Genomic DNA, 72,089 nt, shown 5'->3' on the forward strand with positions numbered 1-72,089 from the left:
ATATATATATATATATATATTGGGGTAGGTGTTGGTGATGGCTAACAGAGGTGCTTGTGAGTGCTGACTAGAGACGGTGGTTGGTGGTGCTTTTGGTTGATGGTGGTGGTTCTGGGTAGTAGCTAATGGTGATTGGTAGCGATAGTGATTATGGTTGAGGATGGTGGTAGTAGTTGTGGTTGTGATTGAGGAAGGTGATGGTGGATGGTGGTAGTTTATAATAGTGGGTGGTGCCGACTATGATTATTGATGGTGATAGGGTGGTTGTTGGTAGTAGTTGAGGTGGGTGAATGTGTGGTTATGGTTGAGGATGATGATGGTGGGGGTGGTGGTAGTGGTGGCGGCTATATTTGAGGGTGGTGGTGGTGGTGGTAGTTATTAATGGTAGGGGACGACAGTTAGTAATGAATATGGATGATAGCATCTTAATGAAATTAAGTCTTTGTTATAGATCTTAATCATTCAGACATATTTAGACTCATTAAGTGGTTGTGAAGTAAAAAAAACAAACACTTAATGATTAAGATCTAAATGATTAAGATTCAGATTTTAAAAACAAACGGACTTAATGTGCGAGATCTGAAGTGCAAACAAATGAGGCAATGTGTTAAAATGTATTTAAAGTTGAAGTTGAAATAGTCAAATACTTTTAATGAACAAATGAGTTATTGTAAAATATCATTTTGGTCGATACCCCATTTAACCCGGGGGATTTTAAGTGTTAAGAATAAGGTTGAAGGGACACTTTTGTGATTAGTATTAATGACATAATTTTTAAAACGGCGAAGGTCCAAATATTCCCCTGTACTTTTGAAAATAGTCTAAGAATACCCCTCGTTATACTATTGGGTTATCTATACACCTGCAGTCATACTTTGGGTTCAAATATACCCCTCATTTAAACGGAGGGATACGTGTCATCGTCCTGTTGACCAATTCTAAATATCTCCTAATTAATTAAAAAGACTCATTACCTATACCCGAAAAGTAATTTTCTAAAGCAATATTTTTTTGTAAAAACTGAAAAAAATTGAATCTTTTTATACTAAAAACTGAAAAAAAACGAAAATATTTTTTTTTCAGTTTTTACAAAAACAATTGCATTAAGAAAAACTGAAAAGCAATTTTCTAAAGTAATTAAAAATGAAAAAAACTGAAATTCTTTTAACTAAAAACTGAAAAAAAGAAAATATTTATTTTTTCAGTTTCTACAAAAATATTGCTTTAGAAAATTATTTTTTAGTTTTTTTAAGAGAAAGAAGAAAGAAGAAAGAAGGAAGAAAGAGAAGAAGAAGTAAAGAGGGGAAAGAAGTCCGAAATGAAAATTTGAAATAATTTGAATGAGTTTGATTTTTTTAAAATTTTGAAAATTTTAATATTTATGCACAATTTTTGTTATTTTTAATCTGATCCTAAACCCCTTCAATTACATATGTTTTGTTAACAAAAAAATATGTGTTCTAAATTGTTATACAACACTTCAAAATCTTTTTTACCTCATCCTCCCATTTAACCCTCAGTTCCGCTTCCTACTCGACTGAATCTGCCGCCATGGAAGGGGATATCTACACATCTAACTGCAGAATTGTTACATAAACACTTGTGGGAATGCAGAGGAGATATAATGGTTCCCTTCTCAAATATTCCAGGTCCAATTTTCTCTTCCAAAATTCTAAAATAACATAATCTGACCTTACCTTTTTTACGTCATTGACTAAAAGTAGTTCATGAACCAGGTCAACTTAGAGTTTTCTGTCTTTTTCTTCTGCCTCAGATTCTGTATCATTTGTAGTTTAACAAGTATGCTTTTGAGTTGCAAATAACTTTTGAGCTAAAAATTTCATTTTTATGGATAGCTAATTAATTAACCAATATGCTGTTCTTGAGACATGAGCATCCTTTTCTCTGTGGATTTTCCTCTAAAAGCTCCATTTGTTTCTCAGTTGGCAATTTGCAAATTTTGCTAGATATTTTAAATTATGCTTGTGGCATCTTAAATGGGTCTGTAAGTATTGGTAAGTGATGTTCTGTTCCTATTCCTCTGAAATCTTTCGTTTGCCCACCCGAAAACCTTGATGAAAATTGAAAACAGAGGCAGATGCTTCCTTATTTATTGGGTTCAACTTCTGAACCCAGTAATTTCAACATGGAACATAAATATAAGTGGAAAAGTAATAGAATTTCAAGAAATATTGAATTAAAAATCTATAATTACAAAAGTGCAATGAATTCATAGTAAGAACTTAAAGATTGAACCATCATATCTAAATTTTTTAGCCGCCTCTTGATAAAAATATTACGGCCAAGAGTGACAAAGTTATAATATAATGTGATTTAACTAACCCTAAAGCTAGGTCATCTCTGTACAATCTCTTGTAGGGCCCTATTCAATTGTGTTCATTATTATTGTAGCAGCTATATGTATCATCTCTCTCGGTTGTCCCTATGATGGTTTCATGAACTGGAGTTCCAGGTTCTGGTGTAGAAAACCCTTCCTCTGCAAGGGATGCTCCTAGGCTGTCGGAAATTCTGATTTCTGGGCTTTGCGAAGCAAGATCGAGCAATATTTCAGGGGAAGCTGCACTTGCTGCGAATGGTGTAGCCGTTTGGCTCACATTGCCTTCTGGCTTTTCTGACTTAGAATTAGAGTTATCTATCTCTTCATCAAAGACTTTTGCTATTACAGAAAGCTTTTGCAATATTGAATCATCAGTGGCTAAGATTTCTCTATTCTGATAAAGGAAGATGAAGAAAAATATGAGAAGAGCGGAACCTGCAGCTACACCCGCTATGAGAAAAAGGCCCTTAAAACTATCTAGTGTGAGGCTATCAGATGTTATAGCCATTCCATCTTTCTCTGGACAATCTGTTTCATTCCCAAACCATTTCTGTATTATGTTATTCATAAACTCTCCCTCCATCACCTTCAGGACTGCTCTTGAGACGTCAGGTACCAAAGGAGATCCTTTTGGAAATGCCTGCATGAAATTATGGAGAAAAAAGTATGGATCAGATTGAATAAAATACAAACCATTCTAAACAAATATAAACACGTTCCAAAACACCATTGGAGTGCGAGAATCTTACGAATCCAAAGCCGGCAGCCTTGTAAGTTGGACCGACCATAATATACTTCTTGCAGTACTTGTTAAGGAAGAGTCTGAGATAAGGTAGTTCATCAACAATTGCACCAACTCCTCCATTTTTACTTCCACTTGAGAGGGCATCATTGTACTCTTCCAATGTGCTATAACTTCTAAACTTGGAGCTATCAAAATTCATGCGCTTCAAGACGTCTTTGACAAAGGAACCTTCTTGGTACCCAACATATTCTCCATTTGTTATGAGATCATTTAGGTTTGTTATAGTAGGTTGGAGCTGTTGCACTGTTAACATAGATGTTAAGTTGGCTGTATAACTTGATGTCAGCACCAGCACCACAAAAACCCACACAATCATCACGAATCTTGTTAAGTTGCTTGTTACCCTCTCTCCTGCAGCAACCAGCCATATCATTTGTTGAGAAACAAGAAGAATGTAAAGCTTTCATGTGTACTGTGCTTTAAGTAAGAGACTTACTGTGTGCAAAAACGAGAGTTGAGAAGGAAAACCAGAATATCATCCCAACTTGCTTGTGTTTGGGTCCTCGAAACTCTTTGTTTACACGATGCTCGAGTACCCAAACCACAAAACCAATGAAGACAAAGAATGCTCCAGTTGTTATCCAAAGTTCGGTCTTTAGAGGTTTCAAGAAAATCCAAGCATTCTTCCTCTCATCATCCCTTACTGGCACAACTGCAGAAATACCTGACTCCGTGAAAGGTAATGTGAAATCCACATACTTGGATCGGTTCGCTAAAATGGTCACATCACCTATAACTGCATCATATTCCTGGTTCAAGCAAACAATGTTTATTGCAGTAATTATGGTGGGTCAAAAATCTGAAAGTAGATAAGAAAGTCCCAAGAAGGAGCATGTGAATAACGTATTCAACCAAAGACGTTAATTCAAACAAGGATTATATATTACCTTGGAAGAGATCTTGTAAATAAGATCATCATAGTCTGGAAGAGTTTGGGTATCTGGTATTCGAAATGGAATAAATTCGTAAGTGACAGCAAATGGCAAAGATTGGATGACTTCTTTGAAGACATCTGCACAGAAACCAGTTGCGGTTACTGCTTGTGTTTTTGAATCTATTTCCACTTTGATGAATTGCTCCAAACCTCCTTTGACAGGAACTCCAACCCTTAACTTCTTCCCACTTGTGGGCATCTCCCAGCCTCTCGGAACAATAGTAGATTCACCCGGCCAAATGATGGTACCTAGTTGCTTATTATTACTCTTAGCTGTTTTCCCATTCATAGTCAGTTTATATGAAATTCCATCACTCTCTGTCCAGAATCCAATGCTTCTCTCCCCTTTCCCAATTATGTTCACAATCTGATATGGGGATGGCTGCAATTCTCCATCAATGATACGGAAATCACCACTCAGTCCTCTTTTTAGGGATGTGTTTTGCAGAGTGTGAATGAGCAAAGATCCCAATTCTGAGGTTCCAAGTGCATCCAAGTCCGATAACTTCTCTTTAGTGTCTGGTTTCTTGACTTCTGGGATGACAGTTGTGCCCACATTCTGTACTGCTTTTGCTAAGACGGTAATGCTATCATATGCCCACAGCCCGTAAACATTGAGTTCAACTTGGTCCATGTTTGGATACTCTCGACGAAATCTCTCTCTCCATCTCTTGGTGAAATTGTTAAGCTCGTTTGATCTTGGAAAGTAAGGCTTTACACCAAGAACACCTTGCATTGATGACTCAATCACTGAAGGATCTACCGAGTCTAGAAGACTCGTTAGCACATCCGTGATGATCCATGCATATCCACTGCTCATCATCCCAGCTTCTTTGGCCTTGAAGAAAAGGCGAGAGGCAAGAAATGATTGCAAGTGCACGATGAACACCCTCGTCTGCATTGTATTCAACTTGTATAGCTCCCTGAGGATTTGATCATCATTGGCTGAAGGAGAAATAACACTTCTATAGGAGATTAATGTGCTAATTTCCAGTAAAGCATCAGTCAAATGTGGAACTATCCCCGTTCCAAAGGGGCTATCCTCATAGATGATTACAACCTCCCTCCACTCATAGTTTTTAACAATTGCTGCTATGGCTTTAGTCTGGCTGGAAGAAGGAAGTGCTGCTCTGATGAAGTAGGGATTTTCTTTGACTGAAAGTGAAGGACTTGTTGCTGGAGAAATGACAGGAGCCTTTACTTTGTTCCCTATGTCAATCACAAAATCAGTTTGTGTAGACATTTGTGGCCCAAAGATAGCTTGTACTTGGACATCCTTTAGCAAGTATATGGCTGCACATACACAATTAGACTGTAAGATATTTTCTGAACATCCCTTTCAAAATAGGAAAACCAAAGTGAAAATAAGAGTATCTTAGAGAAAAAGACATTATCTTGTGCAAGTAGCCATAATACCAGAGTATGTCTGACTTGTGAATCAAAGAAAGTAAGATATGCTAGTTTAAAGCAGTAAATCACGAGCTGAATTTACCTGCGGATGCTGCTTCAACATCATCTTTCTTGGAATCCCTGAAGTGAGGGACTACCCTAATGGCACTGCGATTAGCGGCATGGTAATCTTCAAGAGCTAGCAAGATACATGTGTGCATTACTTTTGCCACATTTGTTTCCAGATCAAGAATTATACCCACATCCACCTTCTTTACGGCATTAGTTTCATTTTCACCACTTATTGGCATTATGTAGTGGCAAAAGCTAATGATAGAGACAAACTGAATGAATAGAATCAGGAAGTGGCATCTTTGATTTTGCATCTGAAAAGCTCTGGTAAATATTCTAAGAGTTGGGCAACAAGCAGTTGGGGCTTTTGAAAGTAACTACGTTTCAGAGAGTGTGTAAAGCTCTCTTAATTGGGAAGCTCTGGATATATAATCATACATTTCAACCAATAATTGCCTTCGTACCTATAACAACGTAGCATGAAAAGTCAAAAATAAAGCATTCAAATAAGAGTCGTGAGAGGACTTTTAACAAGCAAGATTCCTCCTTAATTTGACCAAATCAAAAGTTGACTAAATTAACACACTGACAAAATTGATATTGGTTTGAACTTTGCGTGGTACTCATCCCTCCAATCCACAATTACTTTTGTATTCATTTGATGCCGACTATCTAGAGATATTGAATGGACTTTCCATATTTTGACAAAACGCAGAGGGAGTTGACAAATTTAGCTCAGTCAAATCGTATGAAAATTACCATAAGTAGAAGAGAACATTATTGTCTCTAGACTTAGATAACTACTATATACCAAACTATTATTTTACACGGTTTGAGTTCAGAATTGGTCAGTAGTAATTTGCTTGCACATCAAAAGTAGTGCATGGAATGGAATGATGACGCAGTTAGATGTTAGAAGTAGACTTGGTCTGTTGGGTTTTGAAGATGATTATGTATTTATGTAGGTGTCATTGGCTCACCCTAATTGTTAATGTAAGAGTAAGATATAGAAATATGACATTCTCCTGGCACCTACATTGCTAATTTTCTTTCTTATTTCATCGGGGATTTGCATTGCCCGTTTATTATAAGAATATTGCATAAACCTCTCATGTGGTTTCAAATATCAGATATCATTATTTCATACTTTATGTAACAAAACTACCTCATTTGAATTTCTTAACAAAGTATGCATCTATTGAATTATTTCATGCCACATAACTTTATTAAATCATATTTCCTATAAAATGACAAAAAGAAAAAGAAAATTTGGAAAAGAAAACCAAAATGAGAATAGAAATTTCTACTATCTTTTTAAACTTGTATTTCTCTTTAGTTTGCAACACTTTTGTTTGAGCGAATACTTTTTGTAGATATTGAATGAAATTTCATAAGATTATATGTGTGATTCACTAGATTATGATTATCTTGTTTTGCAACACAAAAGAATAAAAAGCAAAACGATGACATATTATCAATCTAATCTTTTAGCCATGTTCGGTTAAATCCATGTATAGATTAAATTGGAATAATATATAAGTACTCTTTAAATTGTCTTGAAGTTCTAACTACATACCTAAACTTTCCGGTACCCCTCAGGCCTCAATAGTGATTGAAAGAATTTGTTGTGCTAAGTCTGCAATGCAAAGAATAGAGAGACAAAAGAGGATACAAAATTGAAAAGTGATAAGCTAGTTTTTTCTTATAAGGTAAAAAAAGTGAGAAGCTAGTGAACATTGCGTTACATACTTTTGGTACGATAAAAGTGTGGTATCTTTTATGAAAAATATTTTTCATAGAATGTAATTTTTTAGAAATTATTTGTGATATATATTTGGTTGATGATTGAAAAATATTTCTTTCAAAAATTAATAATCTGAAATATTAATAATAATATCAATAAATTTCATCTTTTCTTTGCATGCTAACTCATTCAGAAGGCTAAGTCAAAAAGAGATTTAAAGCTGACTTTTAAGCCAATTCAATTGCATAAAGTTCATTTTCCTTTGCGGTATCAATTTACTAATTCCAACAAATTAATTTTAATTATTTTATATTTGGAAATAGTTAAACTCTAATATATTTTGGAGAGTTTTTGGTCAATATTGTCCCTTATCTTTGAGGGTAGGTCTATTTTGGTCCCTCAAATATATCCCTGAGCATATTTAGTCCCTTAAGTATGCTAAAGTGGAGCACCTTTAGTCTCACTGACACAATGTGTTCAAAAACTAACGCTGTTATCCAACTCTGATTCATGAAGCAAATCTTCTGCTCTGAAGCAAAAGTTTTCTCTCCTTTTATTGGATAACGCAAATTATCACTTTAATTCCTCATTTTTAGATAATGTCTTCTAAAATTTTGACCTTGAAAATATCCCCTTTTGTGCCACTTTTCAATGAGAAAATGACACTGTATAGCTGCTGTAAAAATAATAGCCGAAAAAATGTATAAAATTTGTATATTTTTTTGTATATATATATATATATATATATATATATATATATATATATATATATATACTTCATATACTTTTTCCGCTACCAAATGTAAATAGTTTTTGGTACGGGTTAAAAATGATAATACAACCTGGTTATTCGTTTGCTTCAATAATATGCCTAGAAGTGATCTTGGCAGCTCTACTTTTTTCAAATTTTAACTTTTCTTTTTGGAAAAATCAACCGAAATTTTTAAATGTATATATATACAAAACAATTTACAAATTTTATACATTTTTTCGGCTATTATTTTTACAGCGGCTATACAATGTCATTTTCTCATTGAAAACTAGCACATAAGGGGATATTTTCAAGGTCAAAATTTTAGAAGACATTATATAAAAATAAGGAACTAAAGTGATAATTTGCGTTATCCAATAAAATTAGAGGAAACATTTTGCTTCAGAGCAGAAGATTTGTTTCATGAATCAGAGTTGGGTAACACCGTTAGTTTTTGAACATATTGTGTCAGTGAGACTAAAGGTGCTCCACTTTAGCATACTTAAGGGACTAAATATGTTCAATGTTTTATTTGAGGGACCAAAATAAATCTACCCGCAAAGATAAGGGACAATACTGCTCAAAAACTCTATTTTGGACAAGAAGATTGTCTCTCTGCTACCGCGAACTAACAGCGCACGGATCTCCTACTTTCTTCCACAATCTTAAAAATAACATAATCTGATCCGTTTTTACGTTATTAATTAAGCTGTTGATGAACCAGGTCAAACTTAAAAATTTCTTTCTTTTTCTTCTGCGTCAGATTCTGTATCATTTGTAGCCTACTATGCTTTTGAGCAACAAACAACTTATGAGCTAGAATCTTCATTTTTAAGGATATTTAATCATTAACTAATAGGGTATTCTTGTGACATGAGCATCCTTTTCTCAATAATTTCGACACATAAATATATGTGGAAAGTTAGTGAAATTTCAATAATAAATATTTCAATAATTTACAGTGAATTCAATGGTAACAACTTAAAGATTAGACAAATCAAATCTAGATTCTAGAGCCGCCTCTTGATGCAAATATTATGGCTAAGAGCGACAAAGTTATAATGTAATCTGGTATAACTATATTAAAGCTAGCTCATCTCTGTACAATCTCTTGTAGTAGCAGTTATATGTATCATCTCTCCTCATTTGCCTCTGTAATGGTTTCATGAGCTGGAGTTCCAGGTTCTGGTGTAGAAAATCCCTCTGGTGTAGAGAATCCTTCATGTTCAGGGGATGCGCCTAGGCCGTCAGAAGTTCTGATTTCTGGGATTTGCGAGGCAAGATTGGGCAATATATCAGGGTAAGCTGCAGTTGCTGAGAAGTGTGTAGCTCTTTGGCTTTCATTCGCTTCTTGCTTTTCTGACTTAGCATTAGAGTTATCTTTCTCTTCGTCAAAGATTTTTGCTAGTGCAGAAAGCTTTTGCCATATTGAATCATCAGTGGCTAAGATTTCTCTGTTCTGATGAAGGAAGATGAGTAAGAATGTGACAAGAGCGGAGCCTGATGATACACCAGCTATGAGGAAAAGGCCCTTAAAACTATCTAGCGTGAGGCTATCAGATGTTATAACCATTCCATTTTTCTCTGGACAATCTGTTTCATTCCCAAACCATTTCTGTATTATGTTATTCATAAACTCTCCCTCCATCACCTTCAAGACTGCTCTTGAGACGTCAGGTACCATAGGAGATCCTTTTGGAAATACCTGCAAGAAATTGAGGAGAAACAATGGATTAGATTGATTAAACAGCAAAACCATTCTAAACAAATAAAAACACGTCCCAAAACATTACTGAGAGTGTGAGAATCTTACGAATCCAAAGCCAGCAGTTTTGTAAGTAGGACCAACCATAATATACTTTTTGCAGTACTTGTTAAGGAAGAGTCTGAGATAAGGTAGTTCATCAACAATTGCACCAACTCCTCCATTTTTACTTCCTTTTAAGAGGGCATCATTGTACTCTTCCAATGTGCTATAACTTCTAAACTTGGAGCTCTCAAATTTCATGCGCTTCAAGATGTCTTCGACAAAGGAACCTTTTTGGTACCCAACATATTCTCCATTCTTGATGAGATCATTGAGGTCTGTTATAGTAGGTTGGAGTTGTTGCACCGTTAACATAGATGTTAAACTGGCGGTATAACTTGATGTCAGCACAAGAACCACGAAAACCCACACAATCACCACAAATCTAGTTAAGTTGCTTGTTACCCTCTCTTCTGCAACCAGCCATATATATGATTTGTTGAAAAACAAGGATAATTAATGTAAAGCTTTCATATATACTTTGGTTTGAGTTAAGAGACTTACTGTGAGCAAAAACGAGAGTTGAGAAGGAAAACCAGAATACCATCCCAACTTGCTTGCGTTTAGGTCCTCGAAAATCTTTATTTACACGATGTTCGAGTACCCAGACCACAAAACCAATGAAGACAAAGAATGCTCCAGTTGTTATCCAAAGTTCGCTCTTTAGAGGTTTCAAGAAAATCCATGCATTCTTTCTCTCATCATCCCTTACAGGCACAACTGCTGAAATACCCGACTCTGTAAAAGGTAATGTGAAATCCACATACTTGGAACGGCTTGCTAAAATGGTCACATCACCTACAACTGCATCATATTCCTGGTTCAAGCAAACAATTTTAGTGCAGTATCTATGGTTGGTCTTCCTCAGCAAAAGCAAAAGCAAAAGCAGAAAGTAGATAAGAAAGTCTCAGAAAGGAGCATGTAAATAAGGGATACAGCTAAAGAGGTCAATTCAAACAAGGATTAGATATTACCTGAGAAAGGATCTTGTAAACAAGATCATCATAGTCTTGAGAAGTGGGGCTATGTGCTATTGGAAATGGAATAAATTCGCAAGGGACAGCATATGGCATAGATTGGATAACTTCTTTGAAGACATCTGCACAGAAACCAGTTGCAGTAACTGCTTGTGTTTTTGAATCTATTTCCACTTTAATGTATTGCTCCAGCCCTCCTTTGACAGGAACTCCAACCTTTAACTTGTTCCCGCTTGTGGGTATTTCCCAGCCTCTAGGAAAAATAGTAGATCCACCGGGCCAAATGATGGTCCCTAGTTGTTTATTATTACTCTTAGCTGTTTTCCCATTCATCTTCAGTTTATACAAAATTCCATCCTTCTTTATCCAGAATCCAACGCTTCTCTCTCCTTTCCCAATTATGTTAACAATTTGATATGGGGAAGGCTGCAATTCTCCATCAATTATATGGAAATCACCACTTAATCCTGTTTTTAGCGTTATGTTTTGCATATAGTCAATGAGCAGAAATCCGAATTCTGAGGTTCCAAGTGCATCTAAGTCCGTTAAGTTCTCTCTCGTGTTTGGTTTCTTGAATTTTGGGATAGCAGTAGTGCTCACCTTCTCTACTGCTTTTGCTAATGCTGTGATGCTATCATATGCCCATAGCCCGAAAACATTGAGTTCTACTGTGTCCATGTCTGGATACTCCTGACGAAATCTCTTTCTCCATCTCTTGGTGAAATTGTTAAGCTCATTTGATCTTGGAACATAAGGCTTTACACCAAGAACACCTTGCATTGATGACTCAATCACTGAAGGATCTACCGAGTCCAGAACACTTGTTAGCACATCTGTGATGATCCACGCATATCCCTTCCTCATCATCCCGGCTTCTTTGGCCATAAGGAAAAGGCGCGAGGCAAGGGATGGTAGCAAGTGCACGACGAAGACCCTGGTCTGCATTGTATTCATTTTGTGTAGCTCCCTGAGGATTTGATCATCATTGGCTGAAAGAGAAATAACACTTCTATAGGAGACTAAAGTGCTGGTTTCCAGTAAGGCATCAGTCAAATATGGAACTATCCCGGTTCCATAGGGGCTATCCTCATAGATGATTACAACCTCCCTCCAATCATAGTTTTTAACAATTGCTGCTATGGCTTTAGTCTGGCTGGAAGAAGGAAGTGCTGCTCTGATGAAGTAGGGATTTTCCTTGACTGAAAGTGAAGGACTTGTTGCTGGAGAAATGATCGGAACTTTTACTCTGTTCCCTATGTCAATCACAAAATCAGTTTGTGTAGACATTTGTGGCCCAAAGATAGCATGTACTTGAACATCCTTCAGCAAGTATATGGCTGCATATACACAATCAGACTATAAGAATTTATCTGAACATCCCTTTCAAAAAAGGAAAACCAAAGGGAAATTAGAAAACTTTGGAAAAAGGAGAATATTTTGTGCAAATATGGCATAAATAACTTTAACTATAAGAGTATATCTGACTCGTGAAGCAAAGACAGTAAAAAATTCTAGTTTAACAGAATATATCATGGAGCAGAATTTACCAGCGGATGCTGCTTCAACATCATCTTTCTTGGAATCCCTGAAGTGAGGGACTATCCTAATGGCACTGCGATTAGCGGCATGGTAATCTTCAAGAGCTAGCAAGATACATGTGTGCATTACTTTTGCTACAGTTGTTTCCATATCAAGAATTATGCCTATATCCACCTGCTTTACAGCATTAGTTTCATCTTCACCACTTACTGGCATTATGTATTGGCAAAAGCTAATGATGGAGACAAGTTGAATCAAAAGAATTAGGAAGTGGCATCTTGGATTTTGCATTTCGAAATATCTGTAAGTCCCAGAGTTGGGAAACCAGTTGTGCTTATGCAAGCAACGACTTTTCAAAGATGTGTCTAAAGCTCTCTCAAAAAGGGTTGCTCTGAATATATGGCTTCAGAATCAGGGAAATTCATACACTTCGACCGGTAAATATAATAACATCAAATCCCATAAACGTAGAAAAAGTCAAAGATAAATCAATGTTTTCAATGAAGAATTGAGTGAGGACTTTTCAGACATTCTACACCACAAGCAAGTGCGCTTTCTCCTCAATTTGACCAAATCAAAAACTGACTAAATAAACACACTGACAAAATTGGCTTGGTTGAACTTTGTGTGGTGCTTATTTTCCAATCCCAATTTCTTTTGTATTCATCTGATGCCAACTATCTAGAGGATATTGCAAAAGACAGAGGGCATTGTTTCGAGCTAGCTCAGTTGAAAATTCGACGAATTACCCCATAAGTAGAAGAAATCATTGTGTCTTATTTGTAATCTTCTAAGGAGGCTACTATACCTATATTTAGGGTGTGTTTGGTATGAAAGAGAACATTTTTACGGAATATGATTGCTAATTTTCTTATGTTTGGTTAGCTTAAATATTTTTTCTGAACTCATTTTACTTCCCTATAGAAATGAACAAGAACATTTTCTAAAACTCTTATCTTTCAACCTTTTTCACCCCCACCCCCCAATTCACACCCTCCTCACCCCAGCACCCAAAGCCCCAACCACACACCTCAGCCCACCATCCAACCCCCCTCCCTGGCAAACCTCCCCTTCCCCCAACCAACCCGCGGCCCCGACGTACCACCCGCTCTTCTCTCGGCCCCTTTCTCTCCCCTCGCCCATGCCCTCACCATTTCATTTCCCATAATATTTGCCGAGACTATATATTTTCTATAAAAAAAATTGCTAACTAACCAAACGCCAAAAAATAAGTAAGAAAACTACTTATTTTTTATGAAAATATTTTCTATAATTTTTTTTTTCGCGGAAAACATTTTCCTTCCTACCACACCTTTGTGTCTTAAATATTCTATGCGGTTTCAGTTTAGACTTGGTCAATAGTAACTTGCTTGCACACACAACAACCAAATACGTAACGTCATGCATGGAATGGAATGATGATGCAGTTAGAGGTCAGAAGTAAACTTGGTCTGTTGAGTTTTGGAGATGATTATGTAGAGTTCAATGTCGTTGGCTAACTGTAATTGATTGGGAAGTTTCCTATGATTGAAGTGAACGTATTACTGCTTATATGTGTTACAATTCCTAAATTTTAGAGGAGGTACGTGTAATTCTTGACTATTCAACTTTCGAGCTTGTGGGTCAAATTTTCAATTCCTCTACTTCTGTCAATTCAACAGTCAATGTCTTCTGTTTCCCGATTGCAAGCCAGATTTAACAAACCACCAAATTCAAGAGCTGATATTGTTCTTCTCTGAATCTCCTCTGCCCTATTTGTTAGTCACAGTATTTGGAGCCAATAAAACGCAAAAAGAAAAAGAAAAGAGCACCGTCTTTGGTCTATGATCCTCTCTTTGAATGGCGTCTATATATCAGTGTATTTGATTGCTATTTTCCCAACCAACAAGAGTTGAAGGAAATCCCTCTCTGTTTTGCCCTTTTTATCATTAGCTCTCTATAATTGCTACCTTTTTCCATCCCTAATTCTAAGAAATAACAGAGGAGAAAAAACACATACCTAAGTTTTTTCCATATCACTACTACTTATCCATCATGCGACTTCCATCAGCCACCGCCTCTTCCTCATTCATGGCGGCACCACCCTCCTCATCCGATCTCATGCGCGTCAATCGCATCGGAAGCGGCTTCGGTAGTTCGGTGTACAAGGTCCATCACAGGCCCACCGGTGAACTTTACGCGCTCAAGGTGATCTCCTGTATCCACGAGGACTCCATTCGCCCCAAGATGTGCCGGGAGATCGAAATTCTCCTGGATGTAAATAACCCTAACGTCGTGAAATGTCACGACGTGCTTGATCACAATGGGGAAATCCAAATCCTTCTCGAGTACATGGATAACGGCTCTCTGGAAGGGATTCACATCCCTTACGAGCCCGTCCTTTCTGATTTTACCGGCCAGGTTCTTTCCGGACTCTTCTACCTTCACAGCCGCAATATTGTGCACAGAGATATCAAACCCTCCAACATGTTAATGAACTCTATGCGCGAAGTGAAGATCGCGGACTTCGGAATCTCGAGATTTTTGGAGCAAACCATGGATTTGTCTGTGGGAAGTATCAGTTACATGAGTCCCGAGAGAATCAACACGGACCTGAATACAGGCCAGCAGAATATATATCGATATGCTGAGGATATATGGGGTTTGGGATTAAGTATCCTGGAACTTTACTTGGGAAAGTTTCCATTTTCTGGTGGGAATTGGTGGAGTGTTATGACGGCCATTTGTACGTCGCAGCCGCCACAGGCGCCGTCTACTGCTTCTCCGGAGTTCCGGGACTTCATAGCTTGCTGTTTGCAAAGGGATCCTTCTAGAAGGTGGACGGCGGAGCAGTTGCTGCGCCATCCTTATATAACACAGTATGAACTGAAAGTAGAAACTGAGGATTGCCCCAGCTTATACGTTCATGAAATCTTATAGCGCTTTGTTAATTTTTTCCAACGGATGGCATCGTCTCTTGGATTTGTTTTATTTTTGGTAATGGCTTTGCTCCATTAGGTGATGATTGTAAAAGGATTAATTGCATGTGTAATAAAAGTTTCTCTAACCTTGTGATTAATGAAGAGAAGAGTTTTGAGTAGATTTAGTTGCACATTCAGAAGATAAAATAGTTAGTTGTGGGCAGTTTCTAGTAGGGACAGTTCCGTTCACTCTTAATCTTGGTGTAATTATATATGATTAATGAACTCCTCGGTTCTTTAATTTCCTTCAATGGGCTGGGGTTAATTGTAGTAAATATAAACTTTAATTCATTCCAGGATCTTGAACATTATGATAATCTTACATATAATCGTGAAAGAAAACATACCTGAATCGGAAGCCATTATCGTGAATCGGAATCGTTAATTGGTAAATTAGTTTCTACCTCCTAGCCCTAGCCTTACGTTACCACATCCGTCAATGATGAAATTGTATGTAGGAAAAGTGGTAACCTTAATGAGTGGAGGGATGACCAATTTATGGAGATTTAGATATAATCTGGTACGTCCATCAAGTAGCCAATCAGACGGATGAGATTTGCTCATTAATTAAATACTTCATCCGTTCTAATTTATGTGAACATGTTTGACTGGGCACGGAGTTTAAGAAAAAATAAAGATTTTTGAATTTGTGGTCCTAAACAAGTCAAAAAGTATTTGTGTGGTTATAAAAGTTTCTCATTAAAGGTAGAATTGGAAGTTTAAGCTAAATTATTTCCAAATTTAGAAAGAAGTCATTCTTTTTGGAACGGATTAAAAAGAAAATATGTTTATATAAACTGGAATGGATAAAGTATTAATTATGGGTCTTAAACCTATTGGGCCACACACGTAGGAAAACTTATATTCTCCCATTTGGCACAATAATCACATAATATTAATATTTAATAATATAAATATTAGTTGCGCATAAACAAATCTCTTCTATAATGTCACGACCCAAAATCTCAATCTGTCGTGATGTCGCCTATTTCGATACTAGGCAAGTCGATAATCTCAATAAACCAAAACTTCTCTTTAAGGTTGAAAATATAATATTTAAATACAATACAAACACTCCCCAAAACCTGGTGTCACTAAGTACATGAACATCTAATATGAATACAAGTCTGAAAAATATAGTCTATAATAGTCTGAGACCAAATACAGTAAACAAAGAGATAGAGAAGGAGAGACAAGATCTGCGGAACACGACAGCTACCTCAAAATCTCCTGAAAAGCAACCGCGCGAAAGGATCAACACTCGCTATGTCCGGGAATACCTGGATCTGCACACGAAGTGCAAGGTGTAGTATGAGTATAACCAACTCAGCAAGTAACAATAATAAATAAGGAACTGAAGATAGTAACGAGCTACACGATTTTGGTTCATTTCTAGTAATTCCAGCAAAGAATAGACATGCTATCAAATCTGGCAGTTTAATGTCAAATCAATTTTTATACAGTTTCTGTTCATGTAATCCGTATATCAACAATCTTTCACAGATTTCATAACAATGACATATAGCAACTAAGTGCAACAACAAATGAAAATCAAGTACAACCTCTTAGGACAACAATCACTCACTGGGCTCCCAACCCTCATCACTCCCTGGGCTCTCAGCCCTCATCACTCACTCTCAATGGGTACCTGCGCTCACTGGGGGTGTACAGACTCCGGAGGGGCTCCTACAGCCCAAGCGGTATAATCTGCACGGACAACTCACGTGCCATAATATAAATATCTGGATCCGCACAGCCAACTCACATGCTATAGTATAATATAAGGATCCGCAAGGCCAACTCACGTGCTGCACGACCAACTCACGTGCTATAGTATAGTATAATATAAGGATCTGCACGGCCAACTCACGTGCTATGATATCAATATCTCACAATCAGGCCCTCGGCCTCTCTCAATCATAAATCTCTCCAGTCTCTCGGGCTCTCATTAATTATGAAATCAGCCCAAACAACAATGATATGATGTATCAATAATAATAACAGAGACTGAGATAAAATGTGCAAGTAAAAACTGAGACTGCGTACATATAGCATTTACCAGGCAATTCAACAAGTACGCGACCTCTGTGGGTCCCAACAGTACTATCACATAGCCTAAGCATGATTTCTAACATGATTTACAGTCAAATTTATATCAACACATAGAGAGCATATAGTTAACAACAAATTATTCAACTTTACAGTTTCTCGGGAAGGACCAAGTCACAATCCCCTCGGTGCACGCCCACATGACCGTTAACTAGCATGTGCGTCACCTCCAAAATAATCACATGATATCAAAATCCGAGGTTTAATACCCTCATGACCAGATTTAAAACTGTTACTTACCTCAAAACATGAAACTCTTTACTCTGCTATGCCTTTGCCTCGCAAATCGGCATCTGAATGCCTCGATTCTAGTCACAAATAATTCATTTCAGTCAATAAAATTTATTAGAATTAATTCCATAAGAAAATACTTATTTTTCATAAAAATCTGAAATTTAGCTCAAAAATCGCCTGTGAGGCCCATGTCTCGGAACCCGACAAAAGTTACAAAATCCGAAAGCCCATTCAACCACGAGTCTATCCATACCAATTTTACCAAAATCCGACCTCAACTCAACCCTCAAATCTACAAATCTTATTTCCAAATTCTAAGTTCCAATCTCTGATTTACACCTCAAAATCATGTAATCTAGTCGGATTATTCGATGATAATTTAATATTATGGAGTAGAAATGATCACAAGGGACTTACCTCAAGTTTTTCTTGAAAATATATCAAAACTCGCCTCCCCTCAAGCTCCAATTTGTCAAAAATGGCGAATGGGACGAAGTCCCTGTTTTTATAATTCTTCCCAGACAACCTCGGTCCTACCTCGATCTTGGCCTTCGATCGAGGTCCTCGATCCTGGCCCTCGATCCTAGGCCTTCGATCATGTCTTCGACCCTGCCTTCGACCCTGAGCCTTGACCCTGAGCTCGATCATGGCTTCGATCGTGGCCCTCGACCCTGGGCTCGATCATGGCTTCGATTATGGCCCTCGACCCTGGGCTCGATCTGGGCTCACATCTGGGCTCGATTTCTGGGCTCGATTCTGAGAAATTTCTAGGCGCGAATCTGGCAGAAGAAATTTCCAACAGAAGGATATTGCAGCAACTGTTGTAGTTCAATTTTTGATCTGTTAACCATCCGAAACTCACCCGAGGCCCTCGGGACTTCAACCAAATATACAAACAAGTCCTAAAACATCATACGAACTTAGTTGAATCCTCAAATCACCTCAAACAATGCTAAAACCATGAATTACGCCCCAATTCAACCCTATTGAACTTTGAAATTTTGAATTTCTACAAATAACGCGAAACCTATCAAATCACGTCCGATTGACCTCAAAGTTTTCACACAAGTCATAAATGACATAACATACCTATTAAAATTTTCAGAATCATATTTCGACCCCGATATCAAAAAGTCAACCCCTCGGTCAAACTTCCCAAAAATTTAACTTTCGGCATTTCAAGTCTAATTCCTCTACGGACCTCCAAAAATTCTTCCGGACACGCTCCTAAGTCTGAAATCACCATATGGAGCTATTGGAATTATCAGAATTCGAATCCGAGGTCGTTTACACATAGGTCCATATCCGGTCCACTTTTCTAACTTAATGTTTTTCAATTATGAGACTAAGTGTCTCATTTCACTCCGAATTCCTTCCGGACCCGAACCAACTAACCTGATAAGTCATAAATCAATAGCAAGGCATAAATTGAGAAGTAAATGGGGAAATTGGGTTATAATATTCAAAACGACCGGCCGGGTCATTACATTCTCCCCCTCTTAAACAAATGTTCGTCCTCGAACGGGTTTAGAATAATACCTGGAGTCTCAAATAAGTGTGGATATTTGTTCCGCATCTCCTGTTCCATCTCCCAAGTAGCTTCTCTGACGGGCTGGCCTCTCCACTGCACCTTCACTGATGCGATGTTCTTTGACCTCAGCTTTCGAACTTGCCGGTCTAAAATAGCCACCGGCTGCACATCATAAGTCAGATTACCGTCCAGCTGTACTGTACTGAAATCCAGAATGTGAGACGGATCCCCGACATACTTTCGGAGCATGGATACATGGAACACTGGATGAACAACTGATAGACTAGGTGGCAAAGCAAGTTCATAAGCCACCTCCCCAATTTTCTTAAGTATCTCAAAAGGCCCAATATACCGAGGGCTCAACTTGCCTCTTTTTCCTGAAACTCAACACACCCTTCATGGGTGAAATCTTGAGCAGAATCTTCTCCCCAACCATGTGAACAACATCACGAACCTTCCTGTCGGCATAACTCTTCTGTCTAGATTGTGCCGTGCGAAGCCGTTCCTGAATTACTTTGACCTTCTCTAAAGCATCTTGAACCAAGTCAGTACCCAATAGTCTAACCTCACCAGGCTCAAACCAACCCACCGGAGACCGACACCGTCTCCTATATAAAGCTTCATATGGAGCCATCTGAATGCTTGGCTGGTAGCTATTATTGTAAGCAAACTCTGCGAGTGGTAGAAATTGATCCCAAGAACCCCCAAAATTAATGACACAAGCGCGTAGCATATCCTCCAATATCTGAATAGAGCGCTCGGACTGTCCGTCCGTCTGAGGGTGAAATGTTGTACTCAACTGAACCTGTGTGCCCAATTCTCGCTGAACTGCCCTCCAAAACTGTGAGGTAAACTGCGTACCCCGATCTGAAATAATGGACACCGACACACCGTGTAGGCGAACAATCTCGCGAATATAAATCCCAGCCAACCGCTCCGAAGAATAATTAGTACCGACCGGAATAAAATGCATAGATTTAGTCAACCAATCTACTATCACCCAAACAACATCAAACTTTCTCAAAGTCCGTGGGAGTCTAACTACGAAGTCCATGGTAATACGCTCCCACTTTCACTCCGGAATTTCAAGTCTCTGTAGCAATCTGCCCGGTCTCTGGTGCTCGTACTTTACCTATTGACAATTTAAACACCGAGATACAAACCCAACTATATCTTTCTTCATCCGCCTCCACCAATCGTGCTGTTTCAAATCCTTATTCATCTTTGCAACGCCTGGATGAATAGAGTACTGTGAACTGTGAGTTTCCTGGAGAATCAGCTCACGCAAACCATCTACATTAGGTACACATAGCCTGCCCTGCATCCGTAATACACCGTCATCTCCAATAGTGACTTCCTTGGCATCACAGTGCTGAACCGTGTCCTTAAGGACACGTAGATGTGGATTATCATACTGGCGCTCTCTGATGCGATCATATAAAGAAGACCGAGAAACCACACAGGCCAAAACTCGATTCGGCTCGGTAACATCCAATCTAACAAACTGATTAGCCAAGGACTGAACCTCCAAGGCTAAAGGCCTATCTTCTACCGGTAAGTATGCTAAGATGCCCAAACTTTCTGCCTTACGACTCAAGGCATCGGCCACCACATTGGCCTTTCCGCGATGATAGAGAATGATGATATGATAATCCTTAAGCAACTCCAACCACCTTCGCTGCCGCAAGTTAATATCCTTCTGTTTAAACAAATGTTGTAGACTCCGATGATCGGTATATACCTCACACTAGGCACCGTACAAGTAATGCCGCCAAATCAAGGCATGAACAATAGCTGCTAACTCAAGATCGTAGACTGGATAATTCTTCTCATGTACCTTTAATTATCTGGACGCATAGGCAATCACCCTGCCGTCTTGCATAAGTACTGCATCGAGACCAATCCGCGACGCGTCACAATACACACTATAAGACTCTGAACCTGTAGGCAATACCAATACTGGAGCTGTAGTCAAAACTGTCTTGAGCTTCTGAAAGCTCTCTTCACATTCATCCGACCACCTGAACGAAGCACCTTTTTGGGTCAATTTAGTTATAGGCGATGCAATCGACGAGATACCCTCCACGAAACAACGATAATAACCGGCCAAGCCGAGAATACTCCAAATTTCAGTAACTGAGGATGGTCTGGGCCAATTCTGAACTGCCTCTATTTTCTTTGGATCCACCTTAATACCTTCACTGGACACTATATGTCCCAAGAATGCCACCGAACTAAGCCAGAACTCACACTTAGAGAATTTGGCATAAAGTTTCTCCTCTCTCAGCCTCTGTAATGCAATACCCAAGTGTTGTGCATGCTCCTCCTGGCTACGTGAGTACACCAGAATATCATCAATGGATACAACGACACATAAATCAAGATATGGCTGAAATACACTATTCATCAAATGCATAAATGCTGTTGGAGCATTGGTTAGCCCAAAAGACATTACAAGAAATTCATAGTGGCCATAACGAGTCCTAAATGTCTTCTTTAGAATATCCGAATCCTGAAATTTTAATTGGTGATACCCAGACCTCAAATCAATTTTGGAGAACACCCTCGCTCCCTGAAGCTGGTAAAATAAATCATCAATACGAGGCAGTGTATATTTATTCTTGATTGTAACTTTGTTCAACTGCCTATAATCAATGCACATCCGCATAGTACCATCTTTCTTTTTCACAAACAGAACCGGTGCACCCCAAGGTGACACACTAGGCCTAATAAACCCCTTTTCAAGGAGTTCCTGAAGTTGCTCTTTCAATTCTTTTAACTCAGCTGGTGCCATACGATACGGAGGAATGGAAATGGGCTGAGTGCCCTGCACCAAGTCAATACCGAAATCAATATCCCTGTCGGGTGGCATACCCGGCAGGTCTGCAGGAAATACATCCAGAAAGTCTCGCACGACCGGTACTAAATCAATAATAGGAGCATCTGCATCAACATCTCTCACAAAAGCCAAATATGACAAGCATCCCTTTCCAACCATACGTTGGGCCTTCAAATAAGAAATTACCCTGCTAGGAACAAGATCTAGAGAACCCCTCCATTCAACCTTTGGCAACCCCGACATCGTCAACGTCACGATTTTTGTGTGACAGTCCAGAATAGTATGACATGGAGACAACCAATCCATACCCAGGATTACATCTAAATCAACCATACCGAGTAATAAGAGATCAACTCTAGTCTCCAGTTCCCCAGTAGTTACCACACACGACCGATGCACACGATCCACAGTAATAATATCGCCCACCGGTGTAAATACACAAACAAGTGAAACTAAGGACTCATAGGGCATATCCAGATAATGAGAAAAATATGATGATACATATGAATAAGTGGAACCAGGGTTAAATAATATAGAAGCCTCCATGTGGCACACTGAAACAATACATATGATCACTGCGTCTGAGGCAACAGCATCTGGCCTGGCAGAAAAAGCATATAATTGAGCCTGCCCGCCTCCTGCTCGGCCTTCCCCTCTTGGGCGACCCCTAGCTGTCTGACCCCCACCCCGAGATGGCAAGGCGGGTGGTGTAACTGCTGGTGCTGGTGCCGTCGGTCGAGAACTCTGCTGTGAAACCCCACTCAACATCCTAAGACACTCTCTCTTAAAATGACCAAATTCTCCACACTCGAAACAACCCCTCCTCTGACAGAACTGCTGCTCCTGATAACCCGAGGAATGACCTACAGAAGCCTGTGCGGACGAGGCATGATGAGAACTCTGCACTGGTAGTGCACTAAATTAAGACTAACCTGAGTGAGCACTGTAAGAACCATGGCTAGCTGATGCACCATGATGAGCTGGACGACCCGTCTGGGCGGGTCTGTAAGAACGACCCCTACCATGGTGAAACAGACCCCCTGAAGGAACACCGCTGTAATCACCCGGACCACGAGGCCTCTTAGTCTCTCTCTCTCTCTCTCTCCACGTTCCTTGCTACGAACCATCTCTATCTACCGAGCAATGTCCACTACCTCATCAAAAGTAGCACCAGATACTCTCTCCTTAGTCATAAGTAACCGCAACTGATTTGTGAGGCCATCAATGAACCTCCTAATCCTCTCCCTATCAGTGAGAACCAACCAGACTGCGTGACGAGCCAACTCAGAAAATCTCATCTTGTACCGCGTCACAGACATATCACCTTGGCGAAGCTGCTCAAACTGTCTGCACAGCTCTTCTCTGCTGGACTGAGGTACGAACTTCTACAAAACGACCATGGAGAACTGATGCCAAGTAAGGGGTGCTGCGCCAATAGGCCTACGTCTCTTGTAAGTCTCCCACCATCTGAGTGCAGACCCAGAAAACTGAAAAGTAGTGAATGAGACCCCACTGGTCTCCAGAATACCCGTTGTCTAAAGCATCGGTTGACACCTATCCAGAAAATCCTGAGCAACCTCTGACTCAGTACCGCTAAATGGTGGAGGTCAAAGCCTCTCAAATCTCTCAAGTCTCCTCTGCTCATCATCTGTCATAACAGGAACTACCAGGGCCTGAGCAGCTGCAACCAGCTGGGCTGGTAGTGCCCCCGGTATCTGAAGTCCCTGTACTACCTGGTCTGGAGTACGGACAACGGGGGTATGAGTACCTCCCCCAGCCTGAGAAGTGGCAGGTGCTGCCTGAGCCGAAACCACCTGAGCAAGACCACTGCAGGCTGTCAATATCTGGGCCAAAGTCTCCTGAATGCCTGCAATCTCAATGGGCACAACTGGTGCCTGAGCTGATCCTATCGGCTCAACTATATCTGGAATCTGATCCTGAGCTGGAACAACTGGTGGTACTACAGGTGCTATTCCAACAGTGGTACGAGCTACACCTCGACCTCTACCTCGGCCCCGGCCTCTACCACGGCCCCGGCCTCTCGCGGCCCTAACTGGTGGCACTGGTGGCTGACCGTCCGATCCGGTAGTACGTGTCCTCACCATCTGTGAGAGAATAGAATAGCAGAAATTTAGTTTCCAGAATCAACAAATTTGCACGACAGAATACAAGAAAGTGAAATTTTCCTAAGGGTTCTACAACCTCTCGAAGATAAGTACAGACATCTCCGTACCGATCCGCAAGACTCTACTAAACCTGCTCATGACTTGTGAGACCTATGTAACCTAGGCTCTAATACCAACTTGTCACGACCCAAAATCCCAACCTGTCGTGATGGCACCTATCTCGATACTAGTCAAGCCGATAATCTCAATAAACCAAAACTTTTCTTTAAGGTTGAAAATATAATATTTAAATACAATACAAACACTCCCCAAAACCTGGTGTCACTGAGTACATGAGCATCTAATATGAATAGAAGTCTGGAAAATATAGTCTATAATAGCCTGAGACTAAATACAGTAAACAAAGAGATATAGAAGGAGAGACAAGGTCTGCGGAACATGACAACTACCTCAAAATCTCCTGTAAAGCAACCGTGCGAAAGGATCAACACCCGCTATGTCTTGGAACACCTGGATCTGCACACGAAGTGCAGGGTATAGTATGAGTACAACCAACTCAGCAAGTAACAATAATAAATAAGGAACTGAAGATAGTAACGAGCTACACAGTTATGTTTTATTTCTAGTAATTCCAGCAAAGAATAGACATGCTATCAAATCTGGCAGTTTAATGTCAAATCAATTTTTATACAGTTTTTGTTCATGTAATCTGTATATCAACAATCTTTAAGAGATTTCACAATAATGATAGATAGCAACTAAGTGCAACAACAAATGGAAATCAAGTACAACCTCTTTGGACAACAATCACTCACTAGGCTCCCAACCCTCATTACTCCTTAGGATCCCAGCCCTCATCACTCACTCTCAATGGGTACCCGCGCTCACTGGGGGTGTACAGACTCCGGAGGGGCTCCTACAACCCAAGCGCTATAATCTGCACAGTAACTCACGTTCCATAATATAAATATCTGGATCTGCAGGCCAACTCACTTGTTGCACGGCCAACTCACGTGCTATCGTATAATATAAGGATCTTCATGGCCAACTCACGTTCTATGATATCAATATCTCACAATCAGGCCCTCGGCCTCTCTCAATCATAAATCTCTCCAGTCTCTCGGGCTCTTATTAATCATGAAATCAGCCCAAACAACAATGATATGATGTATCAATAATAATAACAGAGGCTGAGATAAAATGTACAAGTAAAAACTGAGACCGAGTACATATAGCACTTAGCAGGCAATTCAACAAGTACGCGACCTTTATGGGTTCCAACAGTACTATCACATAGCCTAATCATGATTTCTAACATGATTTACAGTCAAATTTTTATCAACACATAGAGAGCATATAGCTAACAACAAATTATTCAATCCCCTCGGTGCACGACCACACGCCCGTTACCTAGCATGTGCGTCACCTCCAAAATAATCACATGATACTAAAATCCGGGGTTTAATACCCTCAGGACCAGATTTAAAACTGTTACTTACCTCAAAACGTGAAACTCTTTACTCTGCTATGCCTTTGCTTCGCAAATCGGCATCCGAATGCCTCGAATCTAGTCACAAATAATTCGTTTCAGTCAATAAAATTTATTGGAATTAATTCCATAAGAAAATACTAATTTTTCATAAAAATCCAAAATTTAGCTCAAAAATCGCCCGTGGGGCCCATATCTCGGAACCCGACAAAAGTTATAAAATCCGAAAACTCATTCAACCATGAGTCTACCCGTACTAATTTTACCAAAATCCGACCTCAATTAGACCCTCAAATCTACAAAACTTATTTCCAAATTTGTAAGTTCCAATCTCCGATTTATACCTCAAAATCATGTAATCTAGTCGGATTATTCGATGATAATTCAATATTATGGAGTAGAAATGATCACAAGGGACTTACCTCAAGTTTTTCTTGAAAATATATCAAAAATTGCCTCTCCTCAAGCTCCAATTTGTCAAAAATGGCGAATGGGACGAAGCTCCTATTTTTATAATTCTGCCGAGACAACCTCGGTTCTGCCTCGATCTTAGCCTTCGATCGAGGTCCTCGATCCTGGCCCTCGATCCTGGTCCTCGATCCTAGGCCTTCGATCATGTCTTCGACCCTGCCTTCGACCGTGACCCTCGACCCTGGGCTCGATCATGGCTTCGTTCATCGCCCTTAACCCTGGGATCGATCATGGCTTCGATCGTGGCCCTCGTCCCTGGGCTAAATCTGGGCTCATATCTGGACTCAATTTCTGGGCTCGATTCTGAGAGATTTCTGGGCTCGAATCTGGCAGAAGAAATTTACAACAGAAGGAAATTGCAGCAGGTGTTGTAGTTCAATTTTTGATCCGTTAACCATCCGAAACTCACCCGAGGCCCTCGGGACCTCAACCAAATATACCAACAAGTCCTAAGACATCATACGAACTTAGTCAAATCCTTAAATCACCTCAAACAATGCTAAAACCATGAATTACACCCAAATTCAAGCCTATTGAACTTTGAAATTTCTAATTTCTACAAATAACGCCGAAACCTATCAAATCACGTCTGATTGACCTCAAATTTTGCACACAAGTCATAAATGACATAACATACCTATTAAAATTTTCAGAATCGGATTTCGACCCCGATATCAAAAAGTCAATCCCTCGGTCAAACTTTCCAAAAATTCAACTTTCGGCATTTCAAGTCTAATTCCTCTATGGACCTCCAAAAATTCTTCCGGATACGCTCCTAAGTCCGAAATCAACATACAAAGCTATTGGAATTATCAGAATTCGTATCCGAGGTCGTTTACATATAGGTCCATATCCGGTCCACTTTTCTAACTTAATTTGTTTTAATTATGAGACTAAGTGTATCATTTCACTCTGAATTCCTTCCGGACCCGAACCAACTAACCCGATAAGTCATAAATCAATAGCAAGGCATAAATTAAAGCAGTAAATGGGAAAATGGGGTTATAATATTCAAAATGACCGGCCGGGTTGTTACATATAATGTCCATCATAAATACCATAACACGATAAACTACTAAATGTGAGTTATGGCGGTTATATATATAATTTGTCTACATACTCCCTTCTATATACTACCACATCAATAACTCATCGTATCAGATCCATAAGCTATAAAATATTATGGTCCACAATAATGTCTCATTGAGACTTATCTTGTAATATCTCAAAACAAAAATGTGCATACCATTATGAGAAACATGAAATCATTAATGTATATCAGAAACACATAAATGAGCTCAGAGTGTCAAAACATCATAAATACAACTAAGACCCATTCTATGTACATGTTCTTTAAATATCTTTGGTTGTAAACCTTTCGTTAACGGATCTGCAATCATGAGATCAGTTCTAATATGCTCAAGTGACACTCTTTATTTCTGAACTTCCTCATTGATGGTAAAGTACTTTAATTCTATTTGCTTGGCACCTTTGGAGTACTTATCATTCTTAGAGAAGAATACTACTGCTGAATTATCACAGTAAATTTTCAGCGGCTTGGTAATGGTGTCAACAACCCAAGTCCTGAAATAAAGTTTCGCAGCCATAATGCGTGAATTGTGGCTTCAAAGCATGCCACAAATTCTGCCATCGTGGATGTAGCAATGACAGACTGTTTGACACTCTTCCACGATATTGCTCCTTCAGCTAATTGGAACAAATAACCAAACGTGGACTTTCTAGTGTCAATACATCCAGCGAAATCTGACTTCGAGTATCCAACAACTTCCAAATTCTTGGATCTCCTATACACGAGCATGTAATCCTTCGTTCCTTTCAGGTACCTCAAGAAAGTCTACATCCTATCGGAATACTTGGAAGATATCATGTAATCCTTCATCTACATCCTATTCTTTAAGAACTTTTTGGCAATTCAACGAGATCCCAGACTTTATTGTATTCCATGGATGTTAACTCTTCCTTCATGGCATCAATCCATTTGTCAGACTCATTACTTTCTATGGCTTGTGAAAATGAAACCGGGTTCTTATTAAGACCAATGTCAAAATCTGACTCTTGCAAATAAACCACATAATCATCTGAAGTAGCCGATTTTCTAACTCTTTGAGATTTTCTTAATGGCATTTCTTGTGGTTCATTTATGCCAGATATTTGTGAGTTAGTGTGATGACCCAAAAGGTCATCTTATATTTTAGAACTCGAATCTGCGCTCTTAAGCCTTAAAAATCTCATTTTTACCCTCCTCGATTTGCGTGCGCAGTCTGGGCATATTTTCGGAAAGAATTTATGTTGAAAATTGATGAAAATAAGAATTTATGCCTTAAAAGTTGATTTTAGTTGACTTCGGTCAACATTTTTGGTAAACGGGCCCGGATCGCGAAGTATAAACTAGGCTGTGAGGTAATGTCTTCTTCGCAAACGCGAAGGACTGGTCGCGAACGCGAAGCATTGGGGGTGGTACCCTTCGCGAACGCGATCAGTCTCCCGCGAACGTGATAGGTTAAGGGACCTGGGAGAGGGGGTCATGTTCTTCTACGCGAACGCGTCCACTGGGTCGCGAACGTGAAGGCTTGGGGGGAGCTGCCTTACGCGATTGAGTAGAAAGATTCGCGAACGCGAAAGCCTTAGGCCGATGTGCATCACGATCGTGATGAAGGCATGTCCAGTGGTTTAAAACAAACTTCAAAACGGGATTTGTTCAAAATTTCATATTTTCTTCCATAGAACTCGACCTAGGGCAATTGTTGAAGAAGGATTTCGACACCCAATCATAGGTTTGCACTTTCCAACTTATTTTCTTCAATTTCCATCATCATTTATTGAATTCCTAGTCTTTAATCTTGTTCTTTAAGGGAAGAAATTAGGGATTTTGGGAGAATTGGGAATTTTACAAATTTGGGGATTTAGACCTCGATTTGAGGTCGGATTCCGGAACTAATTACATACTCGGGCTCAGGGGTGTATGGGTAAATAGATTTTGGTCCGAACCTCGGGTTTTGACCAAGCAGGCCCGGGGTCAATTGTTTTGACTTTTTGAAGGAAACATTGGGAAATTTATGCTATATAATTGATTTCTTTAGCAATATTTGATATTATTTAGTCATTTTTGAATAGATACGAGTAGTTTGGAGGTGAATTCCAAAGGAAAAGCTGTGATTGAGAATTAAGTGGCCTTCGGAGCGAGGTAAGTATTGTGTCTAACCCTGGCTTGGGGGAATTAGGAACCTTAGATTATTTGCTAAGTGAAATTCATGTGAGCGGCGTATATGTGAGGTGACAAGTACTTATGCGCCGCCAATTTACCTATTTTTCCATGTTTCTTCCGTTTTCTTATATTGTCTCTTCCTATGCCTAATTGCTACATGTTTATACTAGTGTTGTTAAATTGATCATCATTATCATGTTTACGGATTTTCTGTTGGTAATCGAGTGTTTATTTAAAAGTTGAGATTTGTATTGTGGAACCAAATGTTGAAGTAAGGTTTGTACTTGTTATTCTATCTCCATGTTGTTATTTATGCATTGCATTATGGTAAGGGAGAGTGTTAATGCACGAAGAGTGATGTCATGCCATGATATGAGAGTTAACACACGAAGGGTGATGCCGTACCATATTGTGAGTGTTAATGCACGAAGAGTGATGACGTGCCATATTGTGAGTGTAAAAGCACGAAGGGTGATGCTGTGCCATATTATAAGTGTAAAAGCACAAAGGATGATGTCGTGCCATGATATGAGAGTTAATGCACGAAGGGTGATGCCGTGCCGTTTCTATTGATTTATTGGTGAGATTGAAAGTAAAAGCACGAAGGGTGATGCCGTGCATTTTTCCTTTACTGTATTCACTATTTCTGTTGATTCATGGTATATTGACTGCTCCGGTGATCATTCTATTGTAGTTCTTTATCTTGTATTCCCCTCAGTATGTTCCCCTCCCGACATTTCCTGTTTAGTTCTTTATTTCTATTATTTCTATATACACTGTTAAATTGTACAGGTTGATTTGTAGGTGCCATGCCTTAGCCTCGTCACTACTTCGTTGAGGTTAGGCTCGACACTTACCAGTACATGGGGTCGGTTGGACTGATACTGCACTCTGCGCTTTCTGTGTAGATTTTGATACTGGCTCGCGTTGATCAAGATTTTGCTATTGGTTCGCTGTCCGGAGACTCAAGGTAGATCTGTCGGCGTTCACAGACCTTAAAGTCCCCATCTATCTTTTCTGTTCTACTATTTCTTTCATTCAGGCAATTGTATTTCCTTCAGAGTATTACTTGTAGTAAATTATAGAATGCTCGTGAATTGTGACTCCAGATCCGGGTGGTAGTAATTAATACAGTTTTATGATATTCCGCACTTATTATATTTTATCTTAGATAATTATTGTTAATTAGTGAATGGAAATAAGGAATTTGTTTAATGATTTTCTAACGTTGGCTTGCCTAGCAAGTGAAGTGTTAGGCACCATCACGGTCCCGTCGGTGGGAAATACTGGGTCGTGACAAGTTTGTATCAGAGCACTAGGTTGCCTAGGTCTCACAATTCACGAGCAAGCTTAGTAGAGTCTGGAGGATCGGTACGGAGACGTCTGTGCTTATCTTCTAGAGGCTATGAAGTTTAGGAACAAATTTCACTTTTATTCTCCTCTATCGTGCGATTTTGTTTTCTCAATACTGATTGAACTCTTCTACTTTTATTCTTTTGTAGATGGCGAGAACACATACCGCTTCCTCAGCTGAGCAGCAGCCAGAGCCTCTAGTGGAAACTCCTACGAGGGGCAGAGGTCGAGGCCGTGCCAGAGGCCGAGGTAGGGGCAGGGTTCAACCCAGAGCTCGAGCAGCAGCCCCAACAATGGAGCCTCAGATAGATATTGATGGGGAGATTCCAGTTCAGACTATTTCTGCCGGACCATCTTAGGTTCTGGAGGGGTTCATTGGCACCCCAGTACTTTAGGACGTGTTGGGCCATTTGGTGGGCCTCATGGAGAGTGTGGCCTAGACTGGCGCATTTCCCATGGCACCAACAGTCTCTCAGGCTGGAGGAGGAGCCCAGACTCCCACCACTCCCGCTCCGGAGCAGATAGATCCCCAGTGTCAGGCTCCAACAGCTCAACCAGTCGGATTAGTTCAGTCGGTTATTGCGGCACAGGTCGGGGATGGGCCAGCTATGTCTTCTGAGGCTTTATGGAGATTGGACATGTTTACCAAGCTCTTTCCTATTCACTTCAGTGGTGCTCCTTCAGAGGACCCCCAGGAGTATCTTCATAGCTGTCACGAGGTCCTACGAAATATGGGTATAATGGAGACCAATGGGGTCGATTTTGCTGTATTTCAGATGACTGGTTCCGCCAAGAAATGGTGGAAATATTACTTGTTGACCAGACCAGCTGGGTCGCCTGCTCTTACTTGGGACCAGTTCTCCCAGCTCTTCATAGAGAAGTATTTGCCAATCACATTGAGAGAGAAGTGTCACCGTCAGTTGGAGCGTCTTCAGCAGGGCAGTATGACTGTTACCCAGTATGAGACCCGTTTTGTGGATTTGGCTCGTCATGATATTCTTCTGCTTCCCACTGAGAGAGAGGGTGAGGAGGTTTATTGATGGACTTGCTCAGCCTATCAGATTACAGATGGCTAAGGAGACTAGGAGTGAGATTTCTTTTCAGGCGGCTGCAAATGTCACCAGACGAGTTGAAATGGTTCTTGCTCAGGGAGGTCAAGGGTCTGACAAGAGACCTCGTTATTCCGGTGAGTGCAGTGGTGCCTCATCTTGAGGCAGGAGTACTTTTGGTAGAGGCCATCCTCCCAGGATGTTTCATTCAGTGCTCCAGGCATCCTACGGTACCTCATGTGGTCGTGGCCCTCAGATGCATTATTCTGACCAGCTAGCCTATGGTGCACCACCAACTCCTATTAGTGCACCTCCACTCCAGAGTTATCAGGGTGGTTATTCAGGTCAACAGGATCAGTTTTAGGGTCAACAGTCACATCAGCCGAGGTTATGTTATACTTGTGGTGATCTGAGGCACATTGCTAGATTTTGCCCTCTCACAACTAGCAACTCACAGTATCAGAGTTCTCGTGCCATGGTTCCGGCACTAGTTGCTGCACCACCTGCTCAGCCAGCCAGAGGTAGGGGTCAGGCAGCCAAAGGTAGAGGCCATACCGTTAGAGGTGGAGGTCAGACCGTTAGAGGTAGAGACCATCCGGTTAGAGGTCGTCCCAGGGACGTAGTTCAGAGTGGTGGGGCCCAGTCCCAGCGTTATGCTTTCCCAGCCAGGCCTGAGACTGAGTCATCTAACGTTGTTATCACAGGTACTGTTTTAGTTTGCAGTAGAGATGCTTCAGTTCTATTTGATCCGGGATCTACTTACTCCTATGTGTCATCCCATTTTGCTTCCTATTTGGTTGTGCCCCTTGATTCTTTGATTGCTCCTGTGTATGTGTCCACACCAGTAGGAGATTTTATTATTATAGATCGTGTTTATCATTCGTGTGTAGTCACCATTGGGAGTCTTGAGACTCGTGTAGATCTTTTACTTCTCGACATGGTTGATTTTGATGTCATACTGGGTATGGATTGGCTGTCACCTTATCATTCTACATTAGATTGTCATGCCAAGACGGTGACCTTAGCCTTGCAGGGATTGCCTCGATTAGAGTGGAAAGGGACTCTTGGCCATTCTACCAGCGAGGTTATTTCTTATGTGAAGGCTCGGCATATGGTCGAGAAAGGGTGTCTAGCTTATTTTGATTAAGTTCGCGATTCTAGTACGGAGGTTCCTTCCATGGATTCAGTGCCGGTTGTTCGCGAGTTTCTAGAGATGTTTCATGCAGACCTACCGGGGATGCCACCCGACAGGGATATTAATTTATGCATTGATTTGGCTCCGGGCACTCAGTCCATTTCCATTCTGCCATACCGCATAGCCCCGCTAGAGTTGAAAGAATTGAAGGAGCAGTTGCAAGATTTTCTTGATAGGGGCTTCATTAGACCTAGTGTCTCACCCTGGGGTGCACTTGTGTTGTTTGTGAAGAAGAAAGATGGATCGATGAGGATGTGTATAGATTATCGACAGTTGAACAAAGTCACCATCAAGAATAAGTATCCATTGCCGAGGATTGATGATTTATTTGATCAGTTTCAGGGTGCCAAGGTATTTTCAAAGATTGATTTGAGATCTGGCTACCATCAGTTGAGGATTAGGGCATCCGATGTTCCTAAGACAGCTTTTCGGACTCGGTATGGGCATTATGAGTTTCTAGTGATGTCATTTGGGCTGACAAACGCCCCAACAATATTCGTGGATTTGATTAACCGTGTGTTCAAACCCTACTTGGATTCCTTTATGGTTGTGTTTATTGATGATATCTTGATCTACTCCCACAGTCGAGAGGAGCATGAGCCGCACCTTCGGATCGTTCTTCAGACTCTGAAAGACAGCCAGTTATATGCTAAGTTCTCAAAATGCAGGTTCTGGTTGAGTTCAGTTGCTTTCTTGGGTCACATTGTATCAGCAGAGGGTATTCAGGTGGATCCTAAGAAGATTGAGGCAGTTCAGAACTGGCCTAGACCCACATCAGCTACAGAGATCCATAATTTCTTGGGTTTGGCAGGCTATTACCGTCAATTTGTGGAGGGGTTTTCATCCATAGCAGCCCCGTTGACCATATTGACCCAGAAGGGTGCCCCGTTCAGGTGGTCAAATGAGTGTGAAATGAGCTTTTAGAAGCTCAAGACTGCTTTGACTACGGCACCGGTATTGGTGTTACCCACAAGTTCAGGATCTTATACAGTATATTATGACACATCTCGTATTGGTCTGGGTGCGGTATTGATGTAGGGTGGCAAAGTTATTGCATATGCTTCGCGGCAGCTGAAGGTTCACGAGAAGAATTAACTTGTTCATGATTTAGAGCTGGCAGCCATTGTTCACGCGCTGAAGATTTGGAGGCACTATCTTTACGGCGTGCCATGTGAGGTATTCACTGATCATCAGAGCTTGCAGTATTTGTTCAAGCAGAAGGAACTCAATTTGAGGCAGAGGAGGTGTCTAGAGTTATTGAAAGACTATGATATCACCATATTGTATCATCCCGGGAAGGCTAATGTGGTGACCGATGCTTTGAGTAGAAAGACAGTCAGTATGGGTAGCCTTGCATATATTCCAGTTGGTGAGAGACCGCTTGCGTTGGATGTTCAGGCCTTGGCCAAACAGTTCGTGAGGTTGGATGTTTCTTATCCCAGTCGTGTTCTAGCTTGTACAATTGCTCGGTCTTCTTTGTTTGAGCGCATCAGAGATCGGTAGGATGACGATCCTCATTTACTTGTCCTTAGAGACACAGTGCGGCACGGTGGTGCCAAGCAGGTTACTATTGGAGATGACGGAGTTTTGAGGATGCAAGGTAGTATTTGTGTGCCTAATATGGATGGACTTCGTGAGTTGATTCTTGAGGAGTCCCACAGTTCTCGAGATTCTATTCATCCGGGCGCCGTCAAGATGTATCAAGACTTGAGGCAGCATTATTAGTGGAAGCGAATGAAGAAGGACATAATTGCCTATGTAGCTCGGTGCCTAAATTGCCAGCAGGTAAAGTGTGAGCATCAGAGACCTGGTGGTTTACTTTAGAGGTTAGAGATTCCTGAGTGGAAGTGGGAGCGTATCACTATGGATTTTGTTTTTGGACTCCCACGGACTCACATGAAGTTCGATGCAGTTTGGGTCATTGTGGACAGGTTGACTAAGTCCACGCATTTCATTCCTGTGGCAGTTACCTATTCCTCGGAGTGGTTGGCAGATATTTACATTCGTGAGATCGTCCGTCTTCATGGTGTGCCCGTGTCTATCATTTCTGATCGAGGTACACAGTTTACCTCGCACTTTTGGAGGGAAGTTCAGTGTGAGTTAGGTACGCGGGTTGAGTTGAGCACATCATTTCATCCTCAGACGGACGGGCAATCCGAGCGTACTATTCAGATATTGGAGGATATGCCCTGCGCTTGTGTTATAGACTTCGAAGGATCGTGGGATCAGTTCTTGCCCCTTGCAGAGTTCACCTACAACAATAACTACCAGTCGAGCATTCAGATGGCTCCCTGTGAGGCATTATATGGTAGGCGGTGCCGGTCGCCAGTTGGGTGGTTCGAGCCGGGAGAGGCTCGGTTGTTGGGCATAGACTTAGTACAAGATGCCTTGATTAAGGTCAAGATTATTCAGGATCGACTTCGCACAACTCAGTCCAGGAAGAAGAGTTATGTCGACTGTAGAGTTCGTGATGTTGCATTCATGGACGGAGAGAGATTGTTACTTCGGGTATCACCCATGAAGGGTGTAATGAGGTTCGGAAAGAAGGGCAAGTTGAGCCCTAGGTATATCGGACCTTTTGAGATTCTAGAGAGAGTGGGAGAGGTGGCTTACAGGCTTGCATTGCCACCTAGTTTAGCAGTTGTCCATCCGGTATTCCACGTGTCCATGCTTCAAAAGTATCACGGCGATCCGTCCCATGTGTTAGATTTCAGCTCTATCCAGTTGGACAAGGATTTGACTTACGAGGAGGAGCTGATGGCTATTTTAGCCCGGTAAGTTCTCCAGTTGAGATCAAAGAGTTACCCGTCAGTTCGAGTGCAATGGAGAGGTCAGCCTATTGAGGCAGCTACCTGGGAGTCTGAGTCCGATATGCAGAGTAGTTATCCCCACCTTTTCACCAGCCCAAGTACTTTTCTATGTCCGTTCGAGGATGAACGGTTGTTTTAGAGGTGGAGAATGTGATGACCCAAAAGGTCATCTTACGTTTTAGAACTCAAATCTATGCTCTTAAGCCTTAAAATCTCATTTTACCCTCCTCGATTTTTGTGCGCAGTCCGGGCATGTTTCCGGAAAGCTTTTATGTTAAAGATTGATGAAAATAAGAATTTATGCCATAAAAATTGATTTTAGTTGACTTCGGTCAATAATTTTGGTAAACGAGCCCAGATCCGTATTTTGACAGTCCTGGTGGGTCCGTATCGAATTATGGGACCTGGGCGTATGCCCGGAATCGAATTCGGAGGTCTCTAGCTTGAGTTATATATTTTTGAAAAATATTAAAAGTCTGAAAATTATTTGTTTTTAAGAATTGATTGATGTTTGGCATTGTTAGTACTGGGTCCGTATTTTGGTTTCGGAGCCCGGTACAGGTTCATAATGATATTTAAGACTTATTTGTAAAATTTGTTGAGAAACGGAGTTGATTTGACGTGATCCGGATGTCCAATTGAGAAAATAGAAATTTTAAAGTGTTCTTGAGAATTTCATTTGATTTGGTGCTAAATTCGGAGTTCTAGGTGTTATTTTGGCAATTTGATCGCGTGAGCAGGTCCGTATGATTTTTTTAGACTTGTGTGCATGTTTGGATTGGAGCCTCGAGGGCTCGGGTGAGTTTCGGATAGGCTACGGGATGTTTCGGACTTAGAATTTCTATTGTTTTGTTATTGCTGGTGCACAGGTATTTTGTGCTTCGCGATCGCGAAATGTAAACTAGGTTGGGAGGTAATTTCTTCTTCGCAAATGTGAAGGACGGGTCGCGAACGCGAAGCATTGAGGGTGGTACCCTTCGCGAACGCGATCAGTCTCCCACGAACGCGATAGGTTAAGGGACCTGGGGGAGGGGGTCATGTTCTTCTACCCGATCGCGTCCACTGGGTCACGAACGCGAAGGCTTGGGGGGAGCTGCCTTACGCGAACACCTAGAAACACTCGCGAACGCATGAAGTCCTGTACAGTGTATTAAAACAGACTTCAAAACGGGATTTGTTCAAAATTTCATATTTTCTTCCATAGAACTCGACCTAGGGCGATTTTTGAAGAAGGATTTCGACACCCAATCATAGGCTTGCACTTTCTAACTTGTTTTCTTCAATTTCCATCATCATTTATTGAATTCCTAGTCCTTAATCTTGTTCTTTAAGGGTAGAAATTAGGGATTTTGGGGGAATTGGGAATTTTACAAATTTGGGGATTTAGACCTCGATTTGAGGTCGGATTCCGGAACTAATTACATACTCGGGCTCGGGGGTGAATGGGTAAATGGACTTTGGTCCGAACCTCGGGTTTTGACCAAGCGGGCCCGGGGTCGATTTTTTCGACTTTTTGGAGGAAAATTTGGGAAATTTAATTTATGCAATATAATTGATTTCTTTAGAAATATTTTTTATTATTGAGTCATTTTTGAATAGATACGAGTGGTTTGGAGGTGAATTCCAAAGGAAAGGCTGTGATTGAGAATTAAGTGGCCTTCGGAGTGAGGTAAGTGTTGTTTCTAACCCTGACTTGAGGGAATTAGGAACCTTAGATTATTTGCTAAGTGAAATTCATGTGAGCGGCGTATATGTGAGGTGACGAGTACTTATGCGCCGCCAATTTACCTATTTTTCTATGCTTCTTCAGTTTTCTTATATTGTCTCTTCCTATGCCTAATTGCTATATGTTTATACTACTGTTGTTAAATTGATCGTCATTATCATGTTTACGGATTTTCTGTTGGTAATCGAGTGTTTATTTAAAAGTTGAGATTTATATTGTGGAACCAAATGTTGAAGTAAGGTTTGTACTTGTTATTCTATCTCCATGTTGTTATTTATGCATTGCATTATGGTAAGGGAGAGTGTTAATGCACGAAGGGTGATGCAGAGCCATGATATGAGAGTTAATGCATGAAGGGTGATGTCATTCCATATTGTGAGTGTTAATGCACGAAGGGTGATGTCGTGCCATAGTGTGAGTGTAAAAGCACGAAGGGTGATGCCATGCCATATTGTGAGTGTAAAAGCACGAAGGGTGATGTCGTGCCATAATATGAGAGTTAATGCATGAAGGGTGATGCCGTGCCGTTTCTATTGATTTATTGGTGAGATTGAGAGTAAAATCACGAAGGGTGATGCCGTGCCATATTGTGAGTGTTAAAGCACGAAGGGTGATGCCGTGCCATGATATGTGAGTTAATGCACGAAGGGTAATGCCGTGCCATTTCTATTGATTTATTGGTGAGATTGAGAGTAAAAACACGAAGGGTGATGCCGTGCATTTTTGCTTTACTGTATTCACTATTCCTGTCAATTCATGGTATATTTACTGCTCCGATGATCATTCTGTTGTAGTTCTTTATCTTGTATTCTCCTCAGTATGTTCCCCTCCTGACTTTTCCTATTTAGTTCTTCATTCTTTTTATTTGTATATACACTGTTAAATTGTACAGGTTGATTTGTAGGTGCCTTGCCTTTGTCTCGTCACTACTTCGTCGAGGTTAGGCTCGACACTTACCAGTACATGGGGTCGGTTGTACTGATACTGCACTCTGCACTTTCTATGCAGATTTTGATACCGGCTCGGGTTGATCGATATTTTGCTATTGGTTCGCTGTCCGGAGACTCAAGGTAGATCTGTCGGCGTTCACAGACCTTGAAATCCCCGTCTATCTTTTCTGTTCTACTGTTTCTTTCATTCAGACAGTTGTATTTCCTTCAGACTGTTACTTGTTGTAAATTCTAGAATGCTCGTGAATTGTGACTCCGGATCCGGGTGGTAGTAATTAATACAGTTTTATGATATTCCGCACTTATTATATTTTATCTTAGTTAATTATTGTTAATTACTGAATGGAAATAAGGAATTGGTTTAACGATTTTCTAACGTTGGCTTGCCTAGCAAGTGAAATATTAGGTGCCATCACGGTTCCGTCAGGGGAAAATTCTGGGTCGTGACAGTTAGTTTCTTCATGAAGTGTTTCATCCAAATGTTGCTCGGTATTGTCAAAGTGTTCTTCAATAACTGGAACAATATTTGGTATTTGTGTGAATATAGGTACATTCGTGGGTTATGGAACATTAACCCTCACCTCTTTTATTTCCACACTTTATTTTTCAACACTCCCGCTAACTTCACCATTCTCAATGAATCTTGCATTACCGGTTTCAACAATTCTCGAACTATGGTTTGGACAGAAAAACACATACCCTTTAGATTTCTCTGGGTAACCAATAAAGTAACCACTTACTGTTCGAAAATCTAATTTCTTTTCTTATGGATTATAAACTCTATCTTCCGCTAGGCAACCCCAAACATGCAGGTGCCTTAAACTAGGTTTCCTTCCTGTCCACAGTTCAAAAGGAGTCTTTGGAACTGCCTTACTAGGAACCCTATTTAATAAATATACAACGGTTTTTAGAGCATATCCACAATGATTTGGGTAATGAGGAATTACTCATCATGCTCCTAACCATATCCATAAGTGTTCGATTATGCCTTTCAGCAACACCATTTTGTTGAGGTATTCTTGGCATAGTATACTATGCACATATGCCACGTCCCTCGAGGAACTTTGCAAATGGACCCGGACATTGTCCTGATTAATTATATTTTCCATAATATTCACCACCTCTTATCTGACCTAATGATTTTCACCTTTTTCTCTAGTTGCCTTTCAACCTCATTAACAAACACCTTGAGAGCATCTGTTGCTTGAAATTTTTCTTTCAGCAAATAGATGTATCCATAATATGAAAAGTCATCGATAAAAGTGATAAAATATTTGTCTCCACCAATAGATAGAACATCAAAGGATCCACAAATATCGATGTGTATAATTTCAAGAAGCTGGGTGCTTCTTGTGGCACCTTTTCTTACTATGCTTGGTTTGCTTTCCCTTAATGCAATCCAAACATATATTAAGATCAGTAAAATTTAGATTCGAAAGAATCTCATTCTTTACTGATCTTTCTAACCTTTCTTTAGATATATGACCGAAACGTCTATGCCACAAGTAAGCAAAACTTTCATCTAGTGAACTACGTTTAATTCCAACATTATGTTGAACAGTAAGAAGGGATTCAGAAAAACAAACATCGATTTTCAATTTATATAAACCATCACTAAGAACACCAAAACCATAAAAAATAGCATTCTTATATAAATTGAAACATCCATTTCCGAACTTTAAATCAAATCCAGAAACATCAAGTCTTGAAAGAGAAATCAAATTCCTAGAAACTGAAGGTACATAAAGAGTTTGTAATAGATCAAGGTGACGTCAAGTCTCCATGATCAAATGATAAGTCCCTATGTCTTCAATTAGAGCCTTCATACGATTTCCCATGAATAAGAAATCCTTATTTGGATTTGTAGTTTGGATCGTAAGAAATCCCTGCAACGTAGTAGATATATGAGCAGTTGCACCAAAATCAAGCCACCAAGTATTATTAGGAACTTCCACTAAATTTGATTCGAAACATACAAAAGGAATAGTTGCACCTTTCTTTTCGAATCAAGCTTTACATTTCAGGCAATCTTTCTGATAGTGTCCTTCCTTGTTACAGAAATGACACGTATCTGCCTTATGTTCCTTCTTAGCATCCTGTGGAGCTTTAGCAGGTCCTTTCTTCTTCTTGAACTTGTTGGCCTTCACTTTAAGTCCTCTACCAGCTCCTTGACCCATGAGGTCAATTGAATGACCCCCTTGTTTCATAAGTCTTGACTCCTCCTGAGTAAGCATACTAGACAATTCACTAACATTCCACTTATCCTTAATAGTGTTATAGTTAATTTGTAAAGGTCCATACCCAGGAGGCAATGAGTTCAGAATAAACTGAACCAAGAAGGAGTCATCAACTTTCATCCCCAAGGTCTGAACTCTTACTGCAATGTTAGTCATCTCGATGATATGATTTTGCATACTATGCGACCCATCAAACTTCATGGTCGTGAGTTCAGCCATAAGTGTACCAACGAGAGATTTATCTGTAGAAGGAAAATGTTCTTCCACAAACTTCAGGTATTCCCTAGCACTTTCTGTCTGTGGAATAGCAATCTTAATGTTGTTGGCAATAGTAATTCACATAAACATAAGGCTCATTCTGTTAGAGCGTTCCCATGCTTTATGGAATGACTTCTCATCCGCACTGCTCGAATCAGTAATGACAGCAAGCTTATCATTCAGCAGAACCAAGTCAAGATTCATCACACCTAAGTGGAACTGGACTTGTTCATGCCATTCAGAGAAGTTCAATCTGTTGAACACAGTTGTCACGCCCCAAACTTGGGAAGGCGTGGCTGGCGCCCGATGTCATACTGGCCCGAGCGAACCACTCTGTAAATCATTTGTTTTTCTTCTGTAACTATCATGGGCCAACATGGCCACAACTCATAATGTATAACTATAAGTGGGCAACACTGTATCACTGAACCATTTTTCTTAAAACATGAATACATATGGGCCGTCAAGGCCTCTCACATACTGTACAAAATGAACCTTTGTCTACAAAGCCTCTAGGATTATTTGACATCAAATGGGACATAGTATCGGTCTACCCATAAGTCTGTAGAAAAACTCTGACATGATGACTCATAGACTTGGCTATACTCCGAATGAGGTGGAGTCTTACAGATCCTTCGCTGAATGCCAATCTCGTCTACTATGAGGGCTTGTCAAACGGATTATCTATACCTGCAGGCATGAATGCAGCATCCCCAACAAAAGGACGTCAGTACGAATAATGTACTGAGTATGTAAGGTAGAACTGAAACATAACAATAAGTCAACATTAATTAAAGACATATAAGAATTAAACTGAATCTCTGAAGTGCCACCGTATATGCATACTTATTATACTCCTGTATATAGAATGCTTCCCTTTGAGACTATTATCCATATCGTATGATGCATGACTGCCCAACTGGTCGTAGCACAGTGATAAATGATGATGCATGTATCGCTATATTATAAACATTAACATCTCTATCATATACCTCAATAGGGACTTAGGAACATACTTAGACATTCTTGAATATCATTTTACAGGAATAACTAACATAGACATCCTTAACTGCTAAGAGTAGAAACACTTATGAAATAGCATTACGTTTACATATCTTTACTTGGATCATGTCAAAAGAAAGGAGGGATAGCCTTAACATACTTGTAAGCTTCAGCACTCATATCAACAACCTCCTCTTGTATAACATCTACACTTCTTCTCAAATACTTCACCTTCTCTTGAACAACATCTAAGCTTTTTCTCAAACACTCGTGCAACTTTTCCAGCAGAAACTCAAAAAAATGATCTAACACTCTCAAAGGTCACCTTAAAAGGCCCCATTCAAAAAGATTGAAGCCAAAGCAAAGCTAATACAACAATAAGCTTCCTTGAAAATCTTTTTACGTGTTCAATTTTGTCTATGGACATAATTACTATCTTAACTTCTTTCAAATTTTCCTCATGCTTCCTAATAATACAGTTTGATAACTTCATAATCCTCAGTGCCACCAGTCTGGTATAGATAGAATATAGGACTTGCTCAAAAAGTAAAGAGTAAAAGCATACATTTGCACCAAGTCATAGCTTAACCAGCTATATCAAAACCTTTTTGTCTACATCAAACCTATTTACTCCACCTTTCCTTTATGCTTTCTAACAGTCAAAAACTGTAATCATTAACCAAAACTTGTAATACATCCCTCTAATATGTCTCAATCAAATCTAAGAACATACATACTTGTAAGACAACATGGAGCAAAAAAATAGCTTCATATCAGCTAGGGCGAGATAAAAGAAGTTTTTGACAAAAGTTCCAATGGTACCACTACATATTGCCACTAACATGTCTCTCATTTTGTCTTCATGCCACCTATTTAATGAATGTAAGAGTCATAATGTTTCTAAGGCAAAAGCTGCCACGTGAGATAATGTAACTTTATCCAAAGATTTTTTTGAATTATCTCCCACTAAAATTTATTAATTACCCAATTATCCACCTAATTAGGAATTATCTCAAATTACTTAAAATGCTACTCATTATTAACACACTTTATGTTCCCTACTATCATGGTCATGTGGTACCATATAAAATAAATACATACACTATTATTTTATTAAAACATCCATGTAAAAAATACATATATTTTCTCAACTTCTAATTTTTCTAATCTCATATAAAGAGTAAAAATTCTCGTATGCTTAATTCTTAAAAAGGTAAAAAGATAACCTTCTTTTCTTGTGAGAAAATAATTTCTATCTTTACAATAAAGAAAATCTCATAGACTTTCTTATATTATGTGTATAATTTACCATATTCAAAAACAATAATAATGGTAACTATCCAAAATTATACTTATAAAACTTTTACTAAAATACTCCACTTAAAAGAAAATACCACATTAACATAATATCTAACGGTATCAAGGTTGTAAACTTACAGGGTCGCATAATAATAATGTCTTAAACCCTCTATAACCTCCTAATAGACATAATCCCTTCTAACTCATGTGGATTTACTACGGCACATCCTAATGCTAAGGTACGGAATGTAACATCCTTCCCCCCTTTAGAAACATTCGTCCTCGAATGTTAACTCTTTGAGATTTTCAAAACTTTTGCTAGGGTCTCCTCTGTATACTTAACTAAAACCTGACCTCTATCTGCGTTCTGGACTATTCACAACCTTTTGTACTTGTGTATCTTGTATCTTCTTCACCTTTACTTTACCTTACTCTTCAATCTCGCATCGTATCTTCTGTTTCTTTCATAACTTCCCTTCCACATAAGTAGAAATTACATCTACACCTTAAAGCTCTATTGTGATAGCACCTCTAGTGCATACAAAAATCGGTGAAAACTTTATACTGACTTCTTACATCTTAGCTCTATGGCACGATCTGGAAACAAAAGAAGGGTAACATTTCCTAAATGCCCTATAGCCTCTCAATTTTAAATGTGGCACGCAACACACCCATAAGTGAGACTCTACTAGGCATGACTTTGTAGACTCCCTAGGACACGACCTGCTCTGATACCACTTTGTCACGCCCTAAATCTGGGGAGGCGTGGCTGGCACCCGGTGCCGTACTGGCCCAAGCAAACCACTCTGTAACTCATTTGTTTTTCTTCTGTAACTTTCGTGGTCCAACATGGCCATAACTCATAATGTATAACTATAAGTGGGCAACACTGTATCACTGTACCATTTTTCTCAAAACATGAATACATATGGGCTGTCAAGGCCTCTGACATACTGTACAAAATGAACCTCGTTCTACAAAGCCTCTAGGATTATTTGACATCAAATGGGACAGGGTACCGGCCTACCCATAAGTCTGTAGAAAAACTCTGACATGATGACTCATAGACTCTGCTGCACTCCGAATGAGGTGGAGTCTTACCAATCCTTCGCCTAATGCCAATCTCGTCTATTATGAGGGCTCGTCAAACTGATTATCTATACATGCAGGCATGAATGCAGCGTCCCCCAACAAAAGGACGTCAGTATGAATAATGTACTGAGTATGTTAGGCAGAACTGAAACTGTGATGACCCAAATGGTCATCTTACATTTTAGAACTCGAATCTGCGCTCTTAAGACGTAAAAAAATCTTATTTTTACCCTCCTCGATTTACGTGCACAGTTCGAGCAGGTTTTCGAACAACTTTTATGTTAAAAACTAATAAAAATAAAAATTTTTGCCTTAATAGTTTATTTTAGTTGACTTCGGTCAATATTTTTGTTAAACGGGCCTGGATCCATGCTTTGACGGTCCCGGTAGGTCCGTATCGAATTATGGGACCTCGGCGTATACCCGAAATTTAATTCGGAGGTCCCTAGCTTGAGTTATGAATTTTTGATGAAAATTGAAAGTCTGAAAATTATTTTCTTTTAAGAATTGATTGATATTTTGCATTATTAGTATCGTGTCCGTATTTTGGTTTCGGAGCCCGGTACAGGTCCGTCAGAAACAGAGTTAATTTGACGTGATTCGGACGTCCAGTTGAGAAAATAGAAATTTTAAAGTGTTCTTGAGAATTTCATTTGATTTGGTAGTAAATTCGTAGTTAAATGTGTTATTTTGGCGATTTGATCACTCGAGCAAGTTCGTATTATATTTTTAGACTTGCGTGCATGTTTGGTTTGGAGCCCCAAGGGCTTGGGTGAGTTTTGGATAGGCTACGGAGTGATTTGGACTTAGAAGAATAGTTGGCGTGCTTCAACTGTGTTGCAGGCCTCAGACCTCTCAAATGCGAGGTCACAGTTGGCATTTACGATCATTGTTTAGGTCGCATTTGCGAAGTTCTCATCGCAAATGCAAAGAGAAGCTGGGCCAGCCTGTGTTCGCAATTGCAAACTTTTCTTCGCATTTGCGAAGGGAGTCTGGGAGGGGTATAGATTGCAAATGCGATCTTTTGTCCGCATTTGCGAGGTCAGTGAGCGCAATTGTGACACTTTCCTCGCATTTGCGAAGGGCAGCAGGATTGTGAAGGCTTCGCTATTATGATAGCCCCTTCGCAATTACGAGCTTTCGCATTTGCGAAGCTCAGGTCGCAAATGCGACGTCTGCAGCTAAACAAAATGACTTTTGGACGGGAATTTTCATTCATTTCCCAAATTTTCAAGACCTAAAACACAAGAGGCAATTTTCCAAAGACCATCTCTTCCCCAAATCATAGGTAAGTGATTCTAAACTGGTTTCATTCAATCTTTCACTACATTTTACAAGATTTCAACTAAAACTCAAAGGTTTTCATGGTAGAATTAGGGGGTTTGGGTAGAAACTAGGGATCTCGGAAATTTGGGGATTTAGACCCCAATTTGAGGTCGGATTCCAAAACTAATTATATATTCGGGCTCGAGGGTGAATGGGTAAATGGATTTTGGTCCGAACCTCGGGTTTTGACCAAGCGATCCCGGGGTCGATTTTTGACTTTTTGGAGGAAAATTTAGGAAATTTAAATTTATGCAATGTAATTGCTTCCTTTAGCAATATTTGATATTGTTGAGTCATTTTTGAATAGATACGAGTGGTTTGGAGATAAATTCCAAAGGAAAAGCTGTGATTGAGAATTAAGTGGTCTTCAGAGCGAGGTAAGTGTTGTATCTAACCCTAACTTGAGGGAATTAGGAACCTTAGATTACTTGCTAAGTGAAATTCATGTGAGCGGCGTATATGTGAGGTGACGAGTACTTATACGCCGCCAATTTACCTGTTTTCCATGTTTCTCAGTTTTTCTTATATTGTCTCATTCCTATGCCTAATTGCGATGTGTTATACAAGTGCTGTTCAATTGATCGTCATAATCATGTTTACGGATATTCTGGTGATAATTGAGTTTTTATTTCAAAGTTGAGATTGACGTTATGGAGCCAAATGTTGAAGTAAGGTTTGTACTTGTTATTCTATCTCCCTGTTGTTATTTATGCATTGCATTATGGTAAGGGAGAGTGTTAATGCACGAATAGTGATGCTGTGCCATATTGTGAGTGTTAATGCACGAAGGGTGATGCCGTGCCATATTGTGAGTGTTAATGCTCAAAGGGTGATGCCGTGCCATATTGTGAGTGTTAATACACAAAGGGTGATGCCGTGCCATATAGTGTTAATGCATGAAGGGTGATGCCGTGCCATAATGTGAGTGTTAATGCACGAAGGATGATGCCATGCCATATTGTGAGTGTTAATGCACGAAGGGTGATATCGTGCCATGATATGAGAGTTAATGCACGGAGGGTGATGTCGTGCCGTTTCTATTGAACTTTATGGTGAGATTGAGAGTAAAAGCACGAAGGGCGATGCCGTGCAATGTTCCTTACTATATTCACTATTCCTGTTGATTCATGGTATATTGACTGCTCCGGTGATCATTCTATTGTAGTTCTTTATCTTGTATTCCCCTCAGTATGTTCCCCTCCCGACATTTCCTGTTTAGTTCTTCATTTCTATTATTTGTATATACACTGTTAAATTGTACAGGTTAATTTGTAGATGCCTTGTCTTAGCCTCATCACTACTTCATCGAGGTTAGGCTCGACACTTACCAGTACATGGGGTCGGTTGTACTGATACTGCACTCTATACGTTTTGTGCAGATTTTGATACTGGCTCGGGTTGATCGAGATTTTGCTATTGGTTCGCTGTCCGGAGACTCAAGGTAGATCTGTCGGCGTTCACAGACCTTGAAGTCCCCATCTATCTTTTTTGTTATACTATTTCTTTCATTTAGACAGTTATATTTCTTTCATACTATTACTTGTAGTAAATTCTAGAATGCTCGTGAATTGTGACTCCAGATCCGGGTGGTAGTAATTAATGCAGTTTTATGATATTTCGAACTTAATATATTCATCTTAATTAATTATTGTTAATTATTGAATGGGAATAAGGAATTGGTTAATGATTCTCTAATGTTGGCTTGCCTTGCAAGTGAAATGTTAGGTGCCATCATGGTCCCGTCGGTGGGAAATTTCTGGTCGTGACAGTTAGTATCAGAGCACTAGGTTGCCTAGGTCTCACGATTCACGAGCAAGCTTAGTAGAGTCTGGAGGATCGGTACGGAGACGTCTGTTCTTATCTCTCAGAGGCTATGAAGTTTAGGAACAATATCACCTCTTTCATTCCTTATCGTGCGGCATTGATTTTGCTTGAAACCTATATCTCACATTCCTTTGTATCTACACATGTATGACATTGCGCACTCGGTATCAGTTGTGCTTTGATGGTTTGTGATGCCGCAGATGAACTATGACGGAGCCAGAGATGCGCAAACATTGCCTCAACGCGTGATTCCGACTGAGGATACAGACGTATAAAGAGATTACCTAGTGAATAATGTTGGGGAGGGTGCAACATACCTTGGCATCTGGTTGATTTATATGAGTTGTGAAGGTTAATATTGTGGACCATCGGACGTGGTGAACTATGACTTCGCGCCGAGTGGGGGAGTCCACTATCAATGAATGGATTGCGAGTCATGTGATATATCAGTTTTGGCCTGAAATGTATATATGTGGTACTGAAAGGTTCTCCCAAAATTTACATATGTTTAAGGCCTGAGATTTTCTAGAGTACAAGGTTGGGACTTGCGGTATGTCCTCCTCCGTAATAATTTTATACTTCAGTACCAAAGGATTTAGAGAAGCAACATTAAATTTACAAAAGGTCTACTCAGCGTGGACGTCACGATTGCGGATTTTGGGGTGGTTCGGAGGAGGTACCGTGGTTGACGAGATTCTGGACTAAGAATTATCTGTATGGAGCTCTACTTTTGTGATCATTGTATATAAATAGGGGTAAAGTTTACCCCAAGGAAGAATCGAAGAGTATGTTAAGAAATGGGTCAGATCAACAGTGTTGAGTCAGCATAATAAAAGAAGAAATTGGCTTTGGGAGAGGTAATTCTCCACATGTGTCTGTGGCAAGCCTATGAAGAGGTACAACATCACCCACTTGGCTCGGTTCTCAGAAATGCTTTTGAAAGAGTTTGTTTCCCGGACTCTCCGTAATGCATGGCGCATAGGGTTTGAACGATTGCGTCAGGTCGCCATGACAGTGTCATAATATGCCATCGGGTTCAATAAGTTAGCCCGTCATATTCCTACTTTGCTTCCTACAGCCAGAAAGCGAGTTCACAGACTCATTAAAGGACTTAATTATGATCGTAAAATTTTGTATGACTCGGGAGTTATAGGCTGATACTTCATTTCCACTAGTGGTAGAAATTGCCAAGATATTAGAACGTGTTCAGGGTGAGGAAAAAGAAAACTAAGGAGACCAAGACGTCTCGAGGTTCTGAGGGATTCAGTGGATTCTACTCTGCGAGTATAAATCATTATGGAGGGGGCTCGGGTAGTCGGCCAGCCTAGTTCGCACATCGAATTAATCGAGGTGCTCCAGTAAGTTCTTTTAATGCACCACTGACATAAGTGTCCTACAATGGTTATTCTAGTTATCTGGCACAGACTCAGTATGAGCAGCCAAACCCGCAAATGGGTTGTTATGAATGCGGTGATACTAGGCACATCATGAGAAAATTGTCCCAAACTTGGGAGAGGTATAGTTCATCAAAGCACTCAGGCTACGTTCCCCATTGCAGTTACTACACCACCCACACAACCAATTAAGGGTGGAGGGCAGGCGTGTAGAAGGCATCCTAGAGGTGGAGACCCAGTCATTGTTATATTTATTTTATGGTATGGTGGAGGTCATTACATCAGATGGTGTCGCTATAGGTACAACCTCGATTTAAAATAAAGGAATAATTTCCTTAACTTGATTTGGTTCTGAGTATCAAGACGAGTCCTCCTATTGTGCTCCACTTATGAGTGAGCTTCGTAATTCTATAATATACTTATGTGTTTACTTCTGTTGGGAGGTTTTATGGAGATAACTACACCTATCATTCCATGATGGACTCTAATAAGATCGGTGAGGCTAAAGGTGCCTTTCCGGTACTTATTTCGGTATGTTTTGATGTATTTCCGAATAATTGATTACAAATTGTGAATTATATGCCCTACCGGTGTGGGGTTCATTATGTGTTATGATTTTGTTTAACGAAAGTTGTTTAAAAGGAGAAAATGGAAAGCTTCAATTGGCAAGATGTGCATATTACTTTTGATTTAGAGCTGAAGCCGAGGTCCTCGTATTTTAAAATAAATTGATATGTTTAAACCGGGCTATGAGTTACGGTGAAAGTTATATAAGGACGAGATCCTTGTGATAAAAAACAATTCTTGTGTTTAAATTCTCCGTTGTGAAAATTAAATTTGTACTATAGTACTAATAGAGAGTCATACCTGCTAGGCTTATTTGAAATTTTTTTGTATGAAATTCTCTGTGGATATTTGCCAAATTCATGTTGTAATATTGAGTTGTAACCTACGAGGTAGGTGCCTGCCCAGGTGGCGTTAAATGTGACTCATTAATTCGGGTAAATAATTATGAGGTCTTCATGCCTCGCATCTCGTTATTAGTATTGTGAAGGTTTGAAACGAGATTTTTGTTAACATGAAGTTAATTGACGATTCTGTAATTGATTATGAATAACTATTAAGACTAGATTGACCCATAAGGGTGCCCCATTTAGATGGTCAGACGAGTATGAGTTGAGCTTTCAGAAGCTCAAGACCACTTTAACTACAACGCTAGTGTTGGTATTACCCACAGGTTCAGTATCTTATACGGTGTATTGTGATGCATCTCACATTGGGCTTGGTGAAGTATTAATGCAAGATGGCAAGGTAATTGCATATGCGTCGCGGCAATTGAAAGTTCACGAGAAGAATTATCTTGTTCATGACTTAGAATCGGCAGCCATTGTTCATGCACTGAAGATTCTACGGTATCTCGTGTGAGGTATTTACTGATCATCGTAGCCTTCAGTATCTGTTCAAACAAAAGGATCTTATTTTGAGGCAGAGAAGATGGTTGGAGTTGTTGAAAGATTATGATATCACCATTTTGTATTACCCCGGAAAGGCCAATGTGGTGGCCGATGCTTTAAGTAGAAAGGCTGTGAGTATGGGCAGTCTTGCATATATTCCGGTTGGTGAGAGGCCATTAGCTGCAGATGTTCATACTTTGGCTAATCAGTTCGTAAGGTTAGATGTTTCAGAACCCAGTCGGGTTCTAGCTTGCACAGTCGCTCGGTCCTCTTTATATGAGCGCATCAGAGAGAGGCAGTATGATGATCCTCATTTACTTATCCTTAGAGACACAGTGCGACACGGTGGTGCCAAGCAGGTTACCGTTAGAGATGACGGAGTTTTGAGGATGCAAGGTCGTATTTGTGTGCCTAATGTGGATGGGCTTCGTGAGTTGATCATTGAGGAGGCTCACAGTTCCCGGTATTCTATTCATCCGGGCGCCGCCAAGATGTATCAGGACTTGAGGCAGCATTATTGGTGGAGGCGAATGAAGAAGGACATAGTTGCCTATGTAGCTCGGTGCCTAAATTGCCAACAGGTAAAGTGTAAGCATCAGAGACCTGGTGGTTTACTTCAAAGGTTAGAAATTCCTGAGTGGAAGAGGGAGCGTATCACTATGGATTTTGTTGTTGGATTCCCATAGACTGAGAGGAAGTTCGATGCAGTTTGGGTTATTGTGGACAGGCTGACTAAGTCAGCGCATTTCATTCCTATGGCAGTTACCTATTCCTTAGAGTAGTTAGCAGAGATTTATATTCGGGAGATCGTCCGTCTTCACGGTGTGCCTGTGTCTATCATTTCTGATCGAGGTACACAGTTTACCTCGCACTTTTGGAGGTCAGTACAGTGTGAGTTAGGTACGCGGGTTGAGTTGAGCACATCATTCCATCCTCAGATAGACGGATAGTCAGAGCGCACTATTCAGATATTGGAAGATATGTTCCGTGCTTGTGTAATAGACTTCGGAGGTTCTTGAGATCAGTTTTTGCCGTTAGTGGAGTTTGCCTACAATAACAGTTACCAGTCGAGCATTCAGATGGCTCCCTATAAGGCATTATATAGTAGGCGGTGTAGGTCGCCAATTGGGTGGTTTGAGCCGGGGGAGGCTCGGTTATTGGGTACAGATTTAGTTCAGGAGGCCTTGGATAAGGTCAAGATTATACAGAATCGACTTCGCATAGCTCAGTCCACGAAAAAGAGTTATGCCAACAGTAGAGTTCGTGATGTTGCATTCATGGTCCGAGAGAGAGTGTTATTACGGGTATCACCCATAAAGGGTGTAATGAGGTTCGGAAAGAAGGGCAAGTTGAGCCCTAGGTATATCGGACCTTTTGAGATTCTGGAAAGAGTGGGAGAAGTGGCTTACAGGCTTGCGTTGCCACCTAGTTTAGCAGTTGTTCATCCGGTATTCCATGTGTCCATGCTTCGAAAGTATCACGGCGATCCATCCCATGTGTTAGATTTCAGCTCTGTCCAGTTGGACAAGGATTTGACTTACGAGGAGGAGCCGATGGCAATTCTAGCCCGGCAAATTCGCCAGTTGAGATCAAAGAGTTACACTTCAGTTCGAGTGCAGTGGAGAGGTCAGCCTATTGAGGCAGCTACTTGGGAGTCTGAGTCCGATATGCGGAGTAGATATCCCCACCTTTTCACCAACCCAGGTACTTTTCTATGTCCGTTTGAGGACGAACGGTTGTTTTAAAGGTGGAGAATGTGATGACCCAAAAGGTCATCTTATGTTTTAGAACTCGAATCTGCGCTCATAAGCCGTAAATAAATCTCATTTTTACCCTCCTCGATTTGTGTGCGCAGTCCGGGCAGGTTTCATGACAGCTTTTATGTTGAAAACTAATGAAAATAAGAATTTTTGCCTTAAAAGTTTATTTTAGTTGACTTCGGTCAACATTTTTGGTAAACGGGCCCGGATCCGTGCTTTGCGGTCCCGGTAGGTCTGTATTAAATTATGGGACCTGGGCGTATACCCGGAATTTAATTCGGAGGTCCCAAGCTTGAGTTATGAATTTTTGGTGAAAATTAAAAGTCTGGAAATTATTTACTTTTAAGAATTGATTGATATTTGGCATTGTTAGTATCGGGTCCGTATTTTGGTTCCGGAGCCCGGTACAGGTTCATTATAATATTTAAGACTTGTCTGTGAGATTTGGTGAGAAACAGAGTTGATTTGACGTGATTCAGACATCCAGTTGAGAAAATAGAAATTTTAAAGTGTTCTTGAGAATTTCATTTTATTTGGTACTAAATTAGTAGTTCTAGGTGTTATTTTGGAGATTTGATCGCGCGAGCAAGTTCGTATGATGTTTTTAGACTTGCGTGCATGTTTGGTTTGGAGCTCCGAGGGCTCGGGTGAGTTTTGGATAGGCTACAGAGTGATTTGGACTTAGAAGAATAGCTGGTGTGCTTCAGCTGTGTTGCAGGCCTCAGACCTCGCAAATGCGAGGTCAGGGTTGGCATTTGCGATCACTGTTGAGGTCGCATTTGCGAAGTTCTCATCGCAAATGCGAAGAGAAGCTGGGCCAGCCTGTGTTCGCAATTGCGAACGTTTCTTCGCATTTGCGAAGGGAGTCTGGGAGGGGTATGGATCGCAAATGCGATATTTTGTCCGCATTTGCGAGGTCAGTGATCGCAATTGCGACACTTTCCTCGCATTTGCGAATGGCAGCAGGATTGTGAAGGCTTCGCAATTGTGATAGCCCCTTCGCAATTGCGAAGCTCAGGTCGCAAATGCGACGTCTGCAGCTGAACAAAATAACTTTTGGACGGGAATTTTCATTCATTTCCCAAATTTTCAAGACCTAAAATACAAGAGGCGATCTTCCAAAGACTATCTCTTCCCCAAATCATAGGTAAGTGATTATAAACTGGTTTCTTTCAATCTTTCACTACATTTTACAAGATTTCAACTAAAAATCTAAGGTTTTCATGGTAGAATTAGGGGTTTTGGGTAGAAACTAGGGATTTCGGAAATTTGAGGATTTAGACCTCAATTTGAGGTCGGATTCCAAAATCAATTATATATTCGGGCTCGGGGGTGAATGGGTAAATAGATTTTGGTCTGAACCTCGGGTTTTGACCAAGCGGGCCTGGGGTCGATTTTCGACTTTTTGGAGGAAAATTTAGGAAATCTAAATTTATGCAATGTAATTGATTTTTTTAGCAATATTTGATATTGTTGAGTCATTTTTGAATAGATACGAGTGGTTTGGAGGTGAATTCCAAAGGAAAAGCTGTGATTGAGAATTAAGCGGCCTTCAGAGCGAGGTAAGTGTTATGTCTAACCCTGACTTGAAGGAATTAGGAACCTTAGATTACTTCCTAAGTGAAATTCATGTGAGCGGCGTATATGTGAGGTGACGAGTACTTATGCGCCGCCAAATTACCTGTTTCCCATGTTTCTCAGTTTTTCTTATATTGTCTCATTCCTAGGCCTAATTGCAATGTGTTATACAAGTGTTGGTCAATTCATTGTCATTATCATATTTACGAATTTTCTGTTGATAATTGAGTTTTTATTTCAAAGTTGAGATTGATGTTATGGAACCAAATGTTGAAGTAAGGTTTGTACTTGTTATTCTATCTCCCTGTTGTTATTTATGCATTGCATTATGGTAAGGGAGAGTGTTAATGCACGAAGGGTGATGCCGTACCATATTGTGAGTGTTAATGCACGAAGGGTGATGTCGTGCCATATTGTGAGTGTTAATGCGCGAAGGGTGATTCCGTGCCATATTTTAAGTATTAATGCACGAAGGGTGATGCCGTGCCATATTGTGAGTGTTAATGCACGAAGGGTGATGTCGTGCTATATTGTGAGTGTTAATGCACGAAGGGTGATGTCGTGCCATATTGTGAGTGTTAATACACGAAGGGTGATGTCGTGCCATATTTTGAGTGTTAATTCACGATTCATGCCATATTGTGAGTGTTAATACACGAAGGGTAATGCCGTGTCATGATATGAGAGTTAATGCACGAAGGGTGATGTCGTGCCGTTTCTATTGATTTTTATGGTGAGATTGAGAGTAAAAGCACGAAGGGTGATGCCGTACATTTTTCCTTACTGTATTCACTATTCCTGTTGATTCATGGTATATTGACTACTCCGGTGATCATTCTGTTGTAGTTCTTTTATGTTTTATTCCCCTCAGTATATTCCCCTCCCGACATTTCCTGTTTAATTCTTCATTTTTGTTATTTGTATATACGTTGTTAAATTGTACAGGTTGATTTGTAGGTGCCTTGCCTTATCATCGTCACTACTTCGTCGAGGTTAGGCTCGACACTTACCAGTACATGGGGACGGTTATACTGATACTGCACTCAGCACGTTTTGTGCAGATTTTGATACCGGCTCGGGTTGATCGAGATTTTGCTATTGGTCCGCTGTCCAGAGACTCAAGGTAGATTTGTCGGCATTCACAGACCTTGAAGTCCTCGTCTATCTTTTTTGTTCTACTGTTTCTTTCATTTAGACAATTATATTTCTTTCATACTATTACTTGTAGTAAATTCTAGAATGCTCGTGAATTGTGACTCCAGATCTAGGTGGTAGTAATTAATACAGTTTTATGATATTCCGCACTTAATATATTTTATCTTAGTTAATTATTGTTAATTATTGAATGGGAATAAGAAATTGGTTAATGATTCTCTAACGTTGGCTTGCCTAGCAAATAAAATGTTAGGCTCCATCACGGTCCCGTCGGTGGAAAATTTCGGGTCGTGACAGAAACATAACAATAAGACAACATTAATTAACGACATATGAGAATCAACATGAATCTCTGAAGTGCCATCGTATATGCATACTTATTATACTCATATATATACAATGCTTCTCTTTGAGACTATTATCCATATTGTATGATGCATGACTGCCCAACTAGCCGTAGCACAGTGGTAAATAATGATGCATGTATCACTATATTATAAACATTAACATCTCTATCATATACCTCAATAGGGACTTAGGAATATACTTAGACATGCTTGAATATCATTTTACAGGAATAACTAACATAGATATCCTTAACTGCTAAGAGTAGAAATACTTATGAAATAGCATTACGTTTATGTATCGTTATTTGGATCATGCCAAAAGAAAGGAGGGATAGCCGTAACATACCTGTAAGCTTCAGCACTCGTATCAACAACCTCCTCTTGTATAACATCTACACTTCTTCTCAAATACTTCACCTCCTCTTGAACAACATCTAAGCTTTTTCTCAAACACTCGCGCAGCTTTTCCAGCAGAAACTCAAAAAAACGATGTAACACTCTCAACGGTCACCTTAAAAGGCTCTATTCAAAAAGATTGAAGCCAAAGCAAAGCTAATACAACAATAAGCTTCCTTAAAAGAGGAATAGCTGCAAAATAGATAATACATGCTGACAAATCAATATGGATTCAGCAAAACAGTTAAAGCATATCGCGATTCTCCTTTGGGTAAATACTACGATACACTATCATAAGTTAAATGTCATTTAGTCTTTAATAGGTAATTAAATATTCTTAACCAAACATATATGACATCTTTGGACAGGAAATATATATTTAACTAAAGAATATTAATTTACCTCATCATACTCACTATTCATAGAATAATTGATCCACCTTTGGGTAAATCCTTAAGTTCTAGCAATAGTGAAAGTTAGTTCATCCATTTATTTTCAATAATAGGCATTTCATTAGTTTACGGATAAACTACAATTTATGCATGCGTAATTTCTTAAACATACTAGTTTGGCCACTTTGGTGATTAACAAACTATATGAATATAATGCACACATAAAATAAATATTAGAAGATCTTATTCATGTAAATACTTTAAATAATCTAATTTTATCACTTTGGTGACTAACAAACTATATAAACATTAATCACATACATAAAATAAATAATAAATAGGTCTATCGACTTAATAGTCGAAACAATTTTAGTAGCCCAAAATAAATTACTTTGTTACCTTCACTGAAAACGTAGGGCTGAACTTAAGATGAACCAACTACCTTACGGATTTAAACATTATTCATAATTTTACGTAACTAGGTTAATACATGTGTTTGGCTTAGTGCCTGAAAAGTTAACCCAAAACATCTTTAAAGGATTTTGACCAAATAGGAGACTTACTATTAAAATATACATGTTATTATGTCGTGAAGGTTCTAAGTCCTCTGTAATTCCTTTGTTCCAAAACACATATACAATTTAGATCTAGTCATCTCTAGGGTAAGCACAAATTCAACTCATTTTATTGTGCAAAAGCAGTAAGCATAAATCTTTTAATTTTGTCAATTTGTCTGTCTAATTGTTCCAGGATTTTAAAACAAATTAAAGGCTTTAGAGTTAGAATAGTACTTTTGCGAGTTTTTGGCCAACATTGTCCATAATCTTTGAGGGTAGGTCTATTTTGGTCCCTTAAATATAGTCATGGGTATATTTAGTCCCTTAAGTATGCTAAAGTGGAGCACATTTAGTCTCACTAACACAATATATTCAAAACCTAACTGTGTTACCCAACACTGATTCATGAAGCAAATCTTCTGCTCTGAAGCAAAATGTTTACTCTCCTTTAATTGGATAACGCAAATTATCACTTTAATTCCTCATTATTAGATAATGTCTTCTAAAATTTTGACTATGAAAATATCCCCTTCTGTGCCAGTTTTCAATTTTGACCATATATATATATATATATATATATATATATATATATATATATATATATATATATTTTGTATGTTAATATACAAAAATTATACAAATTTTATATACTTTTCCCTCTACCATATGTAAATAGTTTCTGGCACGTGCTAAAAGTGATAATACAACCTGGTTATTCGTTTGCTTCAATAATATGCCTAGAAGTGATCCTGGCAGCTCTATTGTTTTCAAATTTTAACTTTGCTTTTTGGAAAAATCAACCGAAATTTTTAAATGTATATATATACAAATAAAATATACAAATTTTATACATTTTTAGCCTATTAGTTTTACAGCGGCTATACAGTATCATTTTCTCATTGAAAACTTGCACATAAAGGGATATTTTCAAGGTCAAAATTTTAGAAGACATTATCTAAAAATAAGGAATTAAAGTGATAATGTGATGACCCAAAATATCATATTTAAATTTAATAAGTAATTCTATGTTCTAAGACCTCAAAAAATACTAATTATCATTCCTCGACTTGCGTGCGCAGTCCGTAAAATTTTCTGGAAAGTTTTTATGTGAAAAATGAATTAAAATATGAAATAGAGCCTTAAAACTCAACTGAGTTGACTTTGGTCAATAATTTTGACAAATGGACCCAGATCAGTATTTTGACAGTTCTGATAGCTCCGTATCGTGATTTGAGACTTGAACGTATGTCCGGAATTTAATTTGGAGGTCCCTAGCTCAAGTTATGACCATTTAACGAAAACTGGTAATTTATAGGCTAAAGATTTTCAAGTTTGACCACGGAGTTGACTTTTTGATATCGGAGCCGGAATTCGATTCTGGAAATCTGAATAGCTCCGTTATGTCATTTAGGACTTGTGTGCCAAAATTGAAGTCATTCCGGATTCATTTAATATGTTTTGGCACGAGAATTGCAAATGGAAAAGTTTAAAACTCAAAGTTCGAATCGAGGCGTGAATTGCAATTTCGATGTTATTTGACATGATTTTAGACCCCGAGTAAGTCCATATTATGTTACGTGACTTGTTGGTATATTCGGACGGGGTCCTGAGTAATCCGAGTGTGATTTGAATCGAAATCGGAACAAGAATTGGACTTAAGCAAAAATCTGAAATTTGGCCTTCTGGTGTAATCGCACCTGCGGATTTTTGACCGCAGGTGCAAGCTCGCAGAAGCGAGCCTTCGATCGCAGATGCGCCCGGGCGTGGCTGGGCAAAAGTCTGCAGGTGCGGAAACCTGCACGCACCCGCGCGTCCGCAGAAGCGGACACAATAATCACAGAAGCGGAGGTCAGCGCAGGTACGCATTTTTCCTCCGTAGGTGCGAGGCCTCGCCTGGCAGCCCCATTTCGCAGATGCAAGATTTTTCTCGCAAATGTGAGCTCGCATGTGCGAGCCCAAGTACCGCAGGTGCGGAAATGCCTGGGCAGTGTATATATCGAAGAGTCCGACATTTTTACTTATTTTGGTCATTTTGAGCTCGGTTAAGGCGATTTTTGGGCAATTTTCACGGGAAAACATTGGGGATAAGTGTTCATTATCCTATATTGATTATATTTCATGATTTCATACTCGTTTATATCATGAATCCGTGAATTTATGGAAGAAAAATCAGATTTTTCTAAATTCTTTCAAAAACAAAAATTTAAGATTTGAAGGTCCATTTGATATCGGAATTGGATAATTTCTGTATGGTTGGACTCGTAGCGGAACGGGTGTTCGTATTTCGTAAAGTTTTTTGATATTTGAGATGTGGGTCCCACTATCGAATATTTTAATGAATTTCAGATTTTTATCCGAAAAATTAGTAAATTCATATGGAATTAATTCCTATGATTTGTATTGAGTATATTGAATTGTTTATGACTAGATTTGAAGCTTTTGGAGACAAATTTAAAAGAAAAAGTTGTGGTCGAGTAATTGATTAGAATTTACAAAGCGAGGTAAGTGTCGTGGTTAACATTGACTTGAGGTAATAGAACCCTTAAATTATTTGTTATGTGAATTGCATGTGAACGACGTATAGGTGAGGTGACGAGTGTCTATACGTTATCGAATTAATTGTTTGCATAATTATTTGAAAATCATAAATCATTTAAATCATGAATGAATTATTATATTAATTGTTTCACTCACAATTCCTTGTCAAATATTATTTCTTGAATTCTTGTAATAATTGCTACGTGCTTATTTGAATTATGTGCATTAATTGCTACTTGACATCTAGTATATTAAATATTAAACTACCTATTTTCTCCCTCATTTCTATAATAATTTGCTATTTGTCATTGTTTGTTTCATAATTAAATCATAATTATTGTATGTTTGTTGTCTTATAATTTTATATTAATTGTTGCATTTATTTGAAAAATTTCTTCTATAAGAATTGGCAAATGGATATATTGGAGGATCGGGTTGCACGCCGCAACAGAATTGATTGAAATGGATATATTGGAGGATCGGGTTGCACGCCGCAACAGACTTATTAAATATATTGGAGGATCGGGTTCCACACCACAACAGACATATTAAAAGTCAATATTTGGGGGATCGGATTGCATGCCGCAATAGACTTATTTAAAAGTCAATATATATACTTGATTAAAAATAATTATATGAGAGGATTGAAGATGAATATATTGTGGGAGCGGGTTGCACGCTGCAACAGAATTGAATATTAATATATAGTGAGAGCAGGTTTCACACTGCAACGGAAATTGATGGAAATGATAATTGGTTATGACTGATGGGTTGGTGTCATGACCCAAAATCCCACCACAGGCGTCGTGACGGTACCTAGTCTCTAAGATTAGGTAAGCCAATTTCTATTATATTTTGAAGCCATTTTTTTAAAATCTAACAGTGGAAATAATTACAATACACAACCTCCCAAGACTGGTAGTACTGAGTCACAAACTCTAACTGAATACATGGAATGATCACGAGGACTGATTATACAATACTGTTTGATTACAAATTAACAGTACAATGAAATAAAAAAACTCCAAGGGACTGCGACGGTCAAGCAGCTCTACCTTGAATCCTTATGATCGCGCTTTAACTCTGCTCAAGTCCGATATCTTCAGTACCTGGCTCTGCACAAAAATGTGCAGAAGTGAAGAGTGAGCACACCACAGCGGTGCCTAGTAAGTATCAAGACTAACCTCAATGGAGTAGAGACGAGGTACAGTCAAGACACTCACTAGTCTAATAACCTGTGCAATATGATATTCAAAATAATAGGAAATAAATAATAATAAAGGCAGGATAAAACAACCAGTGATATGCACAACAGACAACAAGAATACCATTAATATCACTCATTAATTAATAAACACAATTACACCCAATTAAATCAAGCCCTTCAAATAAATGTCATTCACATAGTTCTTCCAGATAACACCCTTTCAAATATAATTTTCGCAGATAATTATTTTTCAAATATAATACTTTTAATAAATCTTTTCAAATACAATTTTCTCAAAAAAATATCTTTCAAAATACAATTCGTTTATATAATACTTCCTAAGTAAAAATCCTTCCAAATAAATATTTTGAATATAATTCTTTTAATTAAAAGGTCATCATGTGACACCTCATTTAAAAATACGGGTCTCAACCCATTTTTATATTTTTCGTAAATACGGGTCTCAGCACATTTTCATATTGTTTGTAAATACGGGTCTTAGCCCATTTTTATATTTTTCGTAAATGCGGGTCTCGACCCATTTTCATAATTCCACAACACCTCGTGCCCATAATTAAATCATCATATTTGCCCGGCACCTCGTGCCCTCATTTCATATCTCAACTACACGGACAATTCACGTGCCAATATCCCCATTTCATATCACAATTCACGGCACCTCGTGCCCACATTTTATTTCATAAACCGCCTGGCAATAACCACAGGCTCCCAAGTTCAGCATAAATCAGATTATTATCAATTTTCTAACAACAAGACAAGTTGCACAAGGTATAAGAATAAACACAAAAAAATCACAACATCACACGAAAATTGTCAACACCACAATCCCACATCATCATATATCGTCCCTGACAATAGTCACCATTATCGCTCCTATTGCCACCCTTATCGCTCCTATAGCCACTATTATCGCTCCTATTACCACCCTTATCACTCCTATAGCCACCCTTATCGTTCCGCCCAGACAATATCAATAGCCAACAAACACAACAGTGAAATGCCACCCTTATAACCACATAATATCAACGGTAAAATGCCACCCTTAAATCCCTAAAATAACAACTCACACAACACAATAATTTACACGGAAAATTATCACAACAATATAACAAAAATCAATTCATATCACAATTTGCCCAATGGCCACAACCAAATTTCAAAGCTACAACCAAGTCAATTAATTTCACAGCAAATAGCCAAATGCTCCACACAATGTGTACAACACCTAAAAACAATCAATAGAGATAGAAATTACTCAACATAAAGCAAAGTCTTCATAAAAGATCAAATTTTCAATAATTATATAAACACCTCTTCTTAAGCTCATTTAATTAATTATTTGCAGAGAGAAAAATCCAAAATGAAATTAAATTCCAATAATTATCAAGCCAGCAAATTCACGAAATTTCATAAATAATCAAATAACAATCACATCACATTGTCATATAACAACAGAGCCAACAACAAGGGTTTAGGCACGACAAGTAAATGATTAAATATATGGCAACAATTATCCAATTTACTGCCCAATATGCTCAAGACTTTAACTCAATAAAATTTGCACATATAAATCAAGTACGTACTCGTCACCTCGCGTACATGGTTTTCAATTACCCAAGTTGCACATAAGATTCAATGTCTAAGGGAAATTTTTCTCACTCGAGGTTAACCAAGACACTTACCTTTTGAAGTTAGACTGATATTCCAAAATAGCCTTCTTGCTTGAATTAACCTCCGGGCCGTTCAAATCTATCCAAATTAATTGTATAACTTCATTAAAATTCATCGGAAACAATTCCGGATAATAATACGTTGACTTAAAAATTTATTCCAAAAATTCAACAAAAGTCAACGCGAGACCCCGCCTTTCGGAACCCGACATAATATTCATGAAATATGAACACTCATTCTGATACGAGTTCAACCATACCAATTTTATCGAATTCCAATAACAAATCAACCTCCAAATCTTAAATTTTTGTTTTTGGAAGATTTTACAAAAATCATAATTTTTCTTCCATTAAATCCGAATTAAATGATGGATTCAAAGACATAATAATAGAAATTAATCAAAACTAGATAAGAATCACTTACCCCAAACACCCACGTAAGAATCTCTCCAAAAATCGCCTTCTACCAAGCTCCTAATTTGATTTTGAGTTAAGAACTCAAACTCCCGTTTTTGGGACTTTTAATTCTGCCCAGACACACCTTCTTCGCATTCGCAAAGGCCAAAAATCCAGCTGCCTCCAATCCTACTTCGCGTTCGCATGATAAGCGTCGCGTTCGCGAAGGCCAACTGCTTCTGGCCTATCATTTCCTCTTCGCGTTTGCAAAGTCCTCGTCACGTTCGCGATGAACATCTGACCAACTCCTTCGCGTTCGCATTCCAAGATTCGCGTTCGCGAAGGCCAAACGACCCCAGGCCCCTATCATCCTTTTCTTCTTCGCGTTCGCATTGCCTGGGCCGGGTTTCTTGAAGGCTTGCCCTGCTCCTTCTTCGCGTTCACGTTCACAGCTTCGCGTTCGTGAAGGACAAATCATCATCCCCTCAAACTCCTCTTCGCGAATGCGGGACTCCCTTCGCGTTCGCGAAGAAGGAAACCAAACATCAGCAACAACAGTCCAAACAACTCCAATTTGGTCCGAAACCACTCCGAAACACACCCGAGCCCCTCAGGACCCCCGTCCAATCATACCAACCAGTCCCCTAACATAACACGTACTCGTTCGAGGTTTCAAATCACATCAAATTACGCCGAAAATACAAATTGCACCACAAATCGAACTTATGAACTTCAAAAACTTCCAACTTCTAAAACTCGCGCCGAAACCTATCAAACCAACCCGGAATGACGTCAAATTTTGCAGGCAAGTCCCAAATAACATAACGGAGTTGTTCCAACTCTCGGAATCACATTTCGACCCCGATATCAAAAAGTCAACCCCCGGTCAAACTTCCCAAAAATTCGACTTTCGCCATTTCAAGCCTAAATTGGCTACAGGCCTCAGATTTACAGTCCGGACACGTTCCTAAGTCCAAAATCACCCAACGGAGCTAACGGAACTGACAGAACTCTATTCCAGAGTCGTCTTCACACAGTTCTGACTACGATAAAAATCCTAAGGCTTAAGCTTCCATCTCAGGAACTAAATGTCCCAAATCACTCTGAATCATCCGTAATTTAAACTCGACCACACACGTGAGTCATAATAGATATTGTGAGGCTGCTCGAAACCTTAAGTCACTGAACGGGGCGTAAATTATAAAAACGACAAGTCGGGTCGTTACATTCTCCACCTCTTAAACAAACGTTCATCCTCGAATGTGCTAAGAATCTTTCCGAGGACTTTAAATTACTGAGTATATTCTTGCACACATACTTGTGAGTGATTTTACATTCCCGCAATTTAACACGGGTCCGACAACACCATCTCAATTGAGATTATTTCTTTTATCCATACTTGAAAACTTTAAGGCCATTCTCTTATGCTCTAATATTTTCAAAAAGGCACGAGTTCTTACAACAACGCACAATATTAGTCTCAACTGGCTATAGCAACTCGTGCCTATGCACATATCAATAATGTTGAATTAATTCAAACCTTTCTCTGGGGTGTTATATTATTTACCGCTTAGGATCATTCACCCTAAAACACATAACATAGTTTATCTCTTCCCTTGCAAATCTCAATCCCCCAAATTTTACTAACTCCCAAATTTTTCAGAAATTTCGGCAGAGTCTCCCCTGTAATTCGGCCTATCCACCTGCCAGAGCAACACCCAAACAACTCCTAACAACATAACCACAACCCAACAAAATATCACAGGGTATATATCAATAACATTAATCTCAGCATTGACTGATCATAATGATATCAGGACATGAAGCACATCATATGTATGCTCACCACCACATCTCTGGTCTTAAAAGCTGTTCATAATTAATTCCAACATCATCAATTAATCTCATATTAACCATCACCTCGTTTCGAATTTTCACAATACTGACAACAGAACGTGAGGCATAAAGACCTCATGATTACTTACTCGGATTAATGAGTCACATTTAACGCCACCTGGACACTCACCTCATAGGCTAAAACTTAATATTTACAGCACAAAAATGGATGAATATGAACAGAAAATATACAAGCATTATCAAATAAACCTAATAGGCATGACTCCCTATTAATATTATTTCACAAATTAAATTTCACAAGGGAGAATCTTAAACTCATAAATATTTCACCACAAGGACCTCGTCCTTATATAACTTCCATCGCGGCTTGCAGTCCGGTTTAAATATTTCACATCATGTAAAAATGCGAGGATCTCGTCCTCAAATCCGAATCACCAGTATTTTGCACATTGTGCCCACTGAAATTTCAATTTTCCTTTCTTTCTTCTTTTCAATATATTTCATAAATAATTTTCGTAACATATAATGAACCCTCCTACCGGTAGGGCGTATAATTCATAAAAATTGGAATCAATTATTCCGAAACACATTAAACCCATTGTAATGAATAATAAAAATTACTTTTAGATTTATAGCCCTCAATGGTGTACAGAAATAAAATAACAGACACGAGCTCACATCTTTAAATCTCCCAACAGGGATACACATATAAGTGGGTCACAAATTTACGAAACTCGCCCATGAGTGGAGCATAATAGGAGGATTCACCTCAATATTCAGAACCGAATCAAATTAAGGAAAATATCCTTTTATAATAAAAATCAGGATTGTACCTGTAACGACACCATCTGATGTATTGGCCTCAGCCAAATCATAGTGATCAAATCAACGGGTCGGGCCTCCACCTCTTAGGCGCCTACTACCTGCCTGTCCTCCACCTCTAGCTGACTATGCATGTGGAGAATCAACTGGAATAAAGCTTATAGCTGGAGTGTTCTGATGAAAGCCACCCCTCCCAAGTCTGGGACAATCTCTCATGATATGCCTAGTATCACCACACTCATAACAACCCTTCAGAGGTCGCGGCTGCTTGTATTGAGTCTGTGCCGGATAACTGGAATAACCACTGTAAGAATTTCGTGTTGGTGGTGCACTGTAAACTGGAGCACTCCGAGTAATCTGATGTGCGAACTGAGCTGACCGGCTGCTCGAGCCTCCGCTATAATGGGTTCTAGCTGAAGAGTAAAATCTACTAAACCCTCCATATCTTCGAGACCTTTTGGCCTCCTTAGACCCCTTTCCTCGCCTAAAGCACCCTCAATCTTCCTTGCAATCTCCACTACTTGCTGAAATGAAGCATCAGTTTGCAATTCTCGAGCCATGCATATTTCGATATCATAATCGAGCCCCTCAATGAATCTGCGGACCCGTTCTCTAATTGTAGGAACCAAAATAGGTACATGACGGGCTAACTCACTGAACTTGGATAGAATATTCTGACACTGTCATAGTGCCCTGACGCAACTGTTTAAACTCTGGGCACCATGCATCTCTGAGAGTCTGGGGAACAAACTCTTTCAAGAACATTTCCAAAAATTGAGCCCAAGTTGGTGGTGAGGCATCGGCTGGTCTACCTTCTTCATAGATTTACCACCAACGATACGCTGCGCCTGACAGTTGACATGTAGTAAAGGAAACTCCGCTCACTTCCACAATACCCATGGTGCGGAGAATACGGTGACAATTTTCCAGAAATCCTTGGGCATCCTCTGTAGTTGTACCACTGAACATTGGTGGATCATATTTCTTAAACCTTTCAAGTCTCTTTTGTTCTTCTTATGATGCCTCGGGCCTGATCTCAGGCCGAACCGGAATAACAGGTTGTACCGGTACTACACCCGGAACCTGACCAACGAGTACCTGCTGCTCTGGAGTGGTGGTAGGAGTCTGAGCTACTCCCCCAATCTACGAAATGGTTGGTGCAATAGAGATCAATACCGCCTGAGTTAATGTACCAAACATACTCAGGAACTGTGCTAAAGTCTCCTGAAGTCCTGGGGTAATAACAGTTGCTTCTGGTACCTGTCCCCCAACTGTAGCTACTAGTGGCTCCTCAACTATTGTTCCGACAGGTGCTCTAGTCGCAGCACGTGCCCTTCCTCGACCTCTACTTCGGCCTCTACCTCTGCCCTAGCCTCTTGCAGCCCTAGCGGTATGTGCAGATGCCTGCTCAGCTAACCCAGTAGTACGTGTTCTCACCATCTGTGAGAGAATGGAGATACAAAGGTTCAAATTCCAAATTCAACAAATTCCGCATGACAAGAATGAAAGAAATGGAAATTTCCTAACAGTTCTGTAGCCTCTCGAAGATAAGTACAGACGTCTCCGTGCCGATCCGCAAGACTCTACTAGACTCGTTCGTGACTCGTAGAACCAATGAACCTAGAGCTCTGATACCAACTTGTCACGACCCAAAATCCCACCACAGGCGTTGTGATGGCACCTAGTCTCTAAGACTAGGTAAGCCCATTTCTATTACATTTTGAAGCCATTTTTTTTAAATCTAACAGCGAAAATAATTACAATACACAACCTCCCAAGACTGGTAGTACTGAGTCACGAAATCTAACTGAATATATGGAATGATCACGAGTACCGATTATACAATACTGTTTGATTACAAATTAACAGTACAATGAAATAAAAAGACTCCAAGGGACTGCGACGGCCAAGCAGCTCTACCTTGAATCCTTATGATCGCGCTTTAACTCTGCTCAAGTCCGATATCTTCAATACCTGGCTCTGCACAAAAATGTGCAGAAATGTAGAGTGAGCACACCACAGCGGTGCCCAGTAAGTATCAAGACTAACCTCAATGGAGTAGAGACGAGGTACAGTCAAGACACTCACTAGTCTAATAACCTGTGCAATATGATATTCAAAATAATAGGAAACAAATAATAATAAAGGCAAAATAAAACAACGAGTGATATGCACAACAGACAACAAGAATACCATTAATATCACTCAACAATTAATAAACACAATTACACTCAATTAAATCAAGCCCTTCAAATAAATGTCTTTCACATAGTTCTTCCAGATAACTCCCTTTCAAATATAATTTTCTCAAATAATTATTTTTCAAATATAATTCTTTCAATAAATCTTTTCAAATACAATTTTCTCAAAAACATATCTTTCAAAATACAATTCATTTATATAATACTTCCTAAGTAAAAATCCTTCCAAATAAATATTTGAATATAATTCTTTCAATTAAAAATTCACCATGTGACACCTCATTTCAAAATCATCAAAATACGGGTCTCAACTCATTTTCATATTTTTCGTAAATACGGGTCTCAGCCCATTTTCATATTTTTCGTAAATATGGGTCTCAATCCATTTTCATATTTTTCGTAAATACGGGTCTTAGCCTATTTTCATATTTTTCGTAAATGCGAGTCTCAACCCATTTTTATATTTCCACAACACCTCGTGCCCTCATTTCATATCTCAACTGCACGGACAATTCACGTGCCAATATCCCCATTTCATATCACAATTCACGGCACCTCGTGCCCACATTTCATTTCATAAACCGCCTGGCAATAACCACAGGCTTCCAAGTTCAACATAAATCAGATTATTATCAATTCTCTAACAACAAGACAAGTTGCACAAGGTATAAAAATAAACACAAGAAAATCACAACATCACATGAAAATTGTCAACACCACATCATCATATATCGTCCCTAACAATAGTCACCCTTATCGCTCCTATTGCCACCCTTATCGCTCCTATAGCCACCCTTATCGCTACGCCCAGACAATATCAATAGCCACCCTTATCACTCCTATAGCCACCCGTATCGCTCCACCCAGACAATATCAATAGCCAACAAACACAACAGTGAAATGCCACCCTTATAACTATATAATATCAATGGTGAAATGCCACCCTTAAATCCCCAAAATAACAACTCACACAACACAATAATTTACACGGAAAATTATCACAACAATATAACAAAAATCAATTCATATCACAATTTGCCCAATGGCCACAACCAAATTTCAAAGCTACAACCAAGTCAATTAATTTCACAGCAAATAGCCAAATGCTCCACACAATGTGTACAACACCCAAAAATAATCAATAAAGATAGAAATTACTCAACATAAAGCAAAGTCTTCATAAAAGATCAAATTTTCAATAATTATATAAACACCTCTTCTTAAGCTCATTTAATTAATTATTTGCAGAGGAAAAAATCCAAAATTAAATTAAATTTCAATAATTATCAAGCCAGCAAATTCACGAAATTTCATAAATAATCAAATAACAATCACATCATATTGTCATATAACAACAGAGTCAACAACAAGGGTTTAGGCACGACAAGTAGATGATTAAATATATGCCAACAATTATCCAATTTACTGCCCAATATGCTCAAGACTTTAACTCAATAAATTTTGCACATATAAACCAAGTACGTACTCGTCACCTCGCGTACATGATTTTCAATTACCCAAGTTGCACATAAGACTCAATGACTAAGGGGAATTTCCTCCACTCGAGGTTAAGCAAGATACTTACCTTTTGAAGTTAGACCGATATTCCAAAATAGCCTTCTTGCTTGAATTGACCTCCGGGCCATTCAAATATATACAAATTAATTGTATAACTTCATTAAAATTCATCGAAAATAATTCCGGATAATAATACGTCGACTTAAAAATTTATTCCAAAAAGTCAACAAAAGTCAACATGGGACCCGCCTCTCGGAACCCGACATAATTTTCATGAAATACGAACACACATTCCGATACGACTTCAACCATACCAATTTTATCGCATTCCAATAACAAATCGACCTCCAAATCTTATATTTTCGTTTTTGGAAGATTTTACAAAAATCTTAATTTTTCTTCCATTAAATCCGAATTAAATGATGGATTCAAAGACATAATCATGGAAATTAATCAAAACTGGATAAGAATCACTTACCCCAAACACCCACGCAAGAATCTCTCCAGAAATCGCCTTCTACCGAGCTCCCAATTTTATTTTGAGTTATGAACTCAAAAACCCGTTTTTGGGACTTTTAATTCTGCCCAGATACACATTCCTTCGCATTCGCGAAGGCCAAAAATCCAGCTGCCTCCAATCCTTCTTCGCATTCGCGTGACAAGCGTCGCGTTCGTGAAGGCCAACTGCTGCTGCCCCATCATTTCCTCTTCGCGTTCTCGAAGTCCTCGTCGCGTTCGCGATGACCAGCTGACCAACTCCTTCGTGTTCGCGTTCGCGTTCCAAGATTCGCGTTCGCGAAGGACAAACGACCCCAGGCCCCTATCTTCCTTTTCTTCTTCGCGTTCGCGTTGCCTGGGGCGCGTTCGCGAAGGCTTACCCTGCTCCTTCTTCGCGTTCGCGAAGGAAAAATCATCAGCCTCTCAAACTCCTCTTCGCGAACGCGGGACTCTCTTCGCGTTCACGAAGAAGGAAACCATACTTCAGCAACAGCAGTCCAAACAACTCCAATTTGGTTCGAAACCACTCCGAAACACACCCGAGCCCCTCGGGACCCCCGTCCAATCATACCAACCAGTCCCCTAACATAACACGGACTCGTTCGAAGTTTCAAATCACATCAAATTACGCCAAAAATACAAATTGCACCACAAATCGAACTTATGAACTTCAAAAACTTCCAACTTCTAAAACTCATGCCGAAACCAATCAAACTAACCCGGAATGATGTCAAATTTTGCAGGCAAGTCTCAAATAACATAACGGAGTTGTTTTAACTCTCGGAATTATATTTCGACCCCGATATCAAAAAGTCAACCCCCCGGTCAAACTTTTCAAAAATTCCACTTTCGTCATTTCAAGCCTAAATTGGCTACAGACCTCAGATTCACAGTCCGAACACGTTCCTAAGTCCAAAATCACCCAACGGAGCTAACGGAACCGACAAAATTCTATTTCGGAGTCGTCTTCACACAGTTCCGACTACGGTAAAAATCCTAAGGCTTAAGCTTCCATCTCAGGGACGAAATGTCCCAAATCACTCCGAATCATCCGTAATTCAAACTCGACCACACACGCGGGTCATAATACATATTGCGAGGCTGCTCGAAACCTTAAGTCACTGAACGGGGCGTAAATTCTAAAAATGACAAGTCGGGTCGTTACAGTTGGCTTCAATTATTATAAATGAGTTATCTGATTTATTTCTATTATTTGTTGTTGTTACTAATATTGCATACAGGTTAATGTAAGTGACCCGCCTTAGCCCCATCACTACTTCATCGAGGTTAGGCTCAGCACTTACCAGTACATGGGGTAGGTTGTACTGATACTACACTCTGCACTTCTTGTGCAGATTTCGGAATTGGTCCCAGCGGCGTACCATAGACTTGCTTGGATTTCAGCTACTAGAGGAGACTTGAGGTATAACTGCACGACGTCCGCAGTTTCTGAAGTCCCCATCTACTTTACTTTAGTTGTGTATTTATTTTCAGACAGCTTTATTTTATTTAGACCCTTATTTGTATTATTCTAGAAGCTCGTGCACTTGTGACACCAATTCTGGGATGATATTTAGACACCGTTATTTTTATGGATTATTCACTATATTTCAAATGTTACTTCCGCAATTATTCTCTATTATTAATAAATTTAAAAATTATTTTAAAAATGAATAATATAATTCTAACGTTGGCTTGCCTAGCAAGTGAAATGTTAGGCGCCATCACGGTCTGAAGGTGGGAATTTTGGGTCGTGACAGATAGTTTGCGTTATCCAATAAAAGGAGAGGAAACATTTTGTTTCAGAGCAGAAGATTTGCTTCATTAATCAGAGTTGGATAACACCGTTAGTTTTTGAACATATTGTATGAGTGAGACTAAAGGTGCTCCACTTTAGCATACTTAAGGGACTAAATATACTTAGGGTTATATTTGAGGGGCCAAAATAGACTTACCCTCAAAGATAAGGGACAATATTGGTCAAAAACACTACTTTTGCGGCAGTGACATAACATATAGTTAAAATATATCCTTTATGAAGATTAACCATTCAAACAATCCAGGGTCATGATACCACATGTAAACATAAACTTTAATTCATGTCAGGATCTTGAACGTGATAATCTTACATATAATCGTTAAAGAAAACATACCTAAAGCGGTAGCCATTATCGTGAAGCGGAAACGTTAAATGGTAAATTGGTTTCTACCTCCTAGCCCTAGCCTTACGTTACCACAGCCGTCAGTGATGAAATTGTATGTAGGAAAAGTGGTAACCCTAATGGGTGGAGGGGGGACTAATTTATAGAGATTTAGATATAATCTGGTACGTCCATCAAGTAACCAATCGGACGGATAAAATTTGTTCATTAATTAAATATTAATTATGGGTCTTAAACCTATTGGGCCACATAGGTAGGAAAACTTACAAGTAATGCTATGGAGTCTAGCAACTGACTGACTCTGTATCTTGTACATTGGTTAGATGAGATGATCACACAATCAGAAATTAGCCCATACACCACGATATGGCTATTATATTCATTTGTTAAACCTTACTTTATTTGATTTATGTCGGCTATTATAATATGAGAGTTCACTAGGATGACATTACATAGACTTATAACATAAACATAAACAGAGCCCTGTAAATAGAATACAATTGTTGAACTCTTTTTCGACATCTCCGTGGAAGTTCGCTCTTTGTCAGCTTCCCTTTTGTCCAAAAAACCTCTGTTTCAAAGTGGTCCTATAGAACTCTCCTGATTTTCATGTGCCCCAAAAAACGAATGGACTTCAATTTTCACATCCAGTGGATAAAAAAAGGAAAAAAAGTGATGAAGTGGCGCATGATCAACAAGGGAGA

The 72,089-nt window shown here is 39.4% G+C and overlaps 4 protein-coding genes and 1 long non-coding RNA gene across 5 annotated transcripts; 2 read left to right on the plus strand and 3 right to left on the minus strand.

The window, feature by feature from the left end:
- Nucleotides 1-1,452: 1,452 nt before the first annotated feature.
- Nucleotides 1,453-2,758, plus strand: LOC138893409 (uncharacterized). The gene is made up of 2 exons (XR_011408848.1): nt 1,453-1,649; nt 2,380-2,758. It is a non-coding gene; the product is annotated as an uncharacterized lncRNA (long non-coding RNA).
- On the minus strand, nt 2,231-5,865 carry LOC138893408 (glutamate receptor 2.8-like). Its single transcript, XM_070177784.1, has 5 exons — nt 5,570-5,865; nt 4,031-5,370; nt 3,580-3,892; nt 3,088-3,494; nt 2,231-2,978 (listed from the first exon to the last, which is right to left on the minus strand). The coding sequence occupies exons 1-5, from the start codon at nt 5,850-5,852 to the stop codon at nt 2,388-2,390; spliced, it is 2,934 nt and encodes a 977-aa protein (XP_070033885.1). The 5' UTR covers nt 5,853-5,865; the 3' UTR covers nt 2,231-2,387.
- A 3,079-nt stretch (nt 5,866-8,944) lies between these two features.
- LOC104088041 (glutamate receptor 2.9-like) lies at nt 8,945-13,095 on the minus strand. The gene is made up of 5 exons (XM_009592645.4): nt 12,365-13,095; nt 10,815-12,154; nt 10,345-10,657; nt 9,847-10,253; nt 8,945-9,738 (listed from the first exon to the last, which is right to left on the minus strand). The coding sequence occupies exons 1-5, from the start codon at nt 12,645-12,647 to the stop codon at nt 9,166-9,168; spliced, it is 2,916 nt and encodes a 971-aa protein (XP_009590940.1). The 5' UTR covers nt 12,648-13,095; the 3' UTR covers nt 8,945-9,165.
- Nucleotides 13,096-13,819: 724 nt separating this feature from the next.
- LOC104088042 (mitogen-activated protein kinase kinase 5-like) lies at nt 13,820-15,567 on the plus strand. The gene has a single exon (XM_009592647.4). The coding sequence runs from the start codon at nt 14,391-14,393 to the stop codon at nt 15,273-15,275; it is 885 nt and encodes a 294-aa protein (XP_009590942.1). The 5' UTR covers nt 13,820-14,390; the 3' UTR covers nt 15,276-15,567.
- An 11,981-nt stretch (nt 15,568-27,548) lies between these two features.
- On the minus strand, nt 27,549-27,934 carry LOC138894728 (secreted RxLR effector protein 161-like). Its single transcript, XM_070179456.1, has 2 exons — nt 27,789-27,934; nt 27,549-27,699 (listed from the first exon to the last, which is right to left on the minus strand). Exons 1-2 carry the CDS (start codon nt 27,932-27,934, stop codon nt 27,549-27,551), a joined length of 297 nt encoding a protein of 98 aa, XP_070035557.1.
- Nucleotides 27,935-72,089: the final 44,155 nt, after the last annotated feature.

This window comes from Nicotiana tomentosiformis, chromosome 6 (assembly GCF_000390325.3).
Source record: "Nicotiana tomentosiformis chromosome 6, ASM39032v3, whole genome shotgun sequence".
In the NCBI taxonomy this organism is placed as follows: Eukaryota; Viridiplantae; Streptophyta; class Magnoliopsida; order Solanales; family Solanaceae; genus Nicotiana; species Nicotiana tomentosiformis.

Bases quoted from the DNA above. Each gene is read 5' to 3' on its own strand.
- LOC104088041 (XM_009592645.4), bottom strand. From the start codon at position 12,647: ATGCAAAATCCAAGATGCCACTTCCTAATTCTTTTGATTCAACTTGTC. The intron at 10,658-10,814 runs GTAATATCTAAT...TGCTTGAACCAG, and splicing joins TTTACAAGATCCTTTCTCAG to GAATATGATGCAGTTGTAGG. The intron at 9,739-9,846 runs GTAAGATTCTCA...AATTTCTTGCAG, and splicing joins AAACTGCTGGCTTTGGATTC to GTATTTCCAAAAGGATCTCC.
- LOC104088042 (XM_009592647.4), top strand. From the start codon at position 14,391: ATGCGACTTCCATCAGCCACCGCCTCTTCCTCATTCATGGCGGCACCA.
- LOC138893408 (XM_070177784.1), bottom strand. From the start codon at position 5,852: ATGCAAAATCAAAGATGCCACTTCCTGATTCTATTCATTCAGTTTGTC. The intron at 5,371-5,569 runs GTAAATTCAGCT...GTGTATGTGCAG, and splicing joins TGTTGAAGCAGCATCCGCAG to CCATATACTTGCTAAAGGAT. The intron at 3,495-3,579 runs GTAAGTCTCTTA...TGGTTGCTGCAG, and splicing joins AACTCTCGTTTTTGCACACA to GAGAGAGGGTAACAAGCAAC.
- LOC138894728 (XM_070179456.1), bottom strand. From the start codon at position 27,934: ATGCTCGTGTATAGGAGATCCAAGAATTTGGAAGTTGTTGGATACTCG. The intron at 27,700-27,788 runs GTCTGTCATTGC...ACTTTATTTCAG, and splicing joins TCGTGGAAGAGTGTCAAACA to GACTTGGGTTGTTGACACCA.